The sequence below is a fragment of the Populus euphratica genome, unplaced genomic scaffold (genome assembly GCF_000495115.2).
Source record: "Populus euphratica unplaced genomic scaffold, PopEup_1.0 scaffold156.1, whole genome shotgun sequence".
Lineage (NCBI taxonomy): Eukaryota > Viridiplantae > Streptophyta > Magnoliopsida > Malpighiales > Salicaceae > Populus > Populus euphratica.
The window spans coordinates 326,827-380,642 of NW_011499931.1; the positions used below are offsets into that span (position 1 = coordinate 326,827).

The 53,816-nt window shown below is 30.7% G+C and overlaps 4 protein-coding genes and 1 non-coding gene across 8 annotated transcripts; 3 read left to right on the forward strand and 2 right to left on the reverse strand.

Moving 5' to 3' along the window:
* Window positions 1–8,470: 8,470 nt before the first annotated feature.
* On the forward strand, window positions 8,471–10,474 carry LOC105136028 (activator of 90 kDa heat shock protein ATPase homolog). Of its 2 annotated transcripts, XM_011041179.1 has the most exons (3): window positions 8,475–9,532; window positions 9,907–9,986; window positions 10,120–10,474. In XM_011041179.1, the coding sequence occupies exons 1-3, from the start codon at window positions 8,642–8,644 to the stop codon at window positions 10,211–10,213; spliced, it is 1,065 nt and encodes a 354-aa protein (XP_011039481.1). In that variant the 5' UTR covers window positions 8,475–8,641; the 3' UTR covers window positions 10,214–10,474. The 2 variants fall into 2 exon arrangements, with proteins under 2 accessions (XP_011039482.1, XP_011039481.1); XM_011041180.1 differs by lacking the exon at window positions 9,907–9,986 and having other exon boundaries at window positions 8,471–9,532.
* Window positions 10,475–12,841: 2,367 nt separating this feature from the next.
* On the reverse strand, window positions 12,842–12,913 carry TRNAG-UCC (transfer RNA glycine (anticodon UCC)). Its single transcript has one exon. It is a non-coding gene; the product is annotated as a tRNA-Gly (tRNA).
* Window positions 12,914–23,694: 10,781 nt separating this feature from the next.
* Window positions 23,695–32,199, forward strand: LOC105136031 (uncharacterized). The gene is made up of 8 exons (XM_011041186.1): window positions 23,695–24,278; window positions 24,872–25,240; window positions 25,322–25,581; window positions 27,477–27,618; window positions 27,751–28,122; window positions 28,227–28,358; window positions 29,335–29,463; window positions 29,561–32,199. Exons 1-8 carry the CDS (start codon window positions 24,150–24,152, stop codon window positions 31,862–31,864), a joined length of 3,837 nt encoding a protein of 1,278 aa, XP_011039488.1. The 5' UTR covers window positions 23,695–24,149; the 3' UTR covers window positions 31,865–32,199.
* A 3,532-nt stretch (window positions 32,200–35,731) lies between these two features.
* LOC105136030 (transmembrane and coiled-coil domain-containing protein 1-like) lies at window positions 35,732–36,719 on the forward strand. Its single transcript, XM_011041184.1, has one exon. It carries the CDS (start codon window positions 35,882–35,884, stop codon window positions 36,464–36,466), a length of 585 nt encoding a protein of 194 aa, XP_011039486.1. The 5' UTR covers window positions 35,732–35,881; the 3' UTR covers window positions 36,467–36,719.
* Window positions 36,720–39,231: 2,512 nt separating this feature from the next.
* On the reverse strand, window positions 39,232–50,894 carry LOC105136029 (kinesin-like protein FLA10). 3 transcript variants are annotated; one of them, XM_011041183.1, is made up of 24 exons: window positions 50,709–50,894; window positions 50,232–50,527; window positions 50,051–50,148; window positions 49,203–49,292; window positions 49,054–49,106; window positions 48,617–48,682; window positions 48,476–48,529; window positions 48,270–48,329; window positions 46,822–46,900; window positions 46,308–46,375; window positions 45,358–45,420; window positions 45,050–45,154; window positions 44,374–44,478; window positions 44,128–44,235; window positions 43,902–44,048; window positions 43,424–43,606; window positions 43,040–43,195; window positions 42,561–42,785; window positions 42,321–42,461; window positions 42,108–42,233; window positions 41,970–42,020; window positions 41,572–41,619; window positions 41,272–41,475; window positions 39,232–40,053 (listed from the first exon to the last, which is right to left on the reverse strand). In XM_011041183.1, the coding sequence occupies exons 2-24, from the start codon at window positions 50,486–50,488 to the stop codon at window positions 39,502–39,504; spliced, it is 3,039 nt and encodes a 1,012-aa protein (XP_011039485.1). In that variant the 5' UTR covers window positions 50,489–50,527; window positions 50,709–50,894; the 3' UTR covers window positions 39,232–39,501. The 3 variants fall into 3 exon arrangements, with proteins under 3 accessions (XP_011039485.1, XP_011039484.1, XP_011039483.1); XM_011041182.1 differs by having other exon boundaries at window positions 50,232–50,521; window positions 50,702–50,894; XM_011041181.1 differs by lacking the exon at window positions 50,709–50,894 and having other exon boundaries at window positions 50,232–50,599.
* Between the last annotated feature and the right edge of the window lie 2,922 nt (window positions 50,895–53,816).

Below are 53,816 nucleotides of genomic sequence, written 5' to 3' on the forward strand. Positions count from 1 at the left end.
ATTTTTTATTTAAAAATATATTAAAATAATTTTTTTTATTTTTTAAAAAACATTTTTAAAATATTCAAAAATATAAAAATAATAATTTTTAGTAAACAAATTAATTAATGAACTACTAAATTTAATCAGTTATATTATCTGTATTTTGCCATGGTTTTCATATTAAAAAATTATATACTCAAGTTTTTTTAAAGTGTATTTATATTTTAAAAAATTTAAATAAAAAAAATATGCATACATATAATTAAATAAATTAAAAATTATATGAGCAAAAAAAATTATTAATGATATATAAAAATAAAATTTTAAAAATCAATAAATAAATAAATCAAAATATTTTGTCTTGAAAAACAAGATATTTATCTGATTATATTTGTTAAATTTATTTATTAAAATAATGTTTATTCAAACAACAATAATATAAATATAAATTCAAATTAAATTAATTGAATAAAATAAAATAAATTATGTAAGACTACATGTATTAGAAATATTATTTAAAATTATGTTTTTCATTTTCAAAAAAAATATACATACAAAAGATAAAAACTATATATATAAATGAATAAAAAAATTAAATTTAAGTACACAGCTGAAAAAACAGTATCAGGTTTTGCAAATAAAAACAAAGAAAGAGGGATACTAATTTAAATATAAATTAAAAAATAATAAAAAATAAAAAATAATTAATTAAAAAAATAATTAAAAAACACAAAAATTAAACACTATTGAGTCTCACAAATCAAATCACTGAACCAAGCAAGTCAAATAGTTTGCTTAGCTTATTTTATCATGACCCTAAAAAATGCACCTTTAATTTTTTTGTTTGCATCTAAGGGAAACAATTATTCACCCCATATGTTTTTTTAAAACAAAAAATTAGATTAAGTGTTGTCTGATTTATCTAAATTTCAATCATTATGATACTTGAAAAATCAAGACTTGAGTTTTTTAACCTAAAAACCTATCTTTCAATCCATTTTGACCCAAAATACTTATAAAATATTATAGGAATTGCAATAAATCTATTTATGGCCTTAAAAAATCAAAATCAACCCGAAACTATTTATCAATTCGATCTCATATATGTTATTTCATTAACTTTAAAGGTAAAAAACACCTAAAATAAATTCTCCTTATCAAATAAAATCATTTGACACGATTATTATCTGTTTTAGTGATCTAAATCGGTGTTAATAATAATTGTTTCTTTTTATTACCAGAATTCGACGATCTCTTTCTTTCATCTCTTAACTAGAGACTAAAAAATAATAAAAATAAATTTTTATACCAAATTAAATTGAAAAATATTAAGATATTAAAATTATATAGTTTATATGATTGTTAAAGTTCAAGTTCAAGGACCAAAATGCATCACTTATGAAACTTATAACATGTCATTTATGTTTGGTACCTTTCTATTTTGATTCCTTTTCTTTCAATCCCACCATTTTATAAAAAATCAAGATCAATTAATATTCAATTAAAATTAAATCACCAAAGAAGAAATGTTTAAGGACCTAATTAAAAAATAATAATTTGCATAGCTAATCCACATTAATATGCAATAAGGTGAATAGTGCAGTCTTGCAAGGTAAAAATGCATATATTTTAGAGTTATACTTAATTTAAACTTAATTAATAGATAAGATAAATTTATATGTTTTAAAAAATATTTTATTACAATTCATAACATGTGCGTGGATGAACACTGAATTTCTCACTCATAGTGCATTCCTCTCTCTTTTTTTATTTATTTCCACCTTTTCCTTTTTTTTTTCAACTTTCTCCTTTTTTCTTTTTGTTTATTTTTTCTTTTTTTAAAAAAAAATTACTTTCCTCTTTTTTTTTTCTACTTCCCTTTTATTTATTTATTTTTTTAATTATCTTTGTTGATTTTATTTTTTTAATATTAAACTGATTAAATTTTTCATTTTGTAATTTTTTTCCTTTAAATTATCATGGATTGCTATAGTTTTTTCCTACATGGTTTTTCTATTTTATTTTTTAATTTTTTTAATATTAAGATGACTGAAAATTTAGTTTTATAATTTTTTCCTTTAAAATATTGTTATTTGCTATAGTATTTATCCTTATGTTTTTTTTTGTTTTTTGATGATTTTCTCTGAATTATTTTTTTATTTTATTTTTTAATATTTAGCTGGTTAAAAATTATAGTTACAATATGTAAGAAAAAACACTATAACTTTTCTCCTAAATTACTGTGAATTACTATAGTGTTTTTTCCCACATGGTTTTTTTAGTTTCTTTTATGTTTTTTTTTGTAATATTTTTTTGTCAATTTTATTTTTTTAATATTGAGCTAGTTAGAATTTAATTTTATAATAAAATTTAATTATGAGCGGAAAGTATTGTAGCATTCCTCACAAAACATCATGGATTACTAGAGTGTATCTGAATATGATTTTTTTTCTTATGATTTTTTTAAATTATTTTTATCAATTTTATTTTTTTAATATTAAGCTGGTTGAGAATTATAATTGCATGTCATTACAAACAAGGCTAAATTATATGGTGAAGCACTGTAGCTTTCATTATAAAACACAATGAATTGTTATAGTGTTTTCCAACATGGTTTTTTTCTCTATTTTTTAGTTATTTTTTTTCTAAAATTATCCTCGTGAATTTTATTTTTTATATATTAAACTGGTTGAGAATTTAGCTTTGTAATTTTTTCTTTAAAACACTTTGAATTGTTGTAGTGTTTTTCTATATGATTTTTTCTAAAATTATTTTTGTTGGTTTTTTATGTTGAATATTGAATTAATTAAGAATTATAATTACAATAAAATTAAATCATATGGTAAAAGTGTTGTAAATTTTCTCACAAAATACTATGAATTGATACAATATTTCTCTAAATAGTTTTTTATGAAATTATCTTTGTCGATTTTATTGGAGAAAGCACTGTAGTTTTCCTCACAAAACATTGTCAATTGCTACAATATTTTTTCTCATGAGTTTTTTTCTTCCAAAATTATTTTTGTTGGTTTTTTTTAATATTAGGTTGGCAGAGAGTTTAGTTTTGCAATTGTTTTTTGTTTTTTATTAACATAAAAACCAAATCATGTGGTGAAAATATTATATCTTTCTTTATAAAATACTGTAGATTACTATAAATTATTTTGTTCAATCTCTAAGTTTTTAATCACCAACATAATTTTTTTTCAGTATTTTATTGGCTTAATTATATTTTTAATTTTTATTATTTATCTAATATTAATTCATAATTATAATATTATCAAAGATATTTATAAATATACTGCAACGCGAGCATATCATCTCATATTGCTTTTATCAATTTTATCTTATTTCCTTTAATTCTCTTAATATTCTAGATATTTTTAACCACAGAAAACTCACATCTTTAGACTATGACAGGCACTACTCTCTCTTTCCACCTCCATTTTTCTTCACTTTTATCATCGCAAATAACTCAAAAAAATCAATTCAAATACCTTTTTTAAGATTTTATTTTCTCAAGATTATACAGGCTAATCGAGGACAAACAAGATAAATTATGATGAGATGAGAAGAGAACAGTGTTTTGGTGATGGTGTAGTTGAGGTTTTAATTGTAGTACGTATTTATTCTTGACGAGATGGAGAAGAGTGATAAAAAAAATAAGTATTTATTTATTTATTTATTATTTTTAGATATTTAATTATTTTTAAAATTTAATTCTTGATAATTAAAATGGTTTTAAACATGCAATTTTATTATAATTTCTTAATTGAATTAAATTTGGAGTTTCTTGCCAGTATTACTTTTACAATAATAAATAGATGAGCAGTCACGCCTTGCTGTTGGTTGTTTTTGTATAGTTACTTTTATTTTGGATTTTCTTACTAGAACTATTATGAATACTCGGATATTACTTATTAGTTAACTGACATCTCTGTTTAGAAATTTAGTGGTGTAATTATGGTTATTTTTTAAAATATTTTTTTATATTAGAATATATTAAAATTATTTTTTTATTTTTAAAAAATTATTTTTAAAATTAGTTAATTAAAACGATCTAAAATATAAAATAATTATTTTTTAATAAAAAATTATTTAAAAAAAAACACACAAATATAACTGTATTTTCAAACTCTCTCGTGTCAAATCACAAGCTACTTTTCAATGAAAAACAAATATGCAGATAATGTTAATGTGTTTTATAGCATTATAAAAAAAATATTGTAAAATAAAAAGATAATGATTGAGTTTAGCAAAATAAATTAAAAATTATATATACCAATAACTTTAACTACAAATTTAATTAATAAGTTAAGAGATAAATACATATTAAGAGATCTTATCTTGTGTCATGTGGAGCTATTTTTTATTCAATAAAATATTTTTTTTTAAATAATAATTTAAATTGTACAGATAATTTTTTTTTTTTAGTATAATTCCTTATTTTCATATTAATCTATTGTCTTTCTACAAAATAAAAACTGGAACTTGTTTGAGCTATGTTCCGTATCTGATAAAGAACAAAAGCAATTATAATAAATATCATAGAAATTGAACGATGGGATGAGAATAAAAAAGGCATTTATTTTATTAAAACCCTTTGTCTCATTAATGTTCTCTATTTTTTTCACTTTTTTACTAGAATATTTTTTTTGAAATAAAAATTTATATAATTTAAATTCCATTAAAACAAATTAAACTTCTAGTTCTCCTTTTCTATTTCTTTCAACAACAAAATATAGTTTTGTTAATGATGTTCTTTCTGATAAAGACTGGAAGGAGTTAGAATGAAGATTAAAAAAAATATGATTTAGAATAAGAATAAAAAATGAATCTACTTAATAAAAACTCCTTTATCTTATTAATGTGCTCCCCCTTTTGTATTACATTTACTTTATAAGAATATTTATTTTTTAAAATAACTACTTATTAGAATCATAAGAACAGATTTTAATAGGAAAATATGTTTTGATAATTTAGACTCAAATATATTAAAAAAGCATAAAAATAATATACTTCTTGTGTGTTGCTCTATGAAGATTTTTTTAAATATATTTTTTTATTTATTCATACAAAAATTAAAATAGACATTTGTAGTGGTGACAAGGAACCAAATTTAAGAAAAAAAAATTCAGAAGGCCTGTACAAAAAAATTGCCAACACCATAAAAGGAATGTTATAGTTTATTTAAAAAAATTGTAAGAATTGAATGATATTTAACAAAACAATACCATAAGTATATTTTTAATTATTTTTTCTAACTAATTTTAATTAAAATTAATAAAAAAAAAACACGCCTTAATAAAAAAAGTCAAGAGCTCAAGCCTCGATGGCCAAGCATACCTGGCCCATAAGAGAAAAGGTCAGGGCTTGTGTTCCTGACACTGCTTCTTCTTTTGTCCTTCTTAAATTAAGTGAACGATGAGATCATTCGTCCATCTTGCTAAACATAAGTAGATGATGAGTTGATTGTTGGTGAATTTGTGGCCACCATAGGTGGCAAAAAGGTCAGGCATTAATTTTTTTTTATTTTAAAATATTTATTTTCAACCTCTTCTATTAATAACACTCCAAAAACATCTTAAAAATTTTAATAAATAATTTTATAAATTTAAAATAACAAGAAAAACATCTTAGAAATTTCTTAAGCCTTAATATTTTTTTTTAAAAAAGATAAAGAATAAAAAAAGCATCTTAACTATATTTTTCTCATCAATCAAAACTTATTAACATCAAAATTAATTTTTTTTGGTTATTAATATACGATGAAATGATTATTTTTTCTCACATCCTCTAATTTTTTATAATTAAGTATTTTATCTTAAATTCAGGAATTGAAAATATAAATAAAATGAGGTTTATGACTAAAATGTTAAAGCATAAAAAAAATTGACCAAAAAAGAAAACAAAAAAATGCAACGATGAAAATGGACTCTTGTTTTCAATGACAATCTCGTCCCTAATCTGTCAATTCTTCTATTCTGCAAATATTTCATTTTATCCTCAAAGATCGAGCATAGGTTCACTACTGTGACGTTTTTCAACACCGTCAAAACCCAATAGCATGCTTAACAAAATAAATTATGACCGTCAGATTCCTGAAAACATGGTGTGGGAGGACGAAATGAAAACAAAAGAAAGTTAAGGGGCCAAAAAGGAAGAAGGAAAAAGAACCACCCAGCTGCATTTTTCCAATCCATAATTCAGCTCAGCGGGACTCCATAGAGGAAAGAGCATCAAATTAGCTAGTTGTTTTAGTTTTTATAATTTTAATTTGTTAGACAAATTACTGGATTTTTATAACCATATAAAGATTATAAATCTTGAAAACACTTTAGTTTTATTCTACGAACAAGAGAGATTACATTTGGTAATACATGCACTTGGAATATCTATTGCTTTTAAGTAGTAAGATATATTTTGAAATGATTTGAAAGTATGATAAATATTATTTTAAATCTTTTTTAATAAATTAAAATAATATTTTTTTAGTTTATAAAAATTATTTTTTACATAAGTGTATTAAAATAATTAAAAATACTAAAAATAATTAATTTTTTAAAAATAATTTTTATTGAAAAACATGCTTAGCTTCCTTATATGTACTACATACTATTTGAAAAATAAAAGAACACAATCAATATTTAAATTTATGTAACAAGAAGAAATTACTCTGTTCCTCTTCATATTTGAATTTATTAACACTCTCTCTTTTTAATTTTAAAGATTAACCTTTACACTTTAAAAAGAGAGTGTTAATAAATTTAAATATTGATAATCAAATAAAAAATTTTCTTATATAATATCACTCTAGCGACATAAATGACAAATCAATTAATCAATAAGGGAGTGTTGATAAATTTTGATTTTCTTCTTTTTTTTACAAGATAAAAAATATATATTTATAGTTATTTTTTAAAATATTTTTTATTTTAAAATACATTAAAATAATATTTTTTATTTTTTTAAAATTATTTGTAACACCGGATCCCCAATATATATAAAAAATAATTTTAAATATATTTTTTTAATTTAAAAAATAAATTAAATCAAACACATTCACGATCAGAGAACCAAACATAAATAAAAACAAAATCTTATCTTTATAATCAATCTCTTATCTCTTTCTTGTTGGCTCGGCTTCTCTTCTCTTTTCTCTTAGAATTGTATTCTCTTTTAAAAGTTGGCAAAAGTCAGGCATGAGATTCAACTTCAACATGAATTGTCTTCCTAAAAATGATTTTTTTTTGTTAAATCATTAATATTTAGAACCCCTAACACCTTTTACGATTTGTAAATGAATTGTTGTTTTTTTTCTTAAAATCTTAAAAAAAAAACCCTAAATCTTCCTTGTGCGAGTTAATGTTCGTATAAACTCTGGTTTTTTAATCACTTTGTGTTGTTCTTGATCAAGACAGAGGACATGGTGGATGATTCATCGACAGAGTTCAGACATAAACAACTTTGTCATCTGGAACTCTCTAGAATTCGCCAGATTGTTGCTGCCTATCTTTCTCAAGCACAATAATTTCTCCAACTTTATCGTACAATTGAATAACTACGTGAGTCCTCTAAATTCATTTTTTTTTATTTTCTAATTCCAAGTTTGACTCAAATTAGTAATTTATTTTTTTAATTGAAATTCTTGATGCCATAGTGGTAGTGAAGATTAATTTTTTTAATATTAGGTTATTCTAATTAAAATTTCTAAGTCAGATTATTAATTGAAATTCTTCATGGCATAGTGGATTGAAATTATTTAAAAAAAAATTGGTTAATTTATTGTTTTTCCAAGTCAGATTATTCGATATAATTTGGTCTTCAAGTCACGTGATTTTTAAAAAAACAAGATTGTGATAATTAAATATTATTTTATATCTAAAATATAGTTTAAGTATTGAATTTAGTATGCTACACAATGTAGAGAGAATGTGATTGGAGATATTGTTAACTTTTTTGTAATTTCATTCAGAAAAGAGGACAAATTAAAAATTATATAATAATTAGAGAATTAATTGATTTTTTCTCGTGAAAAATATAAATTAAGAAAGATAGACAATATTGTGTATATGATATGAAAAAAAGTTAAATTCTCCTTTCTATAAACATCTGCCTCTAATCTGCTTTGCAAAAAGGGAAAGCTCTAATCAAGTTTTTAATAAAAATAAATATTAACAACTAATACGTGTGAAATTTAAAGTTCGAAAAAGCCCTCCCTCTCCCTCCTTTAAACAAAAAAAAAAATAAAAACACTTTTAAGTACTAAATTAAAAGAAAACTATTTTCCGGAGGACGCCAAATTCAGTTAACTAAACAAATAATTCTAAAATATAAATTTATCTTTACAACTACAAATCTTCCTCGAAAAAGCCCAAAGGCCCAACGGGCGAGAAACCAAGTGGGTGGCTGGCCACTGCAAACAATAAAAAACCCTAACGAAACGCAACAGCATTCTAGATCTTTCCACAATCACCCCCCTTCTTCTTCTTCTTCTTCTTCCTCCTCCTCCTCCTATTTTTTTTCCTAAAAAATTCTAGACCTTTCTAAATAAATAAAAAATAATAATTAAATAACCCTCAAGAAACCACATCGCCCCCTCCATCATTCCCACCCAGATTTCCCACACCAGAAACGATCTTTTTTTCAAGAATCGTCAATGGCCAAGTACGGAGAGGGAGACAAGCGTTGGATCGTAGAAGACAGGCCAGACGGAGCCAACGTACATAACTGGCACTGGGCCGAGACAGACTGTTTAGAATGGTCAAGAAATCTTCTCTCCAAACTCCTCAACAACCTCAAAGTCCTCGACGGGGAAGGAAACCTCTTTATCAAAATCAACAAGGTTGAAAAAGTCGAGGGAGAAGCTTACGTTAATGTCCGGAAGGGGAAGATAATCCCGGGTTATGAATTGAACGTGGTTCTGTCGTGGCAGGGCGAGGCGAAAGATAGTGAAGGGAATAGTTTGTTGAAGGTTGATGGATCTGTTGAAATTCCTTATATTTCTGACGAGAACGCTGATGAAGATACTGAGATTCGTGTTACGGTGAAAGATGACGGCCCGATTGGGAAGACTTTGAAGGATGCTATGTTTTCGAAAGGGAAGCCGGTGGTGGAGGAGAAGGTTAGAGTTTATGTGCAGAGTATGGCGAAAGGTGGGCCGGCGAAGGAGGAATTGGAGAGTAAGAAGGTAGAGAAAAGGGTGCAGCCGTTGGTTGGGGCGTCGGTGAAGAATGCGGGGAGTGTGGCTCCGGTGGTGGAGAAGGAGGTGAAGAAGGAGGTGAAGAAAGAGGTGAAGAAAGAGGGGTTTAAGAGTATTAGTTTGACGGAGAAGTTTAGTTGTAGAGCGAAAGATTTGTTTGAGATATTGATGGATGAGAATAGGTGGAAGGGGTTTACTCAGAGTAATGCGAGGATTAGTAAAGAGGTTGGAGGGGAGTTTAGTATTTTTGATGGGTCTGTGACGGGGAGGAATTTGGAGTTGCAGGAGGGGAAATTGATTGTGCAGCAATGGAGGTTTGGGAACTGGCCTGATGGGATTGTTTCGAAGGTGAGTTAAGCAGTGAACTATTGAAATGTTGGTTGCTTGAATGATTGAAATTTGAACTGTTTATGCTATTGAATGCTCTTAAATTGTTGGCTTGGACTGGTGATGACTACGCTAAAATTGCTGAATTGAATGGATTGTTTGTAGTTTTTCCTTCCACTTTTTGCATAGTTAGGGGTTGATTTGCTGTGAGTAGGATTGTTTTGTGAATTGAATGGATTGTTTGTAGTTTTTCCTCCCACTTTTTGCATAGTTAGGGGTTGTTTTGCTGTGAGTAGGATTGTTTTGTGAATTGTTGAAGATTGATAACGAGTAGGATGGTATGGATAGTTGAGTGGAGGATAGGTTAGCTGAATGAATTTGGATGGTGATTGCAGGTAAGAATTACTTTTGATGAGCCTGAACCCAGGGTTACTATAGTGAAGGTGATGCATACTGACATACCCGAGGAAGACAGGTTTGTTTTTGTGTTTTGAAGCAGTTAAATTTTGTCATTCTAAAGATTTTAATCAAGTTTTATTGGTTTTCTTGTTCTTTGGGTTCATGATCCTTTTTTCTTTCTTTTTTGGTCACCACTGTTCGTGATGCAGATATGGGAATGCAACTGTGGTGGAGAATACTGAAAGAGGATGGCGGGATCTTATTTTAAACAAGATACGGGCAGTTTTTGGTTTCGGCATATGAGTGTTTTTCATAGCTTCTTAGAAGTGTAGAATCTCATCAATTTATCATTCAGCAATGAAATCTGAATTACTGAATGCCTGGGGATTGTTTTGATTTTTAAAGACTTTCCTTGATAATTCAGTCCATACAGTTGTAATCCTATTAAATTGCATGTCATGTCACTCGTGTTTTCTAATGACCAAAATGCTCTATTGAGCAAGCTTGTTACAGTTACCGTGCTTGTATTCTGTCAAAGTAACAAACCTTTTTAATTGCTTCAAATCTCGTGCTGTTGTTCTCATGGAAAACTGGATGCAATTGTGGGCACATTAGTTCCTTTGTTTGCTTGCATTCACAGATGTTCTTCACAATTGTGATGATATATTTTAGCTAATCGGATGTAATCTATGATATTTATTTTATAGCTGATAAGCTGCAATGAATGTTCCGGTAATTGGGCTTTGGTTGTCGCATGATAATTGGAAGGTTTTTAGTGGTCTATTATGGATGTGGAAACTCAGTAGCCTGAAGTGACATTTTTCTTATATATTTTGTTTAGTGTATCTCGAGTTTGATCACCGCAGGTAGAGCAAGTTGTTTAGCTTGTTCGGTTTCTCAGCTAGTTTTGGGGATAGGACAGTGCCCAGTGATGATAGGTAGGGTCTTGCACATTTTGATACAGAATGTGTCCTTCATGCTGCTATGCTGGAAATCTTCCGTTTATGTTGGATAATGCGCTTCAAGAAGATGAAAGCTCAATACCATGGTTGTGGAGCATGATTTTCTGCAGCTATACTCCTTTTTTCATGTGATATAAGGTAGCGGCTTTATGACTTGCACACAAAGTTCTGTCAAGTAATGTTATTGCCAGTACAATGCTGTCAAATATGATGCCTTACTCATTTCCTAAGCATGCAATGCTGTAGAGCATAGAGAGACACATTCCCTGGATTTGAGAGGAAATGAAAACCATGTATAAGATGGTTAGAGTTCGTGTTTTTTGGTGCTGATGGCTTAGGAAGAACTTTTTATTAAAGAGCTGCTGGGAAAAACATGGTGCAGGTTTTGACTTTTGAGGAAACAGGATATTGATTCTTAAAGAAAATGGAAAGTTTGAGTGCATGATTTTTTTTAGGTTTTTAGGATGGAGTTAAAGCTTGAGAGGAGTGCACTGGTGATTTCTGGTGTTTATTCGAACCGTTAACAGTAATTTGACCTGCTGGCAGTCAATCTGCGTATCCTGCTTATTTTTTTATTCTAAAAGCAGCTAACCTGATACGGTGCATGGATTTATTGAGAGAATGACACATCAATTAGCTGTGAATTTGACAAGTTCCTGGTTTCGTGCAAGAAAATAAACGTGCTGATGTCTTTGCATCTTTAAGTATGTTCGATTGTTAGGGTATGATTGTTTTTTAAAATATTTTTTATTTAAAAAGTATATAAATAATATTATTTTATTTTTTAAAAATTATTTTTAAAATTAATATATTAAAATAATTTAAAAATATCAAAAACATATTAATTTAAAAAAATAATAATTTCAGAAACAGTATTAAAAAGCACTCAGACTTTGCAGTAAAAGCTGTCTTGAACACCCAACACAGGAAAAAGTTATATTCTTTTTAGGAGGTTCATTTCTGTCATGGAAGGCCATGCCCTCCTTTTTCCAGTACATAATTCCCCCTGTGATGGTTGTAATTTTAGTACCTTGTTGCCATGAACTTGAAAGTGGCTGTTTTTTTTTTTGCCCTCCTTTTTCCAGTACATAATTCCCCCTGGTATGGTTGTAATTTTAGTACCTTGTTGCCATAGTGACTGTTTTTTTTTGTTTGGTCTTGTTGGTGGTGACCGCTTTAGAAGAACATGTTTGAAATGGTCTTTTTTTAAAATTTTGAATTTTTTTTGTTTAAAACATATTATTTTTATGTATTTTTAAATAAAAAGTACATTAAAAAATAATGATTTTGTAAGTTACTAGAGCATGTGATATGTTCGCATACCGGGAATGAAATAGATAGCGGTAATGCTGCCACCAAGAGGAGTGGACTCAGGACTGTAAGCTTGATTGACGGCGTTATGCTTGGTGATGCTCAGAATTGCATGTTGCTAGGCTGAGCTAAATGAGGTTGCTGGACTCGGCACATCAAAAGGAAAGAGGACAAGCTAGCTTGATCTGCACTTCATCATATGATTTCAACAAGACGAATTTCACTGTGTTGGGTTTTCGAGACAGCTTTCCATGTGCAGATCTTGAACTGCAGCAAGAGGGAAATATTCCTTTTCAGCCTCATCTAACCTTCCTTTGTCCTGAAGCTAGTCATCGTACGTAATTTGAAGGTTTTTTTCACCGTTATTAAGATATGTCTGATCGTAGAACATTAGCGTGTACCTGCGACAAATTTATCACACAGTGGTGCCAGCTTATGGACGAGAGTGATGGGTGGAAGGTATTCTTTCAGGTTCAGTCTTGCCAGAGCAGACGGTGTTTTGTATGGCCCAGATAGGGTCAACTTTGTTATCGAAAATCGGTGAGGCTAGCTGGATCAGTGTCTTTTTACAGGAACTAGAAGCGCTACAATTCTTGAAAAGGAGTTACGTAGGCTACAAATTCAGGTTTTGAAAAAAATTAAAAGTTCGCAGAAAAAATGCGTCTGCCGGGAGTCGAACCCGGGTCTATTGCTTGGAAGGCAATTATCCTAACCGTTGGACTACAAACGCTTTGTTGTGGGTGCATGTGATAGTAAGGATTTAATCTTTAGTAATCCCGAGCTTCGCTTCGGACTCGAAGAGGATTGGTTGGACCTCTTTTTTCTACCAATGCTTTCCATGACAGTACATAGATGATGAAAACAAATTGTATTTACTAGAATTAAATCCTGCAGTTTGAAATTTAGCTGAACAAAACCCTTTATCAGTTTGCTTACGTGGCGTTTGTGAATGCGGCTAGGTCTAAATTTGAGTTTTTTTAATATTTGAAGTTAATTTTATTTTAGTTTTTTATTATTATTTTAATATATTTAAAAAAAATATTTTTTTAAATATAACTTCTACGCGTCCCTAAAACATGCTTTCTTGGACTCATTTTCCTTGCTGGGTTTTTTTTATTTCAGTAATAATGTGGTTCTTTTGGGGCCTGTCCAAGGTTTACTAAAAAATTACTAAAATTGCAGATTAACTGTAACTTATACTGTAAATCATTAGAAAGTGAACAAAAGATCTGATCCCCGGCACCACTAGTATTTTTATGGCTATTTTGTTTTTGTGGTGTAAACTATATTTCATGATTTTAAAAAAGAAATTCACTTAAATTTTTTTTGTGTTATTAAATTTTTTTATGTATTAGTATCGAAAATAATTTTTAAAAAATATTATTTTTATATGTTTTAAAATAAAATATATTTTTTAAAATAATTAATACTACAAGGACTACCATAAAAATCATCCATTCGAGGAGTACTTTGACAATGATATGATTTATTATGCACAGTTGATATTGATGCGCAAACCCACATCACACACACACAATTTAAGTAGCGTTTAAAATTTAGAATTAGCCTGTCAACGTGCCCACGCCGCGCCATGTCACAAATAAAATTTCAAGTTATTTTTTTTATACACACACACACTCGTTGACTGATTCATTATGTGTTGTCTCATGGTATATTTTTTAGTCATTTTTTATTGATTGAAAAAATAATCTTTGAGTTTTCTTGAACTTCAAAATTTAAAATTTCAATTTTTTTATTTAAAAATCTTAATAAATCTATTTTCAGTCTTAAAATACCCTTTAACTAGTTAAAAAATTAAAATGAAATTGAACCAAAAAAATACATAATCCCAATTTTTTTTCTAACATGTTTATTGAGCTCTCTTCTCTAAAATAAACTTAGATCAATTTTCTTTTGTGTTCAAGATATAGCCAACCGAATCATTTCTCTCTCATCTTTATTTTTTGGTTACCTTCTCCCCAGTGATTCAACATTTAGAGATTAAAATATTAAAAAAATAAAAATTGAGGATTGAAAAGTAAAAAATTTATTTAACAATAATCAAATATATATAAATTAAAACTTTAAGGACTAAATTAAATTTAAAACTGAGAGGTAAAACCATAACTAAATTTGATAATGCACCAGACCCAGACGTGTTGGGTCTAGCGCTAGCTAGGCCCAAAAAATGATTTCTAACACCATTAATTTTATAGATTTTTATATAAAATATTAGATAAATTATTTTTTTAATTTTATAGATTTTTATATAAAATATCAGATAAATTATTTTTCAATAAATAGATTTAATTAAACAAGTTTATATTCCACAAACATTATTAGATGCAAGTTTATCATGTCTCTATCTTCTAGCTTGACGAAATGAATGAAATACAATTTATAATATAACTCAAAATATCACAAATATAAAATTACATTCCAACCCATCTTTCCTGTAATAAAATAAATTTCATGGGTTACAAATACAAGATGGGTCCTTTAAGATAGAGGTTTATAATACTCATTCTTCATTGCATATATATTTTTCAAGCATCTATTTTTATAATATCATTATATTTTCTCTTTAAAAAAAGATGCATATCTAAAACACTAGAGAGTTTTAATCTTCATCAAAAAAAATTTTTTGCAGGTATTAATCACAAATCATCTTAATTTATTAAGCATAAAATATAAGCTATTAGTCACGCTAGTTAGAGAGAATACATGAAATTATTATGACCAATTAATTAATTGATTATCCAACTCGGGAGTTTGTTGATAGACTATTTAAAGCTTTAGAACTTCAATATTAATTTTTTTTAATGATAAAATCTCTTTGGATAAAATATAAAACTTACAGTTTATAGTCTATAAGATATATGCAAAATTAATTATAATTAGAATAGAAAAACATTCCATATCCATTAAAATAAAATTTTATTTTAAATTTTATCCATTAAAACATTCGGCATGGCTGCTGCCAAGCATAAAGTGTAATGGAAAACCTGTAAAAGCTTCAAACTATTGACTATTACACTCCCAAGAAGCCTCCTGGTTGGTGCCCGTATAAAATTAACAAATACTACCGCAATGACAACGCAACAGCTCAGGGGGTATCCTAGTACTTTCACAGCACGCTCCCATGGATTTTATCAGGACTTTGAGTCTTGAGAAGCACAAGGCGCGCAAACTTTCTTCTTCTGGACAACTATACCCTCGAAGGAGGCATTAACAAATATCCCACATTGGAAACGAACGAAGGAGTAAAATACTTAATAAAGCGGTGGAGGAATAGGTACGGTCACGACCTTACTTGAACAGGATCTGTTCTATAGGATCGTACATCTGTATCCTTTAACACTAAGGAGACAGGAACCCAAGTCTGGTTGATGAAACATGACCGTGTGATCATAGCGTGAGTAATGGCTAGATGATCCTTGTGATTCATCACGGCCGTAGAGGATCGTTCCTTGGCTAAAGATTTGGCCAGGGATGATTATGCGGTTGTCTGACAGACTTTACCTTTTAGGTTTCCTCAGAAAATAATGTATTAAACAATATCTAAGTCGCCTGAACCGCATTTAAAAAAAAAAACAAGAAGAAATCTCTGGTAATGGTGCTTGTTTTCATCAAATGAAAAAATTACAATGACAGTAAATAGATAAAAATAATTATGATATCTAAAAGTAGAAAAATAATATTATTTAAATGAAAAATCTTATAGCAAGAAAATATATAACCTGATAATAATAAATAGTGTAATTTGTATTAATTTACTAAACTTGTATTTTACATGGATAAGCTAATCTAAAAGAAAACTATAAGGTTAATTTTTTTAAAAAAATATTGAATAAAAAAATAATTTTTTTGAACTTTTCAAATTCTTGACCATTCATGAAATTCAATCCCCAAAAAGTTAAACATTGAAGAATAAAAAAAACAATTACATAAAAAACTCAAAATAAAAATAACAATTAAAAAATAAAAAATAATTATAACTAAAATAAAAATAATTTTAATAAAATTATAAAAAATTAAAAGAATTATGATTCATATAAATTTAAATTGAAAAATAAAATTAAAATCTACAATTATCAACATACATCACACCAGCAAAAAGAAAACAATATGACACTGCTTTTAAACAATATAATGAAAGGAGGGTATTGTTTGCTACCATGATGCCTTGAAACATGCACCACACGCTTTTTTAGTATTTTTATTAAAATAATAATAAGTTATTTTTGATGGATAAGAATACCCTTGATGAACATTGTAAAAAAAAATATATATATATATAGAGTGAAGTGATCAAAAGGGCTCTTAACGCATGCTTTAATTTTTATTTATTTAAAGAGTAAACATAATATTTTATGCAAAATTAATTATAACTTGTTATACAAGTCACGCTTCATATGGGTGACTACGAGGTAGGAGGTGGATTATTTTTGTATTTTAAATTAATATTTTAAAATTAAAAATAATTTTTAAAAAATAATCCTTTAAACAGCATTGGATTGCGCCTTGGAAGTGCTGATGGGTTATCATCAATAATCTGAGGGATTTAAGGATTATTGTCGTCCTTGCACTCTGAGAAAATTGGAGCTGTCACAATTGTCATGGGGATGGAGCAAGTACATGTATGTCATTATTATGCACTGGTTGACTGATGTGAAAGATGAGAAGTTTTCAGAGAGAGATATTCTACGAGTTTGAAAGTTTCTTCTTTTTTCTCACAAATGGCGTCAGGTTGATATTTATACTAGTGGAAAGATCATCTTGATCACTAACATCATGCCACATTATCTTTGATTTGACGGTTAGATTCTTGTTAATAATAGCGTCATTGATATTACGCTCGATGTTATCTTTTAAATTATTTTTTATTTATAAAATTTATTTTTTACATAGTACATTAAAATAATTAAAAAATACAAAACAAATTAAAATTAAAAAATAATTTTGAAAAATAATGTTTTTTTATTTTTGTGAACGGACCTTCTGTGAGTCAATCAAGCCAGATATCTATAATGCATACCAAAAATAAAGTATGAATGCACTTGTTACAATCAATACCCATGTTCGTCCCTCTTTTGATTTTTTAATTATGAGTATTTAAGTTGGTTTATATATATTTTGATTAATTTTTTAAAATTTTAAAATTGATAATTATTTAAATTTTTAATAATTTTAAAATTTATAATGCTAGAATTAATAGCTTCTAGAACACGTAATTTTTTAATAATTGTATGAAGGGATTGCTCTTATTCATCCTTGTACAGTATAAAACTCGCGTCAGCCAAAGTCTATCACCCGTTCATTTGGATTGTAGCTTGAATTCACGTCAAACAAAACATTAAAAAAGAAGAATAAATACATGATAAATCAATTAATATTAGAGATAAATCAAACGTATTCAGTTCTTCATCAATGTTGAAGGAAGAGGAGATATATCAGCGGATCAAAGGATTAATCTAAAATAATTCAACCGCGTCTTCTATTTACACTCCGTATTTACATAGAATTTATAGTTTCTAAAATTGATTTAAGCATAAATGTCAAACAAAATGCATGCAAAGACATTTTCTCCACTTCTCTGGAAGACATGGCTTAAATGGATTGTTCTGCTAATAACAACTCAAACTTTTCTAACTTCAGTAATAATTATTTTTTGAATTTTTTTAATTTAAAAATATATTAAAAATATATATATATATATATTAAAAAAATTATACTTGACACCGACATATTAATCTGAAAACACGTACAAAACATTAATTTTAAAAAATAAAAAATATTTTTGAAATATGAAAATAAATAAATTCTGAATACCATAATAATTTTAAAATATAAAAATAAACAAGTTCTAAAAAACATGGTTCCCTCGATATTATATATATATAAAAAAAGAGTTTGGGCAGCATATCCACCTTACACCAATTTAATATATACGAACCTAAAATGAATAAAACCAGAGAGATTAGCTCTGAACTAGATATAAAGAGGAGATTATGCTGTTTTTTATGGTGGTTATCTTGGCTCCTGACGTAAAATATAATGTTTTTAAATTAAAAATGTATTAAAATAATTTTTTTAATTTTTACATTAAAAATCAAAATCATAGAAAAATATAAAAAATTAATTCTAATTTTTAAAAATAAAAATATTTTAAAAAACAAGTCAACTACAATAGATATATATGTGTGTGTGTAAACACTGTGCACGGATCTATTTCCCAAATTCAATTAAGCATATATCATTTATGCCAATGCTAAAAAAATCATAAAAATCTCGACGCTCTGATTCCTAGATTTGAACTCTTGCTCTGTCTTGATTCTTAATAAAATGACTTTTATTGCCTGGTGGTAGGGCCCTCCCGGAGGCTAGAAAATCCAACCAATAGAAGGTATCTATATTTCAACAAAATGACAACACCGCACTCCCCATCTAACCAAGAGAAAGGAAGCAAGCATGACGACACTATTGCCAATAATTTCTTTTTATATAGATCTTAATTTTAAATGCCAATAAAAAATTAGTTGTTTAATTTTTTCAAGGGAAATATGATTTATATAGGAAAAAGAATTCAAAGGTATATTAGATTCCACTTTGAAAAGCATGGGAAATTAAGTTTTTTTCTCTCCTTTTTTTAAATGACAGAATATTTATTTTGATTTATTTAAAAATATAATTATGATTATTTTTTAAAATATTTTTCATATTAAAATTAAGTTTTTTTCCTTCCTTCTTCTAAATGACAAACTGTTTATTTTGGTCTATTTAGAAGTATAATTGTATTTTTTTTAAATGTTTTTTATATTAAAATATATAAAATAAATTTTTTATTTTAAAAAAATTATTTCTGAAATCAGCGTATTAAAATGATTTAAAATATATAAAAAAATAATTTTTTAAAATATAGTACAATTGCATTTTTAAACACTTATCTAGAAATTAAAACTAACCTTAAAAATATTTATAAATTAACCAACCTCAGATATTTTAATTTAAGTGTTTTATCTCCCAGCTTGTATAGCTCTTAATTAAATCAGCTAGTAGTTCTATCTACTTTTAAAAAAACATGTAATGCTTCGAACAAATTATTTTACTTATTTTTATGTGCTTTCAAAAGAAAAAAAAAACTATTTCTAAGTAATTTATTTAGTTTCTTGAAGAAAATATTTAATTAATATATAAAAAAATAATTTTTTTAAACATGGTACAAACACTTATCTAAAAATTAAAACTAATCTTAAAAATATTTATAAATTAACCAACCTCAATTATTTTAATTTAAGTGTTTTATCTCCCAACTTGTATAGCTCTTAATTAAATCAGCTAGTAGTTTTATCTACTTTTAAAAAAAACATGTAATGCTTTGAACAAATTATTTTACTTATTTTTATGTGTTTTCAAAAGAAAAGAAAAACTATTTCTAAGTAACTTATTTAGTTTCCTGAAAAAAATATTTAATATGTTTAATTTCAATCACAATACAGCATAGCAATTCATTACTAAATAACTTAACATGTTTGGTTTCACAACACAACATACTATAAAAGACACAACAAATGGTAGATACACTCTAACAAAAAGTCTTTTTATTTTTTGATTTTTAGAATAAAAACAAAGCAATATCCTTAATCCAAACAAGGAGGATTTTATATTTTGATTCATTATAAATTAGTAAAGTGCAATTTTATAATTCAAGTAAGTTAACTTAAAGGTTAATATATATAAAATATGTTCTCTTTTTAATTATCAAATCTTAGACACTGTAAAACAAAGAAAAAATTAAAAAATAAAATAGCATTCATCAATTATTTTTTAGATAACACACACACACTACGAAGTATCACTAAAAGCAGAATTTCCACCAAAAAGCCAACATAAATCTCATATAAATTCATTGAAAAAATATATTTTCACGTGATTTTTCTTAGGGAAAAAAGGTAAAACATAGACACGTGTAATTGTATGATTCTACACGACCAATTATTTTCCTCCAGCACAAGTTCTCCTGTAAAGACTCCAAGCTGGTAACAGCTGAAACGGACAAAATAGAGAAAACGTGCTCCCAATGCCTACGTACGACACGTAGTCTAATGAGCTTAACCCCCCCCCCCCCCCCCCCCCTGTGTAGGATGAAGGAACACTAACCCCTTACAGTCGAGGACATTGTCGTCATTTACTTTTTTCTCTCTGGAAACCAAAACATTCTGTCGTCACTGTTTAAGTTCATGAATCAAAATTTCTCCTTTTTCAAGCAATTATTTTTCAAGTACTTTCAGTTTAAAAATATATTAAAATAATAAATATAATTTTTTAAAAAATTATTTTTAAAGTCATAATATTAAAACAATAAAAAAATTAATTTTAAATTTAAATTCTTGTAAATCTTTGTTTTAACCGCGGATTGAAGTTACAAACTATGATAAAAAAAAACAAATACTTTTCTTATGTAGCAATACCCAAGAAGAAACAGAAATATCTTATTTTTAGTTCTTGTTTATTTATTAGAAAATAATTTTTTTTTAAAATAATTTTTTTAAAAATGAATTTTAAGAAAATGAATTACTTTATGATATTTAATTGTGTAGTGAAAAATAAATTAAAAAATAGTTCTAATGTTTGGTTATATCATAAAAAATGAACTAAAAAATAATTTATTAATATTTTATTTTTCTCAAGTTTATTAAAATAATAATAAACAAATCTTTCAAATTAAATAATTGAATGAAAATAAAATTAAAAAAATATATAATTTCATAAATTATCTCAAATAAAATAAATAATAATCAAAATAATATAGATCAAATCTAAAAAAATAAAAGATGAATAAATTAACATAATAATAATCAACATTTCATAAATTATTTCAAATAAAATAAGTAATAATAAAAAAAATAAAAATCAAATTTGACAAATAAAAAATTTCAATAAAAAATAATAAGAAAAAAACAAATAGCAATTATAAAAATAAGGATAAAAGTTAATATAAAAAATAAATTTTAAGAGGTGAAATTGAAAAATAAATATTCAAAACAAAATATATATAACAATAAAAAATTTAAGGATCAAATTTGATATAATCAATAAATAATGACATTTTTAATTTTTTCACAACTTTCAGAAAGTGTTTTCTGCTTAAATTTTTCAGGAAAACACTTTCGTGAAAACCAAGCCAAATTTTTCTTTGACTGGAAAGTGTTTTTCCTTAACCAACTTTTCTAATGATAAGTAAACATAAGAAAGTTTGGAAAGTAATTTTCTGAAAATGCTTTCTGGAAAACAAACACAGCTAAAAAGAAAATTACTTTTTTCGAAAACCAAGTCAAATTTTTCTTTAACTGAAAAGTGTTTTCTGTTAACTGAAAAATATTTTTCATTGACCGAAAAATATTTCTCGTTAATCAACTTTTCTAATGGTAAATAAACACGGAAAATTTTAGAAAATGGTTTTATAGAAACTATTTTTCAAGAAACAAACATGATTTTATTTTCTCATTTTCTGGACATGTGTTATTTATCAATTTATTTATTTATATTTATGTTACAAAACAGCGAAAATTATGTTTGGTAAATTTTATAATTGTTTGTATTTATTTCACATACTAAAATAGTAAAGAGGTTTGAGATTGATTATTTTTTATGCTTGATTATTTTCTTACAAAAAATATTATTTTTATGTAAAAATATATTATTTTCTTAAAAATAGTAAATAGTGCTGTCATGCTTGCTTCCTTCTCCTGGTTAGATGGGGAGTGTGGTGTTGTCATTTTGTCGAAATATAGAGACCTTCTATTGGTTGGATTTTCTACATTTTACGTTAATTTAAGTTGATTTAAATCCTTTAATTTGTCCCCAGCTAACTTGAACGCAGCCACAAGAATCTTTTAATTTTACATTGTTAGAGTAAAATCGAATCATGATCTGGCGAGTTAATTAATTGTCATAGCACAATCAACCGATACTTTTCTCTATATGTTTTTCACTAAAGGTGCATTTGGTACTTTGGTTTAAGTTATTTTTTAATTAAAAAATATTTTTAATTCTGCATTAGCTCAATAAAATTATATATATATTTTTTAAAAATATAATTTTAATATATTTTAAATAAAAAATAATTAAAAAATAAATCATAACACAAAAATAAACACTCGCTATGTGTTCTAGAGACGCCATGTTACCACCTGATAAATTGCATGAGCTGTATGTTATAAATTTACTAATTACCAGTTTGTGTCCGGTTCAAATTTTCAACTTTAAACATTCATTTTGGTTTTGAAACGTGACTTTGTTTTTGTGGTTAAATAATGTTTTATTTTTTTTATTTTTAATCTTTTTGATATATTTATATTAAAAATAAACTTTAAAGAATAAAATAAAATATTATTTTAATATATTTATAAATAAACAATAATTTAAAATATAACCACTATTTCTAGCCTAATAATTACACATACACAATTTATTCAACAGAACGTTTAATTATTACAAGATAAAAAAATACACTTTCATGTCCAACCAAAATCACTCTAAACATACAAGTGAGGTTCTGGCCTAGCGGTGGAAGGGAATTGTCCCCTTTCTCCGTACCTGGGTTCGAACCTTACCATGCACGCCTGTCATTCCCGCGATGCCTTACCTGCTTACTGGGCTTGCAGGATGTTTAGTGGACCGTGGGGATTAGTCGTGATGCGCGTAAGCTGGCCCGGACACCCCACGTAAATAAAAAAAAAATCACTCTAAACATTGGCCAGTAGGTAAAGATACTTGTTCCCTTTATGAATTTCATATTTGTCATTTTTATGATACTTTATTTATTTATTAAATTTATAGAATATTTAATAAATTTATAAATTAATTATAATATTTATAAATTAATTTGGATATCCTAAATTATCTATTCACTAAGCTTACAAATTATTCAATAAATTCAAGAATTAATCGTGATACATGGAAACTAGTTTGGACACCATAAGTTATATAAAAAAAATCACTCTAAACATTTTTTTTATTTTTAATTATGCTTGTTGCATGAGATTGTTGCATGAGAAAAGAAACAATATGGGAAAAAACAATTTTTTAAAGAGTTTTTTGATAAAAATTCAACATAAAATTATCATAATCTATTTGAAATCTCTATTAATTTCTTTTATATTCCACGGCACTAATTACACATAACATCTGGAATCATTATTTATTGCTCGGATTGTCAAACACACGGCATGCGACAATTCTCATGAAAACTAAACTCTTATATATGGACACGTTTGTGAGTTTTATTTTTTTATTCTTAAGAAAATGTTACTACATTAAAATAAAAAAGAAAAAAAAAAGTATGAACACAAAAGGGAAAACATTTTTATTTCCTGTAAAAAAATGTAAAACCCTATAAAGAAGAAGAAGGAGGAGGTGGTAAAAGTGTGATTATTATTGATATTAATGGTAAGGGCGAGGGTGAGGGTGAAAAATAAATAATTTGTTTTTGTGCATTACCAAAATAATCTCTTTCTCTTTGTTCTCTCATATCTTCTCCCCTTGCTTCCCTTCCATTTCTCTCCTTAAATAGTATATTATAAAAACAACAACAACCAAATCTCGGCATCCTCTCTTCCTCATATATATTAAACCCTCCTCTCTTCCTTCTCCTCTTTTTGGTCCAATTCAATCAAATCCTTTATCTACGATCTTGATTTCTATTCTTTCTATTTTTTTGGGTTTTGATTTTCTTGTTTATTATTCCTGTTTTTATTGAATTATTGAATCGATTTGGGTTTTGGATCCCTTTTTCTCATGATTTGTGTCATAGAAAAAATAAAAATAATGAGGGGTAGAGATGGAAGGATTGATTGTGGTGGTGGTGATGATAAATCTAAGATGAGGATGGGAGTACAGAATTAATTATAAGAATCTTGTAATTGAATTCAATAAAATTAATTCAATAACAAGTATAGTATAGGATGCCAGGATTAGCACAGAGAAATGAGCAATTTAGTAATGCAACATCATCTGGGGGTTCTTACTCACTTTCTGCTAATGGGTTCTGGTCTAAACATCGTGATGATGTTAGCTTCAACCAGCTTCAGAAGGTACTGGATTGTTCTGTTTTTTTTTTTTTAAATTTAATTTTGATTGATGTATTAGAGTGTATGTTTTTGTATCTGGGATTGAATTTGATCACTGTTTTTACCTAATTTTGATTTTTAATTTGGTTTCTGATTGGATCTTGATGTTCAAATCATGTTAAATTTATTAGTTTTTGATGTTCAAATCATTCAGTGAGCTTTGTTTTATTAGTTTTTGATGTGTGATTTTGTATTTATTTTTTTCATCGGGTTTTCATTTTTTTTAGACCCATTTTAGCTCCTTGTAATGAATTCACTTATGGAGTTCTGTGTTTTTTATTTCTAAAAGAGAGAGAGAAATTTTATGTCACTTACGATTGCTTATACTAGTGAGAATTGATTTCGAGTTGAGGCAATGCTAACGACGATGACAATGACATTTCTAAAATAGAGATTGCATTTTGTTATACAGGATTAACAAGTTTCTTTTGATAATTTTAAGTTTGTGTTGGGTTATTTTAGGTTTTGTTTAAATGTCGTCTTTCATTCTTGGCCTACTGTTACATGTTGCAAGTTGTGATTAGTCATTGATGAAGTTTCATGTACTTGTGACATAGTTCTGGAGTGAGCTGCCACCACAAGCTCGACAGAAGCTACTGAGGATAGACAAGCAAACCCTGTTTGAGCAAGCTCGTAAGAACATGTACTGTTCTAGATGCAATGGGCTATTGCTCGAAGGTTTTATGCAGATTGTCATGTATGTTAAGTCTTTACAGCAGGAAGGGGGAGGGGGGCACATTCCTTGCAACAGACTGGAAGCCTCGAAAAATCTAAATGATTGTGGATCACATGTACCTAATGGGTGCCAAGATGAAATTCAAGATCCATCTGTCCATCCTTGGGGTGGTCTCACGACGACACGTGATGGATCATTGACGCTTCTGACATGCTACTTGTTTTCAAAGTCTCTGAAGGGACTCCAAAATGTGAGTGCTATTTTTTATTTTTTATTTTGCAATTCCATTGTCCTTTTCTAGTTAAGTGGCTGAACTCTTTCCTTGAATCAGGTCTTTGACAGTGCACGAGCAAGGGAGCGGGAAAGGGAATTGCTCTATCCTGATGCCTGTGGTGGGGGAGGTCGGGGTTGGATTAGCCAAGGAATGGCAAGTTATGGTAGAGGACATGGAACAAGAGAGACATGTGCACTGCATACTGCCAGGCTTTCTTGTGATACACTAGTAGATTTCTGGTCAGCACTTGGAGAAGAGACTCGGCTGTCTCTTTTAAGGATGAAGGAAGAGGATTTCATAGAGAGGCTCATGTGCAGGTGTGTTTGCGATTTGCGATTTGCTTATTCTTTATATACATCATTGATTTAGAAATCAGTGGAAGACTATGAGAACTGAAAGGTAGTTGGCAGCTCTGCTTTTCTTGGGGTTGGAGCTTTTAGATAACAGCTGAGATCAGAGGTGATCATGTTGGTGAAACTGCCAAAGAACAGAACAAAAGCTAATTTGAAAGAATGAAAATTTTATTCAACTGCTGTGCCTTTGAATAGTCTAGAATCTCCCAAGAGTGCGTTGTGTTTGTAAGAATCACAGATGCCTTCCAGTTTATAAGTTTTGCAAAGTTAGAGCTTATATCTTTCCATGCTAGCAGGCTCTCTGATGGAATAGCAAGCAAAAATATCTGGATGGCAATTCAGATAGGAAGTGATCATTTACCTGTTTCATATTGAACTGAATAGAGGGGAGTCATTTGCCATGACTGATAGTTTCTGTCTTTGAGTTATTGTACATTCAGTTTGATGAAAAAGACGTGGTTAACATCTAAGGAAGTGATGAATTTTGCCAGAATAAGAAATTATTCAAAACTTCATCGTGGGGAGCCTGGAAGTATCTGTTGATGAAATGGTCCATTTTCTGAATTCATCTTAACTGAATATGCTCTCTTTTAGTTAGTTTCTCCATCCATTGTTGCATCGGGGACTCTGTAGCTATTGCCAAATTTGTTATTCAACTGTCTTTGACAGCCTTGTAGATTTCACAAAGTGTACTGGCTTGTAGATATCTTGACTGCTAGTTTGAAAGTGTAGATTTTTCCTCAGTAGAACTTGCTGTTGAGCATGGCATCAGAGAATAAGAATTTTGAGCCATGAATTTATGGTTGCTCTTTTTGCAGCAGTAAAGCATTAAGAAGTATAATTCTACAAGGCTGAATGATTGGTAAACGTACAGCACCCTAAAGGGAACTAAAGATGACAGTTAACCCTAGATAGCTGTCAAAGACATGGCATAGTGGCTGTGGGATGGACTTAAGAGTAGCCTGCCCTTCTTTTTATCTGAAATGGGCTAAAAATAAACTTTACAACTCATTTTTGTGATTAATTTGTTTGGTTTTATGACCTGGACTTCATTGATGAGGAAGTTCCTCTTTATCTTTCAAAGAAAGATATGTTTGCATTTTCTCAGTTGAATACACAGGACATATTGGCCTCATTATGCTTGTAATTTCTTTCTCATATGTTTTTCCTCTGAAAAAGCACCTGCAATATCTACAGTAGCATATGTTGTTGTCCTAAGAATCAGAGGTTTTTGGTTGTAAGCCATCAAACTTCACTAATGCCCACGGTTTATGAGTGATTGAAGATATCCTTAGAATTAGCAATGACGCAAATGGGTGGGTTCACTTTGAAAAAAAAAAAAAAAAACCCTCAGATTTTACTCACTCTTACCTATCAAAAACTCAGTTTTGTCTATTAGAATTGAGAAACTTTGTCATTCACTTGGCAACACTTGTTTAAGATATCTCTTGAAGAATCTTTTGAAATTGTTCAACAAGAATTAAATGATTGAAGCAAAAATTAATTTGTTTAAGTGTCCTTCATCATTGATTCTTTGTTCTTTCTTTTCTCTACAACTTTGTGGTTTTCTTGATAGTTTGTGTGCTTCTCTGCTGAAATGCCGCACAACTGATCGCTCTAATTGTTTTAATTAACTAGATCCTAAAACTTAACATTTCTCTTCAACTGGCATGGATCCATTGTTTTTTTTTTTCCTTATTAAATTCTACTTACATTTGTTGTGACTATTCCTCGTGTATCTAGCTCTAGTTTCTTTCTCCTTGCCCGTAAGATTGCAGTTCTCATTCTGGATGTTTTCATGCAAGGCTATTTTGTTGTTTTGTTCAATTTTTCTAAACAAATATGTCTCCATCCCCCAGGTTTGACAGCAAGAGATTTTGTAGAGATTGTAGAAGGAATGTTATTCGTGAATTTAAGGAGCTGAAGGAGCTGAAGCGCATGCGACGAGAACCTCGCTGCACTAGTTGGTTTTGTGTTGCAGACACTGCCTTCCAATATGAGGTGCATTTTTGTCTTCAGTGTGATTTTGTGGATAATGATCTAAGATACAAAGGAAACAGATTTGCAGAACAAATTTTGGAAATTCACTAGCGATGCGACTGGTATGACAAATGATCTTTGCTATTTCCTCAGGTGTCTGATGATTCTGTCCAAGCTGATTGGCGCCAAACCTTTTCTGATACTGTTGTATCATACCATCACTTTGAATGGGCAGTTGGAACAGGAGAAGGAAAATCTGATATTCTAGAATTTGAAAATGTAGGCATGAATGGAAGTGTTCAAGTCACTGGTCTAGATCTTGGTGGTTTGTCTGCATGTTTTATCACTCTGAGGGCTTGGAAATTTGATGGCCGCTGCACTGAGCTTTCTGTAAAAGCTCATGCCCTAAAGGGTCAACAATGTGTGCACTGCAGGCTCGTAGTAGGTGATGGTTTTGTTACCATTACCAGGGGGGAAAGTATCAGAAGGTTTTTTGAGCATGCTGAAGAGGCCGAGGAAGAAGAGGTAGTCCAGCTTTTCCCACCAGGATCTCCAGAGTTTAATTAAATTTTTTATAAATTTCCTTCTGGATTATACTTAAATTTCTGTTATTTTTTGTACACTTATAGGATGATGATTCTATGGATAAGGACGGAAATGAACTTGATGGAGAATGCTCCCGTCCCCAAAAGCATGCGAAGAGCCCTGAACTTGCTCGAGAATTTCTTCTAGATGCTGCAACTGTTATTTTTAAGGAACAGGCATGTTTACAGACTTGCAATATGCTTGCTGTTCTTTCTCATAGTAGTTTAGAAAATTATAATTTGTTTGGCACTATCTTTTCCCATGTGATCATTGTAGGGGGCAAATGTGGAAGGTTGTAAAAGGGGAAGGGGTGTATTAAAAATGTGGTGGGAAGGAGAATTTCTAAATATATGTATATATAGGTGGAGGGATTGGTTATTATTACCGGGTCACTGGACTTGAAGTTGATATCCGATAACCAAAGTAGTTATGAAATTAGTATTCAGCCTGGACCTTGTAGACTTGCTCATTATGTTAGATGTGATGAAACTTGAGTGAATAATAAATGAATACGAGGGCTGTAAGTACAGTAAATCTAAAGGACAGGTTGAGATATTTTTTCAAGTTGATAAACAAAAGCTTTAGAAGTAGAAACCTGACAGATTTATAGAACAGATGATCCTACTGGGGCATCTAAGGAAATTTCTAAGGTCTCTTGTGTAGTTAAATGTCTCCTTATAACTTAAATTAGATTGTGGTTAACCACCTCTAGGAAGCCCTGTGTGGCATCTAATGGACCAAATCAAGGAATTCAGATAGTGTACAGTGATACTAATGAATATTGTTTAAACATTTCTTTTCTAAGTTAACCTTTATGGTTTAGAATGTAACAGGACCATTTGGCACTCCCCAAAAGTATCTTTTATATTTTCTCTCTAAATTTTCTTAGCTATTTATTAGCTGGTATTTAAAAAGAGATTTTTCAGGAGTACCTTTATCAACTGGTCATAAAATACGAATGTGCCTTCTGTCCACCTAAAACAATGAAATTTACTGGCTGTTAGAGAAACCCAACATCTGAACACGCATTCCCACCTTTTCAGAACCTGAGGATGAACTAGTACCATGTTTTGGATTCTGCTGCTGTGTATGTGAAGCAATTGTGTGTATATTTCAGTTTCAGAGATTCTAAAACTCAATGCATTGTTTCAGGTTGAGAAGGCTTTCAGAGAAGGAACTGCTCGCCAAAATGCACATAGCATCTTTGTTTGTCTTTCACTAAAACTACTGGAAGATCGGGTTCATGTTGCTTGCAAAGAAATTATTACATTGGAAAAGCAGGTCCTAATACTTGTGATTTTTCATTCGAGTATCAAAATTGGGACAGATTATCTATTTTTAGGAGATGCATCTCTGATAATATAAATTTTCACTGCAGATGAAGCTTCTTGAAGAAGAGGAAGCAGAAAAACGTGAAGAAGAAGAGCGCAAGGAGAGAAGAAGAACAAAAGAAAGAGAGAAAAAGATTCGAAGGAAGGAGAGGTTGAAAGGAAAAGAAAGGGATAAAGAAAAGAAGTGTCCTGAATCAAATGATATTTCCATATTTCCTGATGTCCCAAAGGATGAAACAACACCAAGTGTTGATGAAGAACTGAATAATGCTATCTGCTGTAGGGATTCAGTAAGTGAAACAGGCGATATTTCTCTGTCCAGGCCTGGATCTCCTGACATTCAACATCAACAGTTTTCATATGGATGTGAGACTTCTATAATGGAAAATGATTCCTGCGATAGTCCTGATGGGGAGGTTGCAAATTTGAAAGAAGGGACTGGCTCTTTTTTGACCGAACAATCAAAATATTCGCGCCGAAGATTGAAATTTCGGAAAGAAGTTCAACTTGATTCATCTTTGAAGTGGCCTGATAGACGTCGATTTGCAGTTATTTCAGAAAGTGGGGCTGTGGTTAATAGATCTGAGTTAAGACATCACAGTGATAATTTTGAGACTCCTTCTAGGCTTGTTAATGGATTGAATAGGTTGTCAAGGATTAATGGTCCAAAGTCCAATGGTCGAAATTGTGGCCTTAAGTTCAACGAGAACTTCCATTGTTCCCACAACAAGACGAATGACAGATATGACTTCCATTCTTGCAGCTGTCACCAGAACATTGAATGCAGGGTAAAGGTTGAACCACATGTTTCATCCTTAAGATCGGATCAAGAGAGCAAATCTGTTGGAAAGGCAGAAGCAGTGATGGATATGCCCAAGCAGTTCTATCGTGGTAACAAATACAGTCCAGTAAATTACATGCGTGAAGGTTGTGGAAGAATCAAAATCAAATCCAGCATGGGAAACAATTCTAAGAAAGTTTGGGAGCCCGTAGAATCACAAAAGAAGTACTCTAGAAGAAGCTCAGACTCTGATGCTACCATGAGCTCATCTACTAAGGTTGAAGCCGTGGTACCAGACAGCAAACTCTTCAAGTCATCTGGTGATATGTGTTCCAGTGAAGTTACAGGAAATTCCATTGAAACTGATCATGATGAGAATAACTTGAAGGAATCAAGGGACCGCAGCCTTGCAACAGTTGAAGACTGCCAGAGTGGATGCCATGTGGAAGCGAATAGTTGCTACTCGACAGAAACTTCTTATGAGGAAGTCAGTTCATGTCCTGCAAAAAACTCTGCATCGTGTGAGACTTCTGATCCCAGCATTGGAAGCTCTTTGAGTTCTGATAACTGCTCGTCTTGCCTTAGTGAGGGAGATAGCAATACAGTTTCTTCGAACAATGAACATCCTGAATCGTCTTCCACTTCAGATTCAGAAGACACCAGTCCACAATCAGAAGGAAGAGATACTTCAACATGCAGTGGAAATGGTTTCTCCAATTCTCATGAGCTGGTGCTGGACAACAAACCTAGTACAAATGGAGATGAGGTGTTTGGAAGCAAGAAACCTTTTGAGCTTCAACCAGATGGTCTAAGATTGAACACTTTGGGAAATCCACCGACAACAACTGTCCAAAATCCTGACAATGGAATACCTACTGTTAGTGTGGGTTTGCAGCGTCAAGTTGTGTTTCCACCTGTGCATAACCATAATTTACAGTTTCCAGTTTTTCAAGCTCCTTCAACAATGGGCTACTACCATCATCAAACTCCAGTTTCTTGGCCGGCAGCTCCAGCCAATGGATTAATGCCCTTTCCCCAGCCTAACCACTATCTATATGCTGGTTCTCTTGGCTATGGTTTGAATGGAAACTCACGCTTTTGTATGCAATATGGTCCAGTACAGCATCTGGCAACTCCAGTGTTCAATCCCAGTCCAGTTCCAGTTTATCAGCCAGTTGCCAAAGAATATGGCTTGAACTCAGAGGTACGAACAGAGACACGCATGATGCAGGAAACTTTAACTGAAGCTAATAAGGAGAGGATGGTTCCAGCTAAATCACGTTCAACAGAAGCACCACCCAGTGGGGAAAGTGGGAAAGTCGATAATTCTGCCAAGTTGCCCAACGGTAGTAGTGGATTTTCCTTGTTCCATTTTGGTGGACCCGTCGCTCTTTCAACAGGATGTAAGTCGGATCCTGTGCTCTCAAAAAATGGAATCATTGGAGATTTTTCTTCGAAGGTCACAACAAATCAAATTGAAAATGATCCTGCTTGCAATAAGAAAGAGATTGCCATGGAAGAATACAACTTGTTTGCAGCAAGTAATGGCATCAAGTTTTCAATCTTCTAATAAATTATTAAGAAGTTGTGAGGTAAGTGTTTGGGGCCCTGCCTTCTTATTTCGTATTGGAAGTTTGATACCATGTAAGCCAGTTGACAATAATCTTCCGCCGAGAAATTCCAATTTTAGCTCTAGCTTTTTTCAGATGATTTGATATACAATTTGGCTGATTTTTTTCCCTTTTTCTTTTTTAATGTAGAGAGAAAGAGTTGGGAGAGTGGTATAATGTTTGAGGTTTTCTGTACGAGGTCAACTTTTTTTCTTTCTTTTTTCCTTTCTGATGAAGCATTTGTTGGTATGAGATTTTACAATTGTTGAAATCATTTGAATTTCTTTTTTGGCTCCTTTTACTTCTATGAACTCTGCTAGTGACTTATGTCTATGTTGTTAACAATAATTGGTTGGATGGACATCTAAAGGCTCTGCATTGATTACTTCTCTTTACATGATCAAATTTGATTCTTACGCAATATGGAAGCCATTTGCCTACTGAAATACTTACAGAACTTGTTTGTTGTAGTCTTATCTTGACGTCTGCAACCTCCCTCTGTGTGACATTGATTTTCCTTTGACAAAGGGAAGTTTTCCAATTTCCATCAAAACCCCATTATAATACCATCTGCGAGACTTAGAGTTCACGTTTCATTTTTGGCTTTTCACCAACTTCTTAGCAAACAAACAGGATGTTGAACTTTAGAGCACATAAATAGCTATCTTACTCAAAAAATCTAAACAAGTCTTGGTGGTTGTTTAGAGAATTTTTCATGCCTATTAAGCTAGAGGAAAAAAACTAGTAAACGATAAAGAAGAAGCTAATCTAGCCTGTCGTCTTGGCGCAAACCTTAATAAACTGGCCACAACTTGGGCGGTTTTGCACGCTGAGTAGGGAATAGAAGGATAATAGATAGCTGGTTTGTGTTACCTGATGGGTGAAGTTAATTTTTTTTTAATATAAAATAAGATTTTGATACGCTAATGTCTTTTAAAGAAGTAAATTTTTTTTTTGAGATTCATGTAATCCACTTAACTGACTTTAATAAATTTAGTTAATTTAATAATATAATTAAAAAAAATACATTGATAATAAATAAAATAAACAATAAAATATTAACAATAATTAAATATAAAAAATGAGTTTCTGACTAGATGAAAGAAAAGCTCATTGAAAATTCATTATCAATCTGTAACCTTACCACTTGAAAGCTCACCGACATGGTTGTAACACTATTGTGAAAGGTTGTGCAATGACATATAAAAAACCGCATGCATTTTCAAAACAATGACCTAGAAAATAAATCAAATATAAATCAAATATAATATCTTAAAGTGAACAATTCATATTTAATTTAATTAAAAAACTTTCTTTTAAAAAATCTAAATTTAAAGACCGAAGATAACTCAAATTGTTTTCAAAATCAGAGAAAAATCCTATAGAAATGAAAAATAAATAAATAACGGAACCTAATCTCCAATTACATAAATATTGAAGGATGAAAATGAAAAAATATGAGCTTAAAAAAAAAAACCAAGCAAACCCGAACAAATATTTTAAATCTAAGCTAATCTTCAAAACTCGTAATCTGTAAAATCTTAAATTTGAGCTCAATTAAGAAGCTCAATTCTCAATCAGTTTAATAATGAAGGATTAAATAAAAAAATAAATAAAAAATTACCAAAGTAAAAAAATAAGAATCAAATCTGATAAGAAAAAAACTCCATTTTAAAAACTATTCAAATAAAAAAATAGAAATAAAAAAATGAGAACTAAATTTGAGAAATGAAAAAATTGAAGGAGGATTTGAAAAAAATTCTAATTTTATAAAATATTTCAAATAAAACAAGCAATAATCAAAAGAATTGGGACTAAATATGAAGAAAAAATAAATTGAAACACTTCTTTAAAAATTTGGAAGGTGAGACATGAAAATCGAGAAAGAAAAAAAAAATATATTGTTGTTGCCAAACCAGAGGTTTGTTTGTCAACTATGTTATTTTAGGATGGAGGGGGCTACTAAAACAACTCAGGCACTGTAGTTTATTCTTGAACTTTGTGTTCTCGACTTTTAATTTATGTTTATCTCCAAATTAAATAATATGAAAGTTTTCATAATATAATTCAATTAATTTAATAAATTAAAAAATAACTTGAATGAGTTATAAAAACATGTTTTGGCTTAAAAAATATGATGATTACTTTTTTTTAAAAAAAAAATATTGAAATTGCAACATATTGGATTGATTTCAGTTTTGATACTTAATCTGCTAACTAGTCACCTAGGTCATGAAACTCCATTAAGTTTAATAACATTGTTTTAAAACTATTTTTTATTTGATTATATGATCATAAAAATAAATACTCATAAAATCTAGCATAATCTAATGTTAAAACGTTTATTTGAGACCACAATAACCCATAAAAAGCAAAACAAAAACAAAATATTATGAGGCTCAATTCCAAATTATCCAAGTTAAAATGTTGAACCCACAACTCAGGTAATAACTTTGTTTTTTTTTTTTAAAAAAAAATATTTTTTATTTAATTATATGATAACAAAAATATACGCTTGTAAAATCAAGAACCAACTCAATATTATGATATTTGTTTCAAACTACGATAATTTTATAAAAAACAAACTAAAATAAATCATGAAGTCAAATTCCTAATCAATCTAGTATAACTAGCAAACTTGTGATTCATGTTTTGAACTATATTGGGTTTAATAAATTTATTTTTTTAAAATACTTTTTATTTAATTATACAAAAATAAAAATAAACGCTTTTCAAATTAAACACCAACCAAATGTAAAAACATTTGTTTGAGACCATGACAAACTTATAAAAAAAACTGAAACAAATTATAAAGCCCAATTCAAATTTTAAATGTTAAATAATAAAATTAAAAAAACAGTCATTAGAAAAAAATCAATAAAAAACCAATATTTAATGATAAAATTAAAAAAAGAAGAAGTCAAGGTAGGTCTTAAAAAAACCTAGGCATCTAGGTCTATACAACACATAACATGTTATCTACCACGATAAATAACATGTCATCTTTACTCCAAATTCCTTTTTAAAAAATCAAGGGGTTGTTTTTTATCTAAAAAATTATTTTTTAATCCATTTTCACAAGAAAAACATCTTTAGAATCTAAAAGAAACCAATTTATAAAAATAAACCTTCCAAAATGATATAAAAACACAAAATCAAACCAGAAAAATAAGAATTCTTTCAATCTCTTACCTAAATTCTCCAAGAAAATGAAGGTTTTGAAAAACTCAATAGAACTTTCTTGTCGAATAGAACACTTTAACAACAATTTTAATCTTTATATTGCTAAAATGTGGTCAACTTATAACTTTTTCTCTCTTTTACTGTTATTCGATAACTTTTCTTTTCATTTCTTTTCTTAAATACATGATTGAAATATTAATAAAATAAAATTTTAAATCAAGATAAAAATTCAAAAACTAAAGGAATTATAAATATAAAAAAAAAGTAGGTGAACTAAGCATAAATTTTTTGTTCAAGTTTTAGATTCTTTTTATTTTACACTTTGGTTTTTTTGGTTGAATTTTATCTTTCTCTAAAATGGTTTAATAAATTGATCATTAATTTGGTTATAAAATGTTGTAATTGAAAAACAAATTGAGAATAAAATTGTAGTTAATGTAAATTGCCACATAAAATGCCTAATGGTTATATTTTATGACTATAATAATATTTTTTTCATAATATATTTAAATGTGTTTTGTTAAAAAAATAAAAAATATTCATAAATTGTAGGTGAATTCCATATAAAATAAAGAGGGGTGTGTAATTCAGGAATAGATGACTAGACTCCTGATCAGAAGGCTATTGTTGTCTGTTTCTGAAATAAAGAAGGATTTGTAGTTGGAAATTACCACCCAAAAATCCCCCATTTAACAGGACACCAAACACGCCCTTGTGTCAAAATCACACACAACACGAATCGAACTACTCCATCCATCAAGTACAAGCCATCGCTCTGACTCTCGAGAATCTCAATGGCTACCCCGCAGTTCTTCCTCTCCTCATCGAAATACTCAGACAGCCTAACAGTTGTCGGAATCTCAATCTGCACTGCAATTATCTGCGAAACCATTTCATGGATCCTTATTTACCGAACAAACTCTTACAAATCTCTCAAATCCTCCATCGACAAAGCCTCTAAAAAACTTGAAACCATGAAAACCGATACCGCTAAAATCACCACCAAGAAATCCAAAACCAAGAAAATCGACCGTGTTGAATCTTCCTTGAAAGAATCAAGCCGTGACTTGTCCCTTTTCAAATTCAAATCTGGGGCTGTCGTTGCTTTAGTTTTGATCGTTGTTTTTGGGCTTTTGAATTCTCTCTTTGAAGGTAAAGCTGTTGCCAAATTGCCCTTTCATCCTATCACTCTTGTTATGAAGATGAGTCATAGAGGGTTACCCGGGACTGATTCCACCGACTGCTCCATGGCTTTCTTGTATTTCTTGTGTTCCATTAGTATTCGTACTAATTTGCAGAAGTTTCTTGGGTTTTCGCCGCCTCGAGGTTCTGCTCCTGGTGCTGGTTTTCTCCCCCTTCCTGATCCCAAGACCAATTGATTCATCCATCTTCGGGTTTGTTTTTGTTTAATTTGATGGATTTTTAGTTTTTTTTTTCCGATTTAGATTAAGAATTCTACGATTCTCTTCGAATGAGAAATTATTGTCGTTGTTGTTGTTGGATAATAATTTGATAATGGGTTCTTAGAACTTGACTGAAATTATGATCTATCGCCGTTTAATTATGGTTGGATTGAAGTCAACCGTTGATTATTAGTCTAATAAATTAGATTTATCTGCTCAGTTATCTTGATTATGTGATATTTTTATTGTTGATGGAAATTGTTTAATTATCATGATTTATGTTTTTTTCTCTTTTTTTTTTTATGATCTAGAAGATTTTCAATTGTTTTGATTGTGTTGTATGTTACAGTGAGATTGTAATTTGTATAGCTAAATTTTGTTTAATAATTGGAATCTTAATTCATTTAACAAATTAACATACAAAGTTACCCCCTTGCGATGATTTTTTTTTTGTTTGCCATAAATGTAGTGCCTTTAAGGATTTTATTTATTATCTGATAAAAGCATGTTAGTCACGCAAAAATTTAAGATCATTTATGTGAAGCTTGGATGTGCCGTTTATATATTTGTCCATTTATCAAGCAAAGAGTTGTTGAAAGCTTAGAATACTTATGGAAACCAAGAATTTTAGGTGCTTATCGCTGTTCTTGGTTTAACATTCTGAATTGAACAGCTATATGTAGCAATTAAGATTCAAGGACAGAGATCTTCAATGGTAAAATTAATGTGGATTATTGATTACTTGAAAGTTAAAAGTTAGTGGTTTTGAAGAAGCCTAGCTTTACCTTTAGGATGAGGTTCAAATCTGAAGTTGATTTTACTGATTTATGAAAGTTGTGCATCCCCATTTATTTTTCAGTATAGATTACCCTTTCTTGGTTTCCAAGATCAGAAAGATTGTTTTGGGGCTTAAAATGCATCTTGGGTATCTGTATGATGTGGTTTAAAGATAGATAGCATGGGGATGACACTTGTTAAGGGACATTGAGGGAAGTCGGGTGGAGGAATAAAAGTGTCCTTTTTAAGCCATTCTATCTTTAAATGTGTTCTTGAACATGACCATTCTAATTCAAATGATGTTTCAAACATTTTCACTGCTCTGAATTTACAGATTCCGTGCTGTACAGGAGGTGCATCTTTATAAGTTTTCTTGCAAATTTGCAATGGAACTAACGAGTTGGTGTGGTTCCCTTGTGGTTCTGGATGCTTGAAGTCCATATTTTGTAGAACTTCTCCCATGCCTTTTAATCTTTATTGGAAAATGATTATCGCATAAAGTTTATTCAAGGCTTTGCTCCAGGATTTTCTGGTTAGCAGTTGGCATTGTGCATGGCATTCAGATACTTCTGTTCGGATCAACTCTATATTACCGTAGGACTTTCCATTTTTGAAGATTACTGATTACTAAATAGTCTTCTGAAGGCAGGACAGAAGCATTTCGTCATGGCTGAATAGGCACAGTCCAATGCACGAAGTGATAGTGGTACAATTGAGAGTCAGAACTGCATCTTGTATGTTTGGTATTTAAGTACAGCGTGTTTTTCAATTGAAAATATACTGGAAGGCTTGTGAGGGCAAAAAGGTTTGTGGCTGCATACCAGATTTATTCAGCCTTCAGTGTGTAGCCTTGACATGAGGAGCATAGCCCCTAAAGCCGGCTAGGCGGCTGACCAGCCAAGGCTATGGGTTGTTGGGTCACGGATTAACCCATTAAGTATTTGCTGGTCTTAGTGGGATGATAATTTTTTTTAGGATAGGTTCTAAATGATTTTTTTTTCAAAGTCAACATTTAATTGGAATAGATTTTGACTAGATTAATTGAATATAATCGGGTTAGTTCTTTATTTTGTTGAACCTGAAATTTGGTTATTGATTGATCCAAGGCCATAAGGTTTATAAGATTTATAATAATGTAGAGAATATAGTAACAGTTGTTTTTTAAATTGTTTATTATTTGTAAAGGTATTAAAATAATTTAATTTTTTAAATTTATTTTTGATGTGAGCATATCAAAATGATTTAAAAATACTAAAAAATTAAATTGATTTTTTAAATTTTTTTAACGAAAAACAGGTTGAAACTCAACATGATGGACCATTTCTCCTGGACTCCTACATATAACGAGCGTTATGAACAATAATTAATAGAAAGTTATTCACATCAATAACTTTGTTGTAATTCTCCGTAAAGCTTGAACAAATCATGTTGGTGGAGATTAATATTTTATCATTTCAAATTGCTTGTGTTTGAAATGAAAGATTTTTTCCCTCCTCAATCATGAATAAAATATATCTCTTGTTGTCTCCTTCTGAACTTGAAAAGCTTTGTTCTCAAGAAACCTTAATCATCAGGATCACACCATCATACACATACTAAGGGGAAAAAAGGAAACCACCAAAATAAATTTCAGAAAAGCATGGAAAGCAAAATAATAAAGAGACATGTTAAAAACAAAAAGTTGTGACAAAGTCAAAGCCATGTCTCATAAAAAATAAATTCTCAAGGAACAATAAACAATCCTTTTGAATCATCTTACTTGTAAGAACGTAGTAAGACTCCGAGGGCCATCCGTTTGAACTAGTATAAAATTCTGATGTCCATCTCTCTTTTAAATGATCTTATTTGTTGTGTGCTTGCGTTCTTCTGACATTAATTCTCAAATTCGTAAATTATTCTTCACGGGGTCACTTGGTTTAAATCTTTTTCAACAGTTCAATTACACACACACACACATGCTTTGATTAATCTAGCATTCACCGTTAGATCCTACTGAACCAACCACAGTTACTAGTCCATACAAATATTTACAGAATATTAAACAGACTCTCAAATTTAGATCAACGTATTTCAAGTACCAATGAAAACATCATCATTTCAAATACACAAACACTCCTAACTTGGAATGAGCTATGCACAACACGATTCTCTACACACTAGACTCTCAAGCCGACTACCTCAAGACTGTTATGTGACTCGCTCAAAAGCCTTAAATCGTCACTCTTGGTTAAAATTCAGATTCCAAAACCATCCGAGACAACTCTTGTTGCCTCGGAGCCATCCATTTCAGCTCCTTGGGATTTCTTCAGCTTTGCAACGAGAACCCACATGTTGGCAAGTTCATTTTCCAGATAGGATTCTCTTTGTTTGGATTCCTCGACTTTCCTTTGAAGTTCAGTCTCTCTTTGATCCTTCTCGATAAGGGCAGCTTCGTATTGAAGTTCTCTTTCTCGACTCACAGCAAACTCTCTCTTGAGTTCTGAGGCTCCCCCAACTTGGTCTTGGCGTTTCATGTGATTGTCTCTTCGGCCATTGCGAACAGTACTGCCACTTCTACGCTGTGTGGGCGAGCTCTTCAATGCTGTCAACTCAGCAGTTAATCTCTCATTATGATTCATGAGCTTGGCAACTTCTTCTGATAATGCCTTGAGCTCAACAGCAGCAGCTGAGGCTAGCCCTTTGGCATACGAACTCTCCTCAGCCAATTTTTGGTTCCGATTTTCTAACTGCTCTTTCGATTCTGTTAGTGCAGCAGCTTTTTGCTTCAGTTCTTCTATCTCAGTTGTCTGATCAAGGAAAAGCAATGATTCAACTCATTGTACCAGTATGAGAAATGAAACTTCAAAGGCATCAAATAATGGAAATTATGCTGTGAAATTTGCCATTAATAAAGACACAGTATGGAGAAATACAAAAAAGCCAGGCATAGAATTTTCCAGCTAAATGTCTGCACTTTGCCAAAAGCTTATTTTTCTGGACAATGCACCATAAGTACAAATGGCAGAAGAATACATTTCATGCAAAATAATTTCTTTAGCTTAAATAGAACATTCATCTGCTAGGCTACATGCTATGCTCGATATATAGTTTCCTAGAGACGGTGACCCTACAAAGTTCTGTTTTGGTTTCGTAAGAAATGAGAAACTTGTAGACATTTCTATGGTATTATAAAAAAATTTAGCACCAGAATGTGGCCCCGTTTGTTTCATGGAAAGTAGTTTCTTGAAAACATCTTTCCAAACTTCCAGATGTTTGCTTGCCATTAAAAAAACTGATCAACGGAAAACACTTTCCAATCAAAGAAAAAATTGACTTGGTTTCCAAGAAGTGTTTTCCTTTTATTTTGGGTGGAAAACACTTTCTAAAAGTTATGAAAAATTTAGAAATGTCATATTATTTGCTGATTATATCAAATTTGATCCTCAAACTTTTAATTGCTATATATTTTGTTTTGAATCTTTTTCTTCTTCAATTTTATCCCTTATAATTTGATTTAATTTGATTTTTATATGAACTTTGGTCCTCTTTTTTATGATCGTTATTTGCTTTTCTCTTATTATTTTTTTAATTGAAATTTTTTATATATCAAATTTAAGCTTTATTCTTTTCATTATTACTTATTTTATTTAAAATAATTTATGAAATAAGATTTTTTTTTCAATTTCATTTTCATTCAGCCTTTTAACTTGTAAGATTTAGTCCTTATTATTTTAATAAACTTGAAAAAAAATATAACATTAATAAGTTGTTTTCCAGGTTATTTTCCATTACATAACCAAACATTAAAAAATGTTTTCCAACTAATTTTTCATGACACTACCAAACATCAGAAAATAATTCACTTTCTAGGAATCTACTTTTTAAGGAAACCACTTTCTAGCAAATAAACATATACAATTTTCCTTTCCTATTTCTTTCTAGGTGGGGAAGCACAATAAAAGGAAATAGTGCTTTAGCAATCAAAATAATACTTGATTGGGGTGCCAAAAGGTTTAAATACAAACCTGTGCTTGTAGAAGCAAATCTTCATTTCTATCTTTTGATGCTGCAGTTTCCCTGTCCCCATGATGCTGTGCATGAAAACTTTTCAGTTCAGAAATTCGTTGAGAGCAACTTGCTAGAGGGCTAAGCTTTTTTGACTCCAGTGCATCTGAGAGCTGCTGCTTCAAAGAGACTATTGTTTCCTGCAATCCTTCACATTCACAGATCTGGAGACGCAATATCAAGTTACAGCCAGCCTTAAACTGAAAACACAACTTGCAAGACAGTGAAAGCTATATATATATAATTGTCAACTTTTTGACCTTTTCATTGAGCTGCTCTTGAATTATACGATTATCTGCTGCTTTAACCTGAAATGGTAAACAGCAACACAACAATCGTCAGACCAGATTAATAAAATCAGATGCCCAAAAGAAGACCACATGTATGGATAATTGACAAAAACTAAAATAAAATAATAGTATCATTATTAAATAAGGTCACACAAATTAGGAACTAACCCATGACTATAATGTGTACTGTTTTCATTGATGACTCCAATTTTTTATGCAAATGAACTTAAGATGGAGGATGAAAAATTTTCCAATTAGTCTTAACAAACAAGCTCAAATGATTTCTTCAATTGGTTATCAAGCATGTTTTTATATGCAGTGCCGAGCTAATACAATTTTTCTCAGGTCAAACTGTATAGGTAGATCACCTCAAGTTCAAATGACTTCTCATTCAACTGCGCTGTCAGTTCAGCAATCGTCTGCAAGCACACAAGGACAAAAAGCTTAAAGGTGGACTTGCAGCCATACATGAGGAGTTTGTGCTACCATAAAGGAATTAAACTTACTTGTGATGCTTCCGAATTATCCATACTGTTGTAAGAGGCCGAGATGGAATCAGCAATTTGCTTTTCCAACAAAGCTATTTGTGCATTCTTCACCTTGATTTCGTCACTCAACTTCTTCATCTCCAACTTGAATGCAAAAGTACGACTAAGTGAAATTTCTCAGTTCGTCAAGAGCAAATAATATTGAAAGGAGGTATAGAAACAACAAAATACCTGAATCTCTTCCTTCTGGGGATTCCTTGAAGCCTCCTCAGATAATCGCTTCAAAGCACTTGAATGGAGTGCCACCTCTCCAGATAAAATTTTCTGCTGCTCCCTTAGAAGATCGATCTGATCACTTGTTTTTATGCTAGTCTAAAAATAAGGCAGGCATCAAATTTAAGCATGCAGGCCACCAAAAAGCATCCCAAACCAAAAAGATAACACTAGTAAATGAAAGGACCATTAGCATACCGAAGGAGTTTCTTGCCCAAGGAAATTGTCCTCAGGAACCTCTCTATCCTGCCTGACCTCAGATAGAAGATCAGCTGATGGAGAGCTTTCTGTAAGTGAAGGATGTGAAAGTCTGGATTCTGTATGATAATTGCAATTTTCTGCTTGATGTGTTGAAGGTGTACCATTAGATTTAACTCCACTTGATTTGTCACTGGTGCTCATTCCCAACCCACCATCTCGTTTCTAATCAAGGGCGAAAAATATTTTTGAGATAAAAGAAAATTGAATTCAAATATACTAGAGCTGAATTTCACAAAAGGAACTATCCTCCGAAGTAAGACAGTAAAAGAATAACATCCAGATTTTGGAATTATTAAAAGGAGGGCACTTCCAATCAGTTAAGTATCACTTGTTATAATGACAAGTTTAATAAGTTTTACAAGAGAACTAGTTAAACTCAAGTAAAACATGCATAAAAATCTTTTAGTTATGCATACCCGTAGCTTTAACCAGTTCAGCAACCCATGCTTTCGGGTTTTCTTCTCTTTCAGTGTCCCATCTACACTTTCAGTATTCCCTTCTAGAGAAACATACGAGTCAATGTTTTCATCATCCAATATCAAGTCCCGCCTCTTGTACGGTAGGTATGCAAGCTGCAAATTACACATAAACAACCACAATCAGATAAAAGCAAGTGCAAAAAATGAAAATGGGGGTAAAACCCTGGTATACAGAGGCTCACTGTACCCCTTAAGAGTTCCAGAGTAGGAAATAGTAGAAATAAATGCCATTATCCAACATTTTATACAAGAATTAAGTCATAGTCCAAAAGAAAAATAGATTGAAATACAAATGAAATCAAACAAATTCACTCTTCATGCCTCTTCTTCGCCAAAGGAATGTCTCCTCCTTGGACCTGGGCGGTGAGAGATCCTTGATGGATGTGAAGCTTTTGTGGACACCAAAATTAACTTTGTCAACCGCTGTATTCTGCTCAATAGAGCTGCTTTAGCTTCCTCTTCTTGTTCCAATCTTGATTGCAGTTTCACTTGACCATCTTCTAGCTTTATATTTAAAATCCAATCAAGGAAATTGTATCATAATGCTAGTTAAATAGACTAAATGTATCAGACCATTATGCATCAACAATGTCATGTCCAACTTTGGGAAACAAGATGAAAAAGTAAGGATAAAAACAAAAACAACAAATGATAATGATAATGTTGCACTGAGAAAAGGACTACAATAAACTAACATTCATATCAAACATGACATAAATTAAATCTTCCAGTTATCTTTCGAAAATCTTATAAAATTAACAAAGAATGTCATGTGATGGTAGAACTCTCTATGAAGTACCTTCTGCTTGAGGAGGACAATGTCATCTTCTACAATGTCATTCAATTGAGGAACTGTCACAATACCCCTTTTCAATTGTTCTAACTCTTCCTTTAAACAGCGTATCTCATTTTGGTACTTCTTGATAAGCGATTTCTCATCAATAATCTGTGAATTATTAAACATTAGTTCAAATGTTGGCAAACGAGATTGTTTGAATGAATGCATACAATATAGGGAAAACTACCTTGTTCTGTGCTGCTTGAATCTCAATGTGCTTTGCACGGTGGGCAAATTTTAAAGTATTGTGTGTCTCTTCCAAATTACTTGATGAGGGAGTGACAGTGCAAATGAGCTGTATATTCAGACAGGAGTGAAAAATGGGTCTCTTAAATGCAAGCAACAAGTATTCTGAAAGGACAATGGTGTGAGTACCACACATTATAAAAAAAAGACAAGTGCTTTCTTTTACCAAAATTTATCAAGCACTTACTGATACACGCCCATGACCACTTAATGAAGACTGAAGAAGCCTAGTCAATTTCGAGTCCCTGTATGGAATATGAGTGGCTCTCCCATCTGTCAACTTCGATATAACCTATGCATGTCACAAATTACACACTCCAAGGTAAGTTTATCCATGCAATTTAATCATTTATGATTGAAAATTATTTGGGACTATCAAATGAAGCATAGAGCTCCTTTTCATGAGGAATTATAATGGCATAAAAGTCATAGTTCATTTAATTCTAAATAACAGCACCAAATTGATGGTTTCCATTAAGCACAGTATCTTGCCAACATGATGGGGCAGCTGATAGTGGAAACCCAATATTCTAAAATTAGAACATATTTTCATAAAATCAAGGTGTGCATGTACATGTGGGCAGGACAAAGAGAGAGGAAGAGAAGGATAGAGTGCATTCAGATCTTGGCACATTTAAAGAGCATAAATATCAAATTATGATATCAAATACATAAAAGCACATGGACCTAGAAGCATGAAAAGATAGCTAAAACAAATCAATCAATCTTGAGGTAACCCAGTCATACTGGCTTCTCATTTTCTATCATGTTCCTGGCTCAGGATAGTTTTAATATTATATATCATGTAGAATGTGGTCACCTATTGTTGCACAGATGAATAATAAAGGTCTAAGAGGCCTCACTGTTCCAAGTGTCAGCAAACTTTTATTAATATAGGATCCTTCTTTCCGTCTCAAACCAGTAGTTTCAGCCTTGGAGCTTTCAGAACCTGCCAGATCGATGAGGTTCTGCAGGTATAAGTACAATATTGAAAAGTTAAAAAGAATTTATTGAGATCAAACATAGCAAGCAAAATAACTAATCATAGTGAATCAAGGGGAAGAAAGAGCTGTTGTAATTCAAGAAACGGGAAAAAATCCAGTGACAAACTTAGAAAGGCAACCAACAAGTCTTTTGACATCAATTCTAGATAATAAGCCTTAGGAATTACCAGCTGGGACAAATTTACTGCCTCTCTTTCGCTATTTTCACCATACAGGCTACTCTCTATTATCTGCATTTAGAATAGTTGGAAACAGTTAGTGGAAAAGGATAAAACCCAATGAGATGAATATATAAATGACCAAATCATCGCTAGTTGATTAAATGTATGATTCCAAAACAGGGTTGAAAATGATTTCTTGCAATGCTTAAAGTTGAACAAGATTGAAAGAAGAGTAGCATTCAACTATACCCCATAAGGCATTTTCTGTTTTGGAAGGTAATCCCAAATATGGAATGAATAATCATGACCTTAAAACATACTCTTAAGGCTGATACATTCATGCATAAAAAAAAGTCATGAATCAGGTTGTGGACCTTGATAGGAAAGAACCAAATTACATTTTGATGATGACATGTTACAAATAATAAAATTTAATAAGACAAGGAATGCATGAATTATTAAATTAGAAATCTTTATCTCTTCCTTCCCCAAGCTCAGTTATAGAAGGAGAAGGTACCAGTACAATATAGGGCAGCCCAGAGTATATGGAGATCTATAAGAAAGAATCATTAACATTGCTTCAGGAGTGCCTTTGAGAAATCTCGAAGAAGATATAGATTTTTTTTTTTTTTTTTTCATCTTTTTCTTTGATTTTTTATCTGCACTCAAAGGCATAATTCAGAAACTGCCAGAAAGACTGGATATTGCCCACCGAGAGGGCAGGTGGCGAAAAGATGTGGATAAGTGAATCTTCAAATATTTCAAGGAAAATGGATAAGTTTAGCACGCAGTTTGATGAATATGCATGTGCAAGTTGGTTAAATGTATGCTAGAACTATAAAAATCACTTGCAAATGCAATGTAATATAAGAAACTTGGAAAGCTTAGAACTATCTTAAAGGAAGAGCATATGAAATGCAACAATCAACTAGAGCTGCATGAAGATAGTGGAATACCAGTGTAAATATTGTATGGCTCCTGCTGCTGATTAAATTAAAGTTTGTAGACCCAACATGTCTGTGCTCTGTGTCAAAAGAAAAATCCCAATAAAAAACTGCGGAAATAATTGGGATGTCATGGAAATAGACATTGCAGTTTTGCTAAACATAGAGGGACGGAGGGAGGGAATCAAATTACATCTGCGGTAAGACAAACAAGTTCACCAATTTGTAACCTTTTCTACAGGTCGACTTTCAACAAAATTACCTAGTGCATTAACCTTCACAGTTCTACCAGCATAAGTAACGCATGTCAATTTTTGAAGGATACAATATTGAATTTTCCATAGATGTCGGCTCATTACTTGCACAAATGATTCAATTTAAAGGGCTATATGCCAATTGGATTCTAATTTATATAGTTTTTTTCCCTCCAAAAACTTCAGATTTTGGGTTAAATTAGTTTTGTCACAAGTATTTTGTTGTTGGAATCATCATGCGCTTACTGCATATGATGTGACTTGAGAGTTACCTTCTCCAGCCGCTATAAGGGAAAGGGCATGAGCAGGGGATAATACAACTTCTTCTTTTATTCCCTCGACAAAGGTTCCCTACAGGCAAGAATCAAAATAAATTAAATGATGCTTCTTTCCAACAACTAAAACTGACATTTATGAGCAATTAGCTGGCCATATCCATTAAATCTCTATAGTAGGAATTGAAATTTATACCATTTACCAGCCTTTTTCTCATTAAGCCTCCCCAAACTCCACCCCCCCAAAAAAAAAAACCAATATTTTCTAGGTACTCAAATGATCTAGATACTGATTCATAAATGTGGAACCAGTTGTATAGTCAATTGCCCAGCCAGCACATGACCATTCAGTTTTCCATTGAGGTCCTCCTCAACCAGCTACAGCATATCATGTAAGTAAGAAATAAAAATCTGCTGCCTCTGACAATCAACTGCTCCATGCAAGCACAGATAGAATTGCCTCTGATGATGCCAAGACAAAGTACTCCATATAACACCAGATGCTTCAAAATCCCATTCCTTAACCAAGAGTGTGAACTGATATCCACCTAAGGAAACAAGCAGGCTAGCAGCTTGCACCATAAGATGCATGCATATTCCAAGACCTTGCACAATTTATTGTATGATAGAGGGAGCTCCCAGTCACAGGTGAATTATCACTTGATGTTGTGCCTCAGTAGTAGAGAGGATGGTTCTTGCCATCATTTTCATTATTAAATAAGTACTTCCCTCAGCTTTTTCGTCATTGACATCAGCTCGATATTGATTAACATGGCAAACCATCATCACGAGAACCTAGATTCATCTGAGGCCCTCTTTGAACTGCTCTTCATAAATTTCACAGGACATGGTGCCCACCTCTACATTGATATGGTCTCATAATTTATAGGTAACAGTTGAGAGAATGGTGTTGCCTTGTGGAGCCTTTTGTGCAATCATTAAATGTTCGAACATAGGCCAAAACTTGTTCCACTTAACTTAATGTCATCCAGACTAGAAAATGAAGCATTAAAAGCTGAAATACCATGCCAACTATAGTGACGATGTAAATGGCTTTTGTGCAGACTACTTGACTACATGATTGTCAAGTCATAGAAGTGCCCCAAAAGTAAGGTTATGTTGTTGTAGAAACTATAGAAGGATATGAGAAGACTAAGATGCCCAAACTTTGGGAAAACTGCATATACTGGATGGTTGCTGGCCCTCTTTGCTTGGCTTTCAGGCTTGATGATTGTTAAGCATTTATTGATATATTTACATTTAATGTACGGAAAACTCAAAGTTGTTAAACAAATACTCTAACAAGTTGCAGTCGGGCAAGAAACTGCAAATAGTTAATTGTATTCTGGTATTAAAACAACTGTAAAAGTTGTTGCAATGAGCATGATAGTATAAGTGTGGAAGGTAGCATAGAAAAACATAATATGGAGTTAGTAAGCAAGTACCTGAGCATCTTCTCTTATTCTTAAATTTTGTCCTGCTGGATTCAACAAGTCATTAACAACCTGAAATGAAGAACACCAAATAATAGAGAAGTTTTAAACGGAGCATCAGTGGAGCTAGCTCATATCCAACAATAAAAGGTAAGAATAAGGCAGATTTATCTCAGTATTATAAAGCCAGTAGCTAGAGAGAATGGGAAGAGGCTGACCTCATTATAGATCTCCAAGTAAGAAACACGGAGAAGGAACTCTCGGTTTGGAGTCTGGAACAAAGAGAAATGTTAAATTGCTTGCATTCAAACTAGGATCGAATAGAGTCATATAGGGAGGTCGAATTCATTGTAAAGTACCTCTTGAATGATACCAAAAGCATCCTTCACTGCTAATGGTATAATTCCAGGCGACCTTTGATCCCCCTACCATTGTTATATGGATCAATGTAAGCATTGTGTTTTAAAATTAGCAAGCAGGCCATGAATAATTCACCTCAATTGCACAGACAACAACCAAAAATATACAGGCCAAGGAAAATATGGCCTTTTCATTTTATATTACATGAGCTGCAAGCAGGGAATGATTTATAGTTTGTTCTTTTTTTCCTTGCAGAAATCCAAGAATGATACTATGAGATTTAAGGCATGGAAATATGCACCCTTGAATTCATACATGCACACACGTGTGTGTATGTAGATATTAGGAATATATGACATTTCTATTTAATTTTGCAAGCATCTTGCATGCATCGTAATAGTAAAACAAAAAAGTATCTCAGGTAGTAAAATCTCACATGCATGGTATGGGTTTTCCCACTGCTTGTCACTCCATAAGCAAAAATGGTGCCTGTAAGAACATGCAAAAACAAAGGTAAAATATTGTGGACATAAAAGGAATGAAGAAATCGAAGTTCCTTAGCAGAGGGATATCTCTTTTGTTTACCATTGATCCCTTCCATAGCACCATTGACAACATGCTGAGCAGCAACATCATATACATGGCGTGTTGTGGTTGTAGGGCCGAATACCCGATCTAAAAGCATGGGAAAGTAAATAGACAAAAATAAAAAGAATAAAATGAATATGTATTACATAAAAAAGGTTCATTTGGCTATTATCCTGAAAGGGGAAAAAATGAAGAGACTAATTGCTTATTAACTAATCCTGGGTAGCAAAAATCCCTACATTTTTTGCTTTCTGATTTTGGTAATGTTTCTGGCATGAGACTTGAGAGCGATAGAATTCTCCTAGAAACTCAAAAAAAGTATATAACCATATAGTCTGAACAACAATTTCTTTAATGTACCAATAAAGCCTTCGATAGATCAGTTATCAAAATTGAAACACAAAGCTAGTCCATCTACAATGTGTTCTCACAGTCACCACCATGATGCAACAACTACGGAAATATCATTCAGAGTTTTACAAAAGGAAACGTTTCACAAACAAATGACTCAAAACATACAACGTTTGAATCGATTACCCTGCGCCCATGGACTTCAGACAACATTGCAATTTCAGTTCCAATTAAACTCATAGCACCAATAATCCATTATACGGCTTCATTTCTTCAAAATTACCATAAAAGACACCTCTCAGTCAATTCAATAAAAAACATACAAGTTCTCGATCACATTCTAACTTAACTTCCAACTACATATCGACACATAAACTAATCCCTAAATGCATCAAGCTTACACTACCAATGCCATTCCAATTCAATCAATCAAAACTAACTCTCCTGTCCATCCAAACAAATTACTTGCATTCAAAAAAATCTTAACAACTTACCATAAGCATACGCGATAGACGGATTATGTTCATTACGCACGATAGTTTCTCCATCTGCATACCACGCAATCTCTTCTCCTTGCCTAATTTCCCTAGGACTAAACACCAAAAAAATAGCAAAAACAAGCATTGCTTATTTTCAATAAAATGAAAATAAAACTTTACAAAAAAATGCACGAACCTTAGAGGTCGAAACCGGACAGTGACAGTTACATTTTCTTTGGATCTTTCAGTATCTAAATTAGCACTTTCAGAGTAAAAATACTGTGGTTTGCTTAGTGCTGAGGAGGATGCAGGCGAGCTTTGACAGTCAATTGAAGTCTCTAGAAATTGCTTAGAAGATGATGTTGTTGATGTCGACGGTGAATTCGCTGCTGCTTTCTTTGAATTGTTGGTTATATTTGATCTTCTTGATTTTGATCCCTGTGTGGTCGCCATTGTTAATTAATCCGAAGCCGGTCCTCCAATTAACTATAACAACAAGAGGAAACAAAAGGAAAAGAAAAAAATTGAAAAATTATGTTTAGACGTTGAGAAAATGCTGAGAAGAAAGAAAATGACAGAGAGGTAGGTCTGTTTGGTTGCTGAGAAAAAAAAATATTAATAGCACCGGTGTTTAAGAAAAATAAAAGGAGAGTAAGAAATTATTACTTAATTCAAAAAATCAGAGGAGCAGCAGCAGCATTATAAAATAATAAAAGAAAAATAAATAGAGAGAGAGAGAGAGAGAGAGAGAGAGAATGAGAAGCGGTCGTTTTGGATTGTTAGAGAGAGGGAGAGGGAAGCTAGAGAGGGAGAAAGAAGGACATCATCATAATGACCAATCATCAGTCACAGAGAGAGAGAGAGAGAGAGAGAGAGAGAGAGAGAGAGAGACGTGGATAATAGACCCTTTTTCCTTTCTTTTCACTGCTGTTTCTTTTCTTTTTTTTTTAGTTTTTTTTAGCTATTTCTGCTTTCTATTTTTTCTTGCCTTGAAAGCGAGGCGATGCCCTCAATCTATGGCTTGATTGCATTTTATATCCTTTTGGGTTTTTTTAGATCTTAACTTTTGAAAAGTAGGTTACAGGTAATCTGAGGGCTAATTCGCTCACCATTGAAGTCTGAAAGGAAATGCAATAGCCTTATTTAGCGATAGTTTTAAAGTGTATTTGTTTTTAAAGTGTTTTTTATTTAAAATTATATTAAATTAATATTTTTTATTTTTAAAAAATTTTTTAAAAATTTTTTTTTTTTTAAAAATCCAAACATATTTTAAAAAATTAACTTTAAACAAAAAAATTAAGTTCTTGAGAGACATTGTTTGAAATGAGTTTCCAAGCAAGCTATTCAAAAAAAAAGTTGAAAATTAAAGAGGTTGTGCTCAAGGATTTTTTTTTTCTGAATTTAAAACTTGAAGTAAAAAAAGAATTTATTAAAAATATTAGATGCATCTAGTCGATAACACAAAGATTAAGCTTTTAAGATCGTTAAAAAAATAAATTTATTGTTGATGAATATAAATTAGGCTGATAATATTATTGGCCATTAAAAAAACTAAATTAAGATTAAGATTAAGATTTAAGACTTTTTTATTTAGATTTTTCAGCATCATATAAGAAAAAAAAAATATGAAAAAAATGAGGTTTTGATAATGTATATGTTTTTTAGGATTTTAAGGTGAGGTTTTTTTAATCATTTTAAGAGATTGATTCGATAATTAAGAATATTTACTTTAAAAAAAATCCCTTGATTTGGAACTTTGAGGACCAATTTTTCTGACAAAATATATCCATTTTATTGATTGGTCGCAGCGAAAGAACTATCTCCTGAGGATGATTAATTCTCTTTAAGCTATTTATTTTGTTATATATAAAAATAGAAAAGTAGAAAGTAAAAGAGCGAGGGATTGACAGTCGAAAGAAAGAATTTACATATACAGTATTTTATTAAATATAAGAAAAAAGAAAAGAAGAAAAATAAAGTTTTTATTTATTTATTTTTCTAAATACTTCTGAGACAACTAGAGGGGGACAGAGTTGCCGAGGAAACAAGACGAGAGTCACAGGAGTCGCGTGTGAGAGGTGGTCGAGGGTGGGGCTGCTGTAGGTGGGTCCCATAAGGAGTTGTATACGTGTTGGCTGTTTAAAGCTCGCACACCTGATTTGTCAACGATTTTCTGTTAATTTTTCTCTAGATGTTACAATATAACTTTCTGCTGATTAGAATAAGAAGTTTATTGTTTAATGCATTTCTTGCTCCGTCAATAGAGTTCTTTTTTTTTTTTTTTACTTTAGCATTTTGAAAAAAGAAAAACAGATAAAATAACAAAGCATAAAAAAAATATTAAGAAAAATAGTATAATTTTAAAAAAATTTATAGACATATTAAAATTTTAATAAAAACATTATCTATATTTTTAGAAAGATTCTAACAAGATAAATTTAATAACTTAAAAAAAATCATCAATAACAACTAAAATATATAATAGGAGTGATCATAAAGTAAATCGTTACTGGAAAATTAAGAAGAATAAAAATTAAAATTATCAATAATTTTTATAAGTAGATAGCTTTGAAGCAGATGATGCAATTAAATATTCTAAACAAAAAAAAGAAAATTAAAAAGAATAAAAATTAAAACTATCAATAATATCAATAATTTTTATAAGTAGATAGCTCCGAAGTAGTTGATGCAATTAAATATTCTAAACAAAAAAATTAATTATATTAAGTTTGATAAAAATAACTTAGATTGAAAAATAAAATACAATGAAGAATTCATAGTGATAATTATAAGATCATTAGAAGTATTAGTAATAAGTGGTTTTGATATTATGAAAAAATTAAAAAAACTCTGGATTTGCTTACAATTTGGACATTTTGTGTGATTAATTCTTGTCATCATTTATGATTTTTTTAGTATTTTTAAATTCATCTAGTTAATATTATTTTTATAACAATAATGATATTATTATTTAAATTTCAATGTTTTTCTCTCTCTCTCTCTATTATAATTTATGTGATCTTATTTTAGAATTTCGAGAGACTCGAAGATCAATGCTGCTTGTCATTTTACTGCTTGTAAAAAATATTGTATCTTTTATCCTCGGCGTTTTTATTATAATTTATGTGATCTTATCTTAGAATTTCGAGAGACTCGAAGATCAATACTGCTTTGTCATTTTACTGCTTGTAAAAAATATTGTATCTTTTATCCTCGGCGTTTTACTGCTTGTCATTTAGTGCTCAGAGATAGTCTTGATTCAATCAATTTTACTGACTCTCCTGTCCATCCAAACAAATTACAAACATTCAAAGAAATCTTAAAAACTTGCCATAAGCATACGCCATAGACGGAATATGTTCATCACGCACGGTAGTTTCTCCATCTGCATGCTATTATCAAGCAACCTCTTCTCCTTGCCTAATTTCTCTAGGACTAAACGCCAAAAAATTAGCAAAAACAAGCATTATGTTCATCCACGATGGTGTCCTGATGTTCTTTTGGATGATTCAGGTATGGTTGAAATTATTTTAAAAATAATTTTTATTTAAAAATGTATTAAAATATATAGAAATAATTTTTTTATTTTTAAATTAATTTTTGATATCAATACATTAAAATAATCTAAAATTACTATAAAAAATAAATTTAATGTTTTAAAAAATTATAGCTAAGGCGGAACCGAAACCTCTTAAGAAATTTTGATTTGAATAAGTGACCAGGCTTGCATGTGTTTGAAAGCTTCTGTCATTATGGTCTTCGGTCCCTACAGTACTAAGGC

Excerpts from the sequence above, each read along its gene's own strand:
- LOC105136030 (XM_011041184.1), top strand. The coding sequence starts at position 35,882 with ATGGCTACCCCGCAGTTCTTCCTCTCCTCATCGAAATACTCAGACAGC.
- LOC105136029 (XM_011041183.1), bottom strand. The coding sequence starts at position 50,488 with ATGGCGACCACACAGGGATCAAAATCAAGAAGATCAAATATAACCAAC. Across the intron at positions 44,236-44,373 it reads GTGGTCATGGGCGTGTATCA|CTCATTTGCACTGTCACTCC; the intron begins GTAAGTGCTTGA and ends CTGAATATACAG. Across the intron at positions 44,049-44,127 it reads TTCAAGCAGCACAGAACAAG|ATTATTGATGAGAAATCGCT; the intron begins GTAGTTTTCCCT and ends AATAATTCACAG.
- LOC105136031 (XM_011041186.1), top strand. The coding sequence starts at position 24,150 with ATGCCAGGATTAGCACAGAGAAATGAGCAATTTAGTAATGCAACATCA. Across the intron at positions 27,619-27,750 it reads ACACTGCCTTCCAATATGAG|GTGTCTGATGATTCTGTCCA; the intron begins GTGCATTTTTGT and ends CTATTTCCTCAG. Across the intron at positions 28,123-28,226 it reads AAGAGGCCGAGGAAGAAGAG|GATGATGATTCTATGGATAA; the intron begins GTAGTCCAGCTT and ends GTACACTTATAG.
- LOC105136028 (XM_011041179.1), top strand. The coding sequence starts at position 8,642 with ATGGCCAAGTACGGAGAGGGAGACAAGCGTTGGATCGTAGAAGACAGG. Across the intron at positions 9,533-9,906 it reads CTGATGGGATTGTTTCGAAG|GTAAGAATTACTTTTGATGA; the intron begins GTGAGTTAAGCA and ends TGGTGATTGCAG. Across the intron at positions 9,987-10,119 it reads GACATACCCGAGGAAGACAG|ATATGGGAATGCAACTGTGG; the intron begins GTTTGTTTTTGT and ends TTCGTGATGCAG.